The sequence below is a fragment of the Budorcas taxicolor genome, chromosome 8 (assembly GCF_023091745.1).
Source record: "Budorcas taxicolor isolate Tak-1 chromosome 8, Takin1.1, whole genome shotgun sequence".
NCBI lineage: Eukaryota > Metazoa > Chordata > Mammalia > Artiodactyla > Bovidae > Budorcas > Budorcas taxicolor.
This window is the reverse complement of record NC_068917.1, coordinates 96108604-96180692: the sequence shown is the minus strand read 5'-3', so window position 1 is coordinate 96180692 and position 72089 is coordinate 96108604.

Genomic DNA, 72089 nt, shown 5'->3' with positions numbered 1-72089 from the left:
TGCAAATGGTGATTGCAGCCATGAAGTTAAAAGATGCTTACTCCTTGGAAGGAAAGTTATGACCAACATAGATAGTATATTAAAAAGCAGAGACATTATTTTGCCGACTAAGGTCCGTCTAGTCAAGGCTATGGTTTTTCCAGTAGTCATGTATGGATGTGAGAGTTGGACTGTGAAGAAAGCTGAGCGCTGAAGAATTGATGCTTTTGAACTGTGGTGTTGGAGAAGACTTCTGAGACTTTTGAGACTTTCCCCTTGGATTGCTAGTAGATCCAACCAGTCCACTGAAAGGAGATCAGTCCTGGGTGTTCTTTGGAAGGAATTAATGTAAAGCTGAAACTCCAATACTTTGGCCACCTGATGCGAAGAGCAGACTCACTGGAAAAGACTCTGACTGGGAGGGATTGGGGGCAGGAGGAGAAGGGGATAACAGAGGATGAGATGGCTGAATGGCATCACCAACTCGATGGACATGAGTTTGAGTGAGCTACGTCAATTGGTGATGGACAGGGAGGTCTGGCATGCTGCGATTCATGGGGTCGCAAAGAGTCAGACACGACTGAGCAACTGAACTGAACTAAACTCACCTGAAAATAAGAAATAAAAATATGCTGATAATAAAATATATTGAGGTGAAAAAATTCCTGGCATGTCTAAGGAATGAGTTTAAGAGAATAGAGACTATCAGTATGTACCCTAAAACTAAATTAGAGGCAATATAATACAAAATTGAAACTGGTAAAAACAGAATAATTGATGTGGAACATAGTTGAAAGAATACATCCCATAATACAGAGAAAAGGAACAGAGATAAAAGTGATCAAGAAAAAATGTATAATTTATATATAGCATATTTAAATAATTAACATAATTAAAGGAAAAAGGAAATATATCTGAAAAACTATTTAAAATTCAAGGAAAAACAATCCCTGAAGGAAAATTAATGTCTATGTACACAATTATTTGTGATCCATACACAAAATGAACAGCCATCAAGGGACTATTTACTTTGGAAAAATTATTGGATTTTACAGACTAGGAATCATATAAACACTACAGTAAAAGATATATGTGAAATGTAATATAAAATTAATATAGGTTTTAGATGTATCTTTTTTAATATTAGAAGCCAGAATGCAATGTAAAAATTTGTATCAAATTTTGAGTAGAAAACTAGGATATAAGAAACCCCCACAAATCATATAAATAAACCAGCAAACATAATAGAAACATACTCCCCAATACACTAGGGCATATATGCTATCTATCTCAGATTTTAAAAAGAGAGAAAGGAAAACTTCACACACATAACAATTACAGTATTGAAAATCATAAACATTTGAAGATATATTCTAGATTATTTATTAGATATTGTTTGATTAGATATTAGAAACTGCCACTAACTTTCCAAATAGACAAACCTATGGTTTTATAAGTAGTCATGGATGGATGTGGCCAACCAAGGTCCTGAAAGTCAAAATCACTATAAAGATTTCAATTATAGCTAGGTCCTTAACGTTGTCTATAAATCCTTCTCTGTGTATCTATTAAGTTTTACCTCCCATCCTCCAAGCTGGTATGTCAAATCTTGTCTATTTTCTTGTAGTGAACTTTATTGAGTTTGCCAAACTAGCATCTGTTCTGCCATTTCCTGAGAACATTGCATTGATATTTTCCATTAGAAAACTACTTTCCTTTCACAATCAAAATATACCATTGCTTTTAGTCTGACCTGACCCACTTCAGAATTTCAGAGATGGACACATGACCCAGGCTCAGCCAATCAATACATTCTGTAGCACTGTCAGTGACTGATTTAGGGAAGAACTCATGACTCAAGGTGGCAATGAAAAGACAAACCTAATAATCTGACTGGAACTATTGGAAAAGAAGTGCCTTTTCTTTTTGCTATAGTTGCTTGTCTAATACAATGCAAACCTAAATATTCCAATTGTCATTTAACAAGAAAATCAGCATGGAAAATGTGGCCAGTGCAAAGAGGAAACTGAAACAAGAAACGGAGAGGAAGATCTGATAAAATCTTTTGAGCCAGATGTGATTAAAATCATATGAACTTGGTAATCCACAGTTAAGTTATCCAGACATGTCATTTTTTTTTCCTTTTCAAACTATTTTGAACTACTTTTCTCTCACTTTTTGCTGAGTTGAAACTAAAACATCCTTGAAATATCAAAGCATACCAACTATATGGACACAATTTGACTCAAGGGTAATATAGTGAGTAATGAGAAATATAGAATAAGGGACTTGTTATATAGGCTTCCCCTGTAGCTCAGATGGTAAAGAATCTGTCTGTAATGCAGGAGACCCAGGTTTGATCCCTGGGTTAGGAAGATACCCTGGAGAAGGGAATGGCAACCCACTCCAGTATTCTTGCCTGGAGAATTCCATGGACAGAGAAGCCTGGTGGGCTGCAGGCCACAGAATCATAAAGAGTCAGAACAACTGAGTGACTGTCACTTCACACTTTAGAGTGGTTATATATCTATGCAATTGGAGAACCTAGCATAAAATTCTATAGAAGGTTTTTGCTTCTGAGTTTGGTAAGGGCCAAGAGATAATGTACTTTTCTAGGCCAGTAACTGGAAGCTAAGTGGCCCAGGAAGAGGAAGTAGGAAATAACAAGGATAAACTGCAAATCCTGAGCAAAAAATGGAACCCATATCTGTCTTTCACCATCTTCAAAAATGACGACATGGTGATCTGCAGGAAATTTTAACCTTTACCACAGAGTTGCACACATACTTCTCCCAGACTTGGAGAAACTGAAGGATGAGACAAGAGATCCAGTAGGAGTTGAAGGAGTTATGTAGGCTGGCTGCTGCCCCACTAAGGTGATCTAGCAAATGAACTGCAATGTATACAAGCCACAATAAAGTCTCATGTCTAACACCCAGAGAATAATGGTAGCCACTTACCTTCCACTTTCCAAATGCCATGCAAACATCTCTTGAAGCCAACCTTAAAACCTGAAAGGGAAGAAATTTTCAGAAATTACTTTTAGCTTAGCTAAACTGACACAACAAATTCAAATCCATCATGCCAATTCTTCTATCACTGCTGCTGCTGCTGCTAAGTCATGTCAGTCGTGTCCGATTCTGTGCGACCCTGGAAACGGCAGCCCACCAGGCTCCCCCATCCCTGGGATTCTCCAGGCAAGAATACTGGAGTGGGTTGCCATTTCCTTCTCCAATGCGTGAAAGTGAAAAGTGAAAGTGAAGTCGCTTAGTCGTGTCCGACTCTTAGCGACCCCATGGACTGCAGCCTGCCAGGCTCCTCCATCCATGGGATTTGACAGGCAAGAGCACTGAGTGGGGTACCATTGCCTTCTCTGACTATTTGTAGCAAAATATGTTTTCTACTTTAGAGAGTAAAGAGAAGACATTTTTAGGCAAAAACTGACAAAATGTCCTACTTTCACACATATAAAAGTACCTGTATGCAAATCCATACACAATTCCTTTCACTTTTTCTGCTCTTTATGCTCTAAATCGTACATCATACTCCATCCCCTTCTCACTTTGTTGGGGACTTCATCATACTGATTCTTTTTCAGCTCTTTCCAAGGGATTCTCTTCATACTAATGGAATTCCATAAGGTGGAAAAATTCGCATAGAATTCTAATCCAGGTCCAACAACTGCTTAAAGGTATAATAGTAACATTAAAGTAATTAGATTAGTATGAACAAAATGTGGAAAAGCTGTCAAAGTGTATTTTTGAGTATAATATTTTTGCTTTGGAAATTACTACTTAATTTTCTAAATAAGAAGAATAAAAACCAGAACAAATTTATATGTTGAAAGTCTCTCAATTTTAAAAATTCAAAGCTATCCAAGATTAGGAAAGAGGGTGATCAACTGGTTAAAAGTATAAAAAAGCAAACAACCAGAAAAAATCTAGACTTTTTAAGTAAATTTATCTGTGAGCTTGTTCTTGGCTAAAAGAGATTAACTGGAACTAGTTCATTCAAGAGATGAAAGAATGATTTAACAATTATGAAAAATCAATAACCAGAACATAGACATTAATATATATGAAAGAACAAGTATAAATATATGGGGAATGGTCAATATTACTTATATAAGTAATGAAAAACTAAAAATGCTTTAGCATTGGAAAAGACTCTTGAGACTCCTTTGGACAGCAAGGAGATCAAACCAATCAATCTAAAGGAAATGAATACTAAATATTCATTGGAAGGACTGGGGCTAAAGCTGAAGCTCCAATACTTTGGCCACCTGATGTAAAGAGCCAACTCATTGGAAAAGACCCTGATGCTAGGAAAGATTGAGGACAGGAGGAGAAAAGGGTGACAAAGGATGAGACAGTTGGATGGCATTGTGGACTGAATAGACATGAGTTTGTGCAAACTCTGGGAGTGACTGAACAACAGTTATATGAATTTGCATATATGCTTCTCACAGCTCATCCTTTTTTGTACATAGAGTTATAATATATTGACTGGGGCCTCTGAGATTTTTGGAGCACAATTTGGAAAATATTACTTTGTCAATATTAAATCTTTATTTTCTTAAAAAGCAAATCATTGGAGGACTAATTTTGTTACTGAAATTTTCTAGACTGACAAGGAGATCCAACCAGTCCATTCTGAAGAGATCAGCCCTGGGATTTCTTTGGAAGGAATGATGCTAAAGCTTAAACTCCAGTACTTTGGCCACCTCATGTGAAGAGTTGACTCATTGGAAAAGAGTCTGATGCTGGGAGGGATTGGAGGCAGGAGGAGAAGGGGATGACAGAGGATGAGATGGCTGGATGACATCACTGACTCGATGGACGGGAGTCTGAGTGAACTCCGGGAGTTGGTGATGGACAGGGAGGCCTGGCGTGCTGTGATTCATGGGGTCACAAAGAGTCAGACACGACTACCGGCTGAACTGAACTGAACTGAAACATTTACATAGTTGAGAAATTATTGCTGAATTTCTTTGGGATATGTATTTCACTAAGGTGAAATTTAGCACTAATAGGGCATAGTGCATTCATAGAATATATTGTTTTTATGAAACTCTCTTTATATGATTAAACTATTTAGAGATTTTCATTTTTTTCTTACCTTTGGCTGAAAATAATAAGAGAATCAAATTAACATCTTTATTAAATGCTTCAAAACATATTTATATACTGTTAATAATTTTTCTTAGTATGCTTATTAAAAATGCTATATTAATAAAGTGATTTTTCTATAGAAATATATTTTTTCTCAATCATTACACTCATTTCCCTATAAAAATATATCTTTTATTAACAATCAAATCATACAACTAAAATGGAAAATGAAGTCTCCTTGATTCATTATATGCACACAACTCACTGATAAAACATTTGAATTTGTTATATTGATTTTTCCCTGAATGCTTTTATGACAGATAAAAATAAGAAGGAAATAAATTAGCAATAGTGAATGTAAAAAGCACATTTTGGAGAAATCCTTATTTTTCTTTTAGACTATGTATACTCAGAGAGGTTTGTGGTAATTGCATCAACTCTTAATGTTTATGTTAATTTGTACTCTGTGGGGGCTTACAAGATTGTTAGCCAAATTGACATATTGCCTATGAAAAACACAGTGAGATAGGAAATCTCTTGTTACTGAATTTTTAGGATATTGCTGTTGAATCATATATTTGGGGATTTTTCAGTGGTCATAGGAATAATTAAAATTATTTTTATAACTTACTTTTGAATAAATGTTTGGTTCACTGTTTTTCCTCTCATATGCCTTAATAATTAAAAGATTAAACCTTGAGTGCCTTTGGAATATGCTCACTGACTTGAAATAAGAGGACTGATAAATCTTTCCCATTAAAACTTCTAATTGAAAACTACACATTCTACACATTACTCACTAAGAGGAAAACTGCAACCCATTCATTTAATGTAGCTGATATTTTGAAAAGTACCAAGTGGTTGGTGGAGCAGAGCCATGTGGTTCTTTGGATCACTTATGATGCAGGTGCTGGATCCTATTCACTGGAATCCCCATTCCCTTAGTTCTTCAAGTGTCAGCATAAGATTAGTTTTGTTGTGACCTCTATATCCATAGCAAGACACTGACACAAATAGGATTCTAAAGAATTACATGGAGCTTAGGTCAGAAGAGTTGTATCATCCCACTCTGGACCTCTGAATCCCAGTTCCAAATACAACATAACTATATTAATGTCTCTATGTATCTCTACACAGTCAAAGGCATTTATGTACATCAGAGGAGTGTTTCTTCACTGTATGCTTTGATAACAGAAATTTTAAGAGCAAATATCCATTCATTCTACCTATTATTTTTTCCCTGTTTAGGTTTGCTTTCTGTTGAACATTAATCAGTATTGAGGTTGAAAAGAGCAAAAGATCTTAAGAACTGCAATTTGGAAGACAGAGACTTGGGAAAAACTGAGAGTGTTCCAGGGAAGAGAAAGAGTCAGGGGCTTATAAAGACAAAAAACAGCAAGGTTTGTTAAGGATGCTCAGAGATAATTGTGCTTGACTCTTCAGGAATATTTGTCAATAAGGAATCACGTGTTGTTTTCAGGTAGGGTCCCGTAAGTAGATAAGCTGTCACAAGTTATTTTAAGGTAATGGTCTGATAAATATCTTGAGTTTCTGTTAGATGTTCTAGATACTTTTGTTAGGATACTGAGTGGTTAAAAAGTCAGATTTCACCAAGTTTATAATGTGCATAAGTTACACTTGGTCTCCTGTATCCATTTTAGATAGCTCTCTTAGCAATTCTGTCTCCGTTTTGATTTTTCTTTCATGCCCCCTCCAACCTGAAGAAAGTGATAGTAGGCCAATAGTAGTAGAGTTGACCACATGAGAGCTCTTGGTGTAGTTCATGTTGCCAGGCTAGTGCTGAAGTGTATCTCTCAGAACCATATCTATATTGTCTGTGACTTGGCCTATGTATATAATTTCAGAGGGAGTTCATGGAAAGTTTACAAATTTCTTTCTTTTCATTTTTTTTTTTACTTTACTATTATCAGACAATGAAAGTAAACTGCATATTATAAGATTGTAAAATTCAATTGAAATAATTCATGTGAAATAATTTTGAGAATCTTGGGGGCAAACTGATGCAGTGATAATATCAGATGATTTGAGGATTAGGAAACTATTAAATAATAATAATAAAATAATTCTAATGCCTTTAGGTCAGGCATGCATTCTATTCTTGACCATGGTAGCTACCTCATTCAATTGTTATTTATCTCTAATCTCTTATGCATTTATATTGCCTGCTTGCCTGCTAAAAGCATTTGAATTAACATCCCCTAATACAAACTTTAAAACTGAATTACCATTACAATATAAAATCTAGGATACACTTTTCAAAAGATAAATTTATAGTTTATGCAAATTATTTCTGTGTAATCAGAAGTTCTATTATCAGATTGTATGCTATTTAATGTTTCATATATTAAATGCTCAATTTTTATTTTGTGTTTGTTATAAAAAGACACTAAGGATAAAAAGACAGTAATGTATAAAATTTGAGCTCCATAATGACCTTGAGAAATAATTCTAATCACTTCCTTAATATGTAGAAATCTCAGTTTAAAAAAATTTTCATAAGATAATTTTGTTTCTTGGCAACAAGTACTTGTAAAAACTATAATATGAACTATAGTCTCAGAACATTTTATGCTGGATGTGACATCTTGCAATCAAAAATATTTCAAGGTAGTTCTTCGAGATTTTTTTTTTTGTTATTAGGATGCAATACACACGCTCTATATCCCTCAAAATTAAACAGCTGTTTAGAGAAAAAGAAATCTGGTGCTGTTTGGAGTATGTATATATATATATATATACACACACACATATATATATATACATATATATGTATATATATATATAATTAAATTACCATACAGGTAAATTCTTATAATTTGTATTTTGCATGGATAAAGAAAAGGAGCAATCTAGTGTCTTTGTGGGGAGTTATTTCACCAGAATAAACTTTGCTCAATTGATTTGATTTGCAAGTAGCTACCATGAGAGATTTCTATTTGAATCATATTTGGCTATTAACAAAACTAGATTGCTTTCCTCAAGCTTTTTCTTCATAACCTATTTTCAATAGGTATCTACTCTCATTTTATTTTGGTTTTGGATGAAACCATATGAACATGCTTAAAATGTACAAAATGACTATGGCGGGGGGTGAGGGGAGAGGTGGTGCAGGGGAGAGAGACGGCCTTACAAACAGATTCAACTTAAAAATTTTGGAATTAATGATGGAAACAGAAGCTTGGATCTGAAACTAAAAACATGAAATTGGAACCTCGTGTATGGCTGGAGGGATTAAAAGAATTTTAGGATGATCAAGGGAAAAGATGTGACCACAAGAGGTAGAAACATACATTAAGCACTTTAGGGAGATGCTTGAATAGGGCTTCATAAGAGAGGAAGTCCCACAAACAGGAATCTGTCCAGAGGCTACAGCATTGGGTTCCAACCAATAAAAGGAGAAGCATAATGGAAATTTCCAGGGGGAGAGATATCAGAGAGGATTATACTTATCTAGATGATGTCCAATACTTAGGCCACCAGATGCAAAGAACTAACTTACTGGAAAAGATCCTGATTCTGGGAAAGATTGAAAGCAGGATGAGAAGAGGATGACAGAGGATGAGATGGTTGGATGGCATCACTGACTCGATGGACATGGGCTTGAGAAAGCTCCGGGAGTTGGTGATAGTCAGGGAAGCCTGGAGAGCTGCAGTCCCTGTGGTCACATAGAGTCAACCACGACTGAGAGACTGAACAGAACTGCACTGAGATAATCTCACTACAGAACGGGAAAGAATCTTTGGGTCAGAAAACTCCAAAGAAAAATTCTGCTTGAGTATTTTTCTTAAAAACAACTGGATGGGGATAAGTTTGTTTGGCACTGGCAAGCAACTGAGGTAACAGGGCTCATCTCCAGCAAAGAAATAAACAATCCAAGGTCCAATACATAGAGGCCACCTTTGACTCACTCTAATCAGTTCAGTTGCTCAGTCATGTCCGACTCTTTGCCACAGGGACAGAGGATCTGGGTGCAGCAGGCTTAGGTATGGCATAAGCCCTCTTGGAGGAAGTTGCCATTAACCCCACTGTAGAGCTGCCAGGACTTACATCCATTCAGTTCAGTCACTCAGTCCTGTGTGACTCTTTGCGACCCCATGAATCGCAGCACGCCAGGCCTCCCTGTCCATCACCAACTCCCAGAGTTCACTCAGACTCACATCCATCGAGTCAGTGATGTCATCCAGCCATCTCATCCTCTGTTGTCCCCTTCTCCTTCTGCCCCCAATCCCTCCCAGCATCAAAGTCTTTTCCAATGAGTCAACTCTTCACATGAGGTGGCCAAAGTACTGGAGTTTCAGCTTTAGCATCATTTCTTCCAAAGAAATCCCAAGGTTGATCTCCTTCAGAATGGACTGGTTGGATCTTCTTGCAGTCCAAGGGACTCTCAAGAGTCTTCTCCAACACCACAGTTCAAAAGCATCAATTCTTCGGCGGTCAGTCTTCTTCACAGTCCAACTCTCACATCCATACATGACCACAGGAAAAACCATAGCCGTGACTAGATGGACCTTAGTCAGCAAAGTAATGTCTCTGCTTTTGAATATGCTATCTAGGTTGGTCATAACTTTCCTTCCAAGGAGTAAGAGTCTTTTAATTTCATGGCTGCAGTAACCATCTGCAGTGATTTGGGAGCCCCCCAAAACAAAATCTAAAACTGTTTCCACTGTTTCCCCATCTATTTCCAATGAAGTTATGGGACCGGATGCCATGAGCTTAGTTTTCTGAATGTTGAGCTTTAAGCCAACTTTTTCACTCTCCACTTTCACTTTCATCAAGAGGCTTTTTAGCTCCTCTTCGCTTTCTGCCATAAGGGTGGTGTCATCTGCATATCTGAGGTTGTTGGTATTTCTCCCAGCAATCTTGATTCCAGCTTGTGTTTCTTCCAGTCCAGCATTTCTCACGATGTGCTCTGCATAGAAGATAAATAAGCAGAGTGACAATATACAGCCTTGACATACTCCTTTTCCTATTTGGAACCAGTCTGTTGTTCCATGTCCAGTTCTAACTGTTGCTTCCTGACCTGTATACAGATTTTGCAAGAGGCAGGTCAGGTGGTCTGGTATTCCCATCTCTCTCAGAATTTTCCACAGTTTATTGTGTTCCACACAGTAAAAGGCTTTGGCATGGTCAATAAAGCAGAAATAGATGTTTTTCTGGAACTCTCTTGCTTTTTCCATGATTCAGCGATTTGATCTCTGGTTCCTCTGCCTTTTCTAAAACTAGCTTGAACATCAGGAAGTTCATGGTTCATGTATTGTTGAAGTCTGGCTTGGAGAATTTTGAGCATTACTTTACTAGCATGTGAGATGAGTGCAACTGTGAGGTAGTTTGAGCATTCTTTGGCATTGTCTTTCTTTGGGATTGGAATGAAAACTGACCTTTTCCAGTCCTGTGGCCACTGCTGAGTTTTCCAAATTTGTTGGCATAGTGAGTGCAGCACTTGAATGTGGTCCACTGGAGAAGGGAATGACAAACCACTTCAGTATTCTTGCCTTGAGAACCCCATGAACAGTATGAAAAGGCAAAATGATAAGATACTGAAAGAGGAACTCCCCAGGTCAGCAGGTGCCCAATATGCTACTGGAGATCGGTGGAGAAATAACTCCAGAAAGAATGAAGGGATGGAACCAAAGCAAAAACAATACCCAGCTGTGGATGTCACTGGTGATAGAAGCAAGATCCGATGCTGTAAAGAGCAATATTGCATAGGAACCTGGAATGTCAGGTCCATGAATCAAGGCAAATTGGAAGTGGTCAAACAAGAGATGGCAAGAGTGAACGTCGACATTCTAGGAATCAGTAAACTAAAATGGACTGGAATGGGTGAATTTAACTCAGATGACCGTTATATCTACTACTGCGGGCAGGAATTCCTTAGAAGAAATGGAGTAGCCATCATGGTCAACAGAAGAGTCCGAAATGCAGTACTTGGATGCAATCTCAAAAATGACAGAATGATCTGTGTTCATCTCCAAGGCAAACCATTCATTATTACGGTAATCCAAGTCTATGCTCCAACCAGCAATGCTGAAGAAGCTGAAGTTGAACGGTTCTATGAAGACCTACAAGACCTTTTAGAACTAACACCCAAAAAAAAATGTCCTTTTCATTATAGGGGGCTGGAATGCAAAAGTAGGAAGTCAAGAAACACCTGGAATAACAGGCAAATTTTATAGCAACAGGAAGGTCTTCAAGTAAAATATTCTTTACATTTCTCATGTCCTATATTATCTACAATTCTCATATCTCCAAAATTGTGGAAATATCCTTGGAGTACAGACTCACCCTTTTACTTTTCTCCAAAGAGAACACATTCTTTACTTGGAAGGTGGGTATCTAGCTGCCCACAATGTTATTTCCTAAAATGTCCAAATTAGATATAACATATTTTCTAATATTTGAGTGGAAAATTTACCTAGCTTTCAGTAGTAATGCATATTTTACCATCTTTATGCTCATTCTATTTTCTAATTACTAAGGATTGGGTGGGAGGGGAGCTGGAAACAATTTAACACCATAATTATTTGACATATTTATCTTGAATAGTTTATATTCCATAAAACCATATTTACTAAGCTTACTAATTATAGAATTAATCAGACTATATAAACAATTAAGTAGGAGAATTAATTTAAAACTACTAACCACTTTCGCACCTTGAAAAAGAATATTAAAAAAAATCTTTTCCTACTATAAATACACTGAAGTTAACATCACTTTCTATAAGTCCTTGTTTTCATAATGAATATTCACTGAGGATAATTTTATAGAAAGTTTGTAGATTGTTTACACTATTTAAACATTTGAAAACATGTTTTATAATATTAGAAAATTACGCTTATCATAAACATCATAATTATTTGTTTTCCCGTCCTAAGGGAGGATTATACATCACTTTCTCCTTGATGTCAGACTTGACCACATGACTTGCCATGCTCTGCCTGGCTGGAGATTGTATATCCACACAACACCTGCTAAGTATTAGGCTTGGTCAAGTCACTTGCTGTGTCTAATGCAATATAAATACAAGTGACATAAGTAAAAACTTTAAGAGCCAGCATAGTGTTTATCATCACTCTTTTCCTTCTGCATGAGACTGGCAGTGTTTTAGCTGGATGTAGCTTCACCAGCCTAGGTCCTAAAAAGAAGACAGTGAGGAGCAGAGCTGTAGACAACATAAGAAAGATGGGTAGGATATGTGAGGAATAGACATGTGTTTAGTTGGCCTCTCAGATTCCATAACATTTATTGTCAGCATAGCCAAGGCTAAGCTAACAGATACGATCCTCAAGAATAACTATCAACATAACTCTAAAAAGTAAGGTGTAAGTATTTTGGCTAAATTTATGTGTCAATTTGGCTAGTCTATGCAAAAGCTGGCTTAAAGCACTACATTAAAAAAACTAGGATCATGGCATCTAGTCCCATCACTTCATGGTGAATTGATGGGGAAAAATTGAAAGCAAGGAAGATTTTCTCTTCTTGAGTTCCAAAATTACTGCAGATGGTGACTGCAGCCATGAAATTAGAAGACGCTTGCTTCTTGGAAGGAATGCTATGACAAACCTAGACAGCATATTAAAAAAGTAAAGACGTCATTTTGCTGACAAAGGTCATATAGTCAAAGCGATAGTTTTTCCAGTAGTCACATACATATGTAAAAATTGACCATAAAGAAGTCTGAGCGATGAAGAATTGATGCTTTTAAACTGTGGTGCTGGAGAAGACTCTTGAGAGTCCCTTGGACAGCAAGGAGATAAAACCAGTCAATCCTAAAGGAAATCAACCCTGAATATATTCACTGGAAGGACTGATGCTGAAGCTGAAGCTTCAATACTTGGCTACCTAATGTGAACAGCCAAGTCATTGGAAAAGACCCTGATGCTGGGAAGGATTGAAGGCAAAAGGAGAAGAGGGTGGTAGAGGATGAAACGGCTGGATAACATCACTAATTCAATGAACATGAACTTGGGGCAAACTCTGGGAAATAGTGAGGAACAAGGAGTCCTGGCGTGCTGCAGTTCATGGAGGTCACAATTCAGTGACTGAACAATAACAACAATGATAATATAATTCTGGTAAAAATAAATCCTGAAAAAATATCAATATTAAACCACAGATGGTTTTCAATTATGATAGTAATTGGGAAATAAAAAGTAAGCCAATAGAAAATTATATCCAAATTTGCAAAAAAAAAAACCTGTTTACATAGCAATGTCAATTTATCCAAGGAATGGAAAGAAGTTTAACTATTGGGAAAATGTCTTTTTTAAGCTACCTTTTATATCTCCAATGCTTTGAGAAGTTTTCACTATATCTTATCCATATATTGACATTGGTTTCCCAAACAGGGGTTGAATGATATTTATCTAAGATGTCAGTATGATTCATTTTATTTTCAAGATGACCTTACCTATGCAGAAGTTACTGCTTTCTTTACTTTATATAGGAGAAAGATGAGGTACAGAAATATCATGAAACTTAAACATCACCATATAGATACAATCATCAATGTCCATTGGTTTCTATGTTGAAATTTTAGTGCTCTTGGAAGCAGAAACAAGAAATTATTTATAGGTGATGAAAACTAGGAGATAACCCAATAATTCCAAGAAATTTGAAATATGTGTATATATATATATATACACACACACACATATATATGGATATATACACACATATATATTTTCTCTCTATATATTTCTTTTGAAGATCATGGGGGATACCTGCAGGCTAGGCCTGGAGCAGTCCCACTGAGAAGAGTGTGGGGTTTCCCAGAAAGCCAAACAGTCATAAGTTGAAGCCCTGCAGAGTATATTAGGTGACTTTGGTTGTGTAGGGTAGTAAGTTTGGGTCCTGATAGAGGCAAGGAGAGGATGGGCTGGCATGTGCTGAGCATTAGGAGCAGCTCAGAGGGATGAATTGGACTACAAGATACTGCACAGCAGGGGGCACTCTTCCAGGAGGAAGCCTGCTCTTACAGGATTTTAGGAGATCTACTGGAAAATCCTGGGATGAGAAACACTTGGATGTCCCTCTGCCTGCCTCCTCTATATTGAGTTAAATTCATATCACCTATCACACAATGACACACAGTTGTGTGTGTGTGTGTATGTGTATGTGTATAGAGAGGGAGATAGATGGATATAGATATATACAGTTTATATATGTTTACTTTGCTTTCAACACACATCAAGCTGCATGAGAGCAATCTATGAAATTGACTTGAGACTGAAACGATCTGAAAGTACAGTAAAAACTCAGATATCTAATTCAATGTGGTATTTTGTTTGTTATTCTGCACTTACCCTTTTCGGTATATTCTCTTTTGTTCTCTGAAAAAAGGTGGGTACATTATGTGCATTTTCCTGTGTTGAAAGGATGCTATAGTATTTAGGGAGTGTGTTCTCTACTCTGAGTGTTCTGTTAATTATCCTGCTTTATTTTTGAGATATTCATCCCTGTGAATTTTCTTACTTGAAGAAATCCCCATTTATTATACAAACAGATTGAAAGACGCAGGTTGATCAAACTCAACATACGAGTCTACAGATCCTTATCTATCTTTTCAGTTTAATTTTCACACAGGCTTAGCATTATACATAACTAGTCAGAAAAACCACATTTCTTGACCAAAATTATAACTAATGATCAGATAGAGAAATGTTCCAGAGCTCGCACATTCTAAAAATTATGAATAGTTTTATATAATTATGTTAAAACATCTGCTTGGTAACACTTTTAATAAGTAGCCTTGAGTAAAATGTATAAAACTGAGAAAACCTGTGAAAACATAGGGCATGAAAATAAAGAGCTTTTATAAATTCCAAATTTTCCTCTCTCCCTTCCTGTCATTAATAACTCCATTTTCAGGTGGCTGAAATTTCCACTATTCATATCATTCTTTGCCGAACTTCATAATATTTTAGGGCTTGAAGAAACCACAAAAATATTTTTAAGAATCCAGAACCTTGTTTCACAGATAGTCGAAAAAAATCCCAGAGAGAAATAGTGACTTGTCCAAAGTGCCACGATGGAAGAGTCAAAGCTAGAATCCAAATATCTGATACTACTCTTTTTAGATCATGTTACTCATTTGTAAGCTCTGTGATCTCAAGCAATTTAGCATTTTGAGGCTTAGTTTCCTGATCTGTAAAACAGGGACAATAATCATGCATCAGGGCAAAATTAAAAATTCAATGATATTTAACTGGAGACTCAAAATTTCAGCAAATATCACAGATGAGGGTAAGAAATAGTGAAGAAAGCAGATAAAACAACTGTAATGGTGAAATTAATTTTCACTTCCACATGGAATAACCAAGACGTTCAGAGGTAGTTTGAGGATAATGCTTGGAAGGAGCTTAGTTCTCCTGAGATCTAAAACAATTTTATACTTTCCCATTTTATTTGGGATACTATTTTTTTTTAAATATTTACCCATTATTCCACTTAAATACCAAAACCCTTGTCCTCAATTGACAAATGGAATCAAACCACAGATGGTTTTCACTATTTTAAGGACAGAGATAGTTATCTCCTTAAAGATAATTTAATAGGATGATTTATCATGTCATATTTACTGTTTTACAGACATTTAGCTAGTGAAGATGAGTTGCAATCATGGGAAATTTACTAAATATAATGCTAGAGTTTAGATTGATTTTTAGAAATCTGGTATATCACAATTGAAAATGCACAAAAAATTTCATATATGATATGATTTAGATATAAGTATTAACATATTGTTGAAGTTTTTAAGAACTAGATGTCAATAACACTGCAAAATCCAGGACCAAGAAGAGTTTGCAGCCTGCAAATCAGACAGAACCAAGTTATGAAAATATATGACAATTGCCTTATGGAATAGCTACAGATTTACAGCAATTACAAGGGACAAATAAGGGCTGCTGCTGCTGCTGCTGCTTCTAAGTCGCTTCAGTCGTGTCTGACTCTGTGTGACCCCATAGACGGCAGCCTACCAGGCTCCCCCGTCCCGAGGATTCTCCAGGCAAGAACACTGGAGTGGGTTGCCATTTCCTTCTCCAGTGCATGAAAGTGAAAAGTGAAAGTGAAGTCGCTTAGTCGTGCCCGACTCCTAGCGACCCCATGGACTGCAGCCTACCAGGCTCCACTGTCCATGAGATTTTCCAGGCAAGAGTACTGGAGTGAGGTGTCATTGCCTTCTCCCAAATAAGGGCACTACATACTAATCAAGGTATCTATCCAGGAAGTATATATATTATAAATATACATGCACCCAATATAGAAGCACCTCAATATAAAAGCCAAATGCTAACAGCAATAAAAGGGGAAATTGATGGTAACATAATAATAATGGGGGAGTTTAAACACCTCATTTATATCAATGGACAGAACATCCAGACAGAAAATCAAGAAGGAAACACAGGCCTTAAAAGACATATTGGATCTGATGGACCCAGTGATATTTATAGAGCATTCCAACCAAAAGCAGTCAAATACACTTCTTTTCAAGTGCACATGGAACATTCTCCAGGACAGATAACATGTTGGACCATAAAGCAAAGATGCTATAAGAAAACTTAAATCATATCAAGCATGTTTTTCAACTGCAAGGCAATGAGATTAGAACTCAAACAAAAGAAAAAAAAAAAGCCTGTTAAAAAAAAAAAAAACAAAACATGTGGAGGCTAAACAATATGCAGCTACTCAACCAATGGGTCTCTGAAGAAATCAAAGAGGAAATTAAAAAAATACCTAAGACAAATGTTAATGACAACACGACAATCCAAAACCAAAACCTATGGAATGCAGAAAAAGCAGTTCTAAGAGGGAGGTTTATAGCAGTACAATCTTACCTGAGGACATAAGAAAAATCAAATAAACAACCTAACACCTAAAGCAACTGGAGAAAGAACAAGAACAAAAACTCAAAGTGACTAGAAGGAAAGATTTCGTAAAGATCACAGCAGAAACAAATTAAATAGAGATGAAGAAAACAATAGAAAACATTACTAAAATTAAAAACTGGTTATTTGAAAGGATAAAATAGCTCAAATCAATAAAACTAGAAATGAAAAAGCAGAAGTTATAATTGAAACTTTTCCATCGGGATGGTCTTGATCCCTGTCTCCTGTACAATGTCACGAACCTCATTCCATAGTTCATCAGGCATTCTGTCTATCAGATCTAGTCCCTTAAATTTGTTTTTCACTTCCACTGTATAATCATAAGGGATTTGATTTAGGTCATACCTGAATGGTCTAGTGATTTTCCCTACTTTGTTCAACTTAAGTCTGAATTTGGCAATAAGGAGTTCATGATCTGAGCCACAGCCAGCTCCCTGTCTTGTTTTGCTGACTGTATAGAGCTTCTACATCTTTGGCTGCAAAGAACAGAATCAATCTGATTTCGGTGTTGACCACCTGGTGATGTCCATGTGTAGAGTCTTCTCTTGTGTTGTTGCAAGAGGGTGTTTGCTATGACCAGTGCGTTCTCTTGGCAAAACTCTTATTAGCATTTGCCATGCTTCATTCTGCATTCCAAGGCCAAATTTGCCTGTTACTCCAGGTGTTTCTTGACTTCCTACTTTTGCATTCCAGTCCCCTATAATGAAAAGGACATCCTTTTTGGGTGTTAGGTCTAATAGGTCTTGTAGGTCTTCATAGAACCATTCAACTTCAGCTTCTTCAGCGTTACTGGTTGGGGCATAGACTTAGATTACTGTGATATTGAATGGTTTGCCTTGGAGACGAACAGAGATCATTCTGTCGTTTCTGAGATTGTATCCAAGTACTGCATTTTGGACTCTTTTGTTGACTATGATGGCTACTCCATTTCTTCTAAGGGATTCCTGTCTGCAGTAGTAGATATAATGGTCATCTGAGTTAAATTCACCCATTCCAGTCCATTCAGTTCGCTGATTCCTAGAATGTCGACGTTCACTCTTGCCATCTCTTGTTTGACCACTTTCAATTTGCCTTGATTCATGGACCTAACATTCCAGATTCCTATGCAATATTGCTCTTTACAGCATCAGACCTTGCTTCTATCACCAGTCACATTCACAACTGGGTATTGTCCCTTCATTCTTTCTGGAGTTATTTCTCCACTGATCCTCAGTAGCATATTGGGTACCTACTGACCTGGAGAGTTCCTCTTTCAGTATCCTATCATTTTGCCTTTTCATACTGTTCATGGGGTTCTCAAGGCAAGAATATTGAAATGGTCTACCATTCCCTTCTCCAGTGGACCACATTCTGTCAGAGCTCTCCACCATGACCCGCCTGTCTTGGGTTGCCCCGCAAGCATGGCTTAGTTTCACTGAGTTAGACAAGGATGTGGTCCTAGTGTGATTAGATTGACTAGTTTTCCATGAGTATGGTTTCGGTGTGTCTGCCCTCTGATGCCTCTCACAACACCTACCATATGACTTGGGTTTCTCTTATCTTGGACGTGGGGTATCTCTTCATGGCTGCTCCAGTAACGTGCAGCCACTGCTCCTTACCTTGGATGAGGGGTATATCCTTATGGCTTTCCCTCCTGACCTTCAATGTGGAGTAGCTCCTCTTGGCCCTCCTGCGCCTGTGCAGCCACTGCTCCCTGGGGGATGGAATTCCAGTTGAGCTACTTCAAATCCTGAAAGATGATTCTGTGAAAGTGCTGCACTCAATATGCCAGCAAATTGGGAAAACTCAGCAGGGCCACAGGACTGGAAAAAAGATCAGTTTTCATTCCAATCCCAAAGAAAGGCAATGCCAAAGAATGCTCAAACTACTGCACAATTGCACTCATCTCACACAGTAGTAAAGTAATACTCAAAATTCTCCAAGCCAGGCTTCAGCAATACGTGAACTATGAACTTCCAGATGTTCAAGCTGGTTTTAGAAAAGGCAGAGGAACCAGAGATCAAATTGCCAACATCTGCTGGGTCATGGAAAAAGCAAGAGAGTTCCAGAAAAACATCTATTTCTGCTTTCTTGACTATGCCAAAGCCTTTGACTGTGTGGATCACAATAAACTGTGGAAAATTCTAAAAGAGATGGGAATAACAGACCACCTGACTTGCCTCTTGAGAAACCTATATCCAGGTCAGGAAGCAACAGTTAGAACTGGACATGGAACAACAGTCTGGTTCCAAATAGGAAAAGGAGTACGTCAAGGCTGTATTTTGTCACCCTGCTTATTTAACTTATATGCAGAGTACATCATGAGAAACACTGGACTGGAAGAAGCACAACCTGGATCAAGATTTCTGGGAGAAATATCAATAACCTCAGATATGCAGATGACACCACCCTTATGGCAGAAAGTGACGAGGAACTAAAAAGCCTCTTGATGAAAGTGAAAGTGGAGAGTGAAAAAGTGGGCTTAAAACTCAACATTCAGAAAATGAAGATCATGGCATCCAGTCCCATCACTTCATGGGAAATAGATGGGGAAACAGTAGAAACAGTGTCAGGGTTTATTTTGGGGGGCTCCAAAATCACTGCAGATGGTGATTGCAGCCATGAAATTAAAAGACGCTTACTCCTTGGAAGGAAAGTTATGACCAACCTAGATAGCATATTCAAAAGCAGAGATATCACTTTACCAACAAAGGTCCGTCTAGTCAAGGCTATGGTTTTCCAGTGGTCAAGTATGGATGTGAGATTTAGACTGTGAAGAAAGCTGAGTGCTGAAGAATTGATGCGTTTGAACTGTGGTGATGGAGAAGACTCTTGAGAGTCCCTTGGACTGCAAGAAGACCTAACCAGTCCGTTCTAAAGGAGATCAGTCCTGGTTGTTCATTGGAAGGACTGTTGCTGAAGCTGAAACTCCAATTCTTTGGCCACCTCATGCAAAGAGTTGACTCATTGGAAAAGACCCCGATGCTGGGAGGGATTGGGGGTAGGAGGAGAAGGGGATGACTGAGGATGAGATGGCTGGATGGGATCATTGACTCGATGGACATGAGTTTGAGTGAACTTCGAGAGTTGGTGATGGACAAGGAGTCCTGGTGTGCTGTGATTCATGCGGTCGCAAAGAGTCAGACACGACCTAGTGACTGAACTGAACTGAACAGTTGACATTGCAGAAAGGACCATAAGAGATTATTACAAGGTAGTATATGCCAATAAGATATTAAATCTAGAAGAAATGTCCAAAATCTTAGGAAAGTGCAGTCTTCCAAGACTGAATCAGCAAGAAAGAGAAAATATGAACAGATTGATCTCAAGTCCTGAAACTGAAAACTTCCAACAGACAAAAGTGCAGGACCAGATGGGTTCACAGGTAAATTCTATCAAACCTTTACAGAAGAGTTAATACCTATCCTGAATTCTTCCAAAAAATTGCAGAGGAAAGAACATTTCCATGTACATTCTATGAGACCACCATCATCCTGATACCAAAAACAGACAAAGATATTACAAAAAAAGAAAATTTCAGGTCAAGATCACTGATGAACATAGATGCAAATGTGGTTTAGTTGCTAAATTGTGTCCAACTCTTTCAACCCCATGGGGTGTAGCCCACTAGGCGCTCCTCTGTCCATGGGATTCTCCAGGCAAGAATACTGGATTGGGTTGCCATTTCCTTCTCCAGGGGATCTTCCTGATCCAGGAATGAAACACAGGTCTCCTGAATTGCAGGCATTTGATTTCCCAACCGAGCTATGAGGGAAGCCCAATAGATGCAAACATCCTCAACCAAATACTAACAAACTGAATCAAACAACACATTAAATGGTTCATATACCATGATCAAGTGAGATTTATCCCAGGGGTATAAGGATTTTTCAATATTGCAAAGTAATCAATGTAATACATGACATTAAAAAATTGAAGAATGAAACCATATGATTATCTTGGTAGGTGCAGAAAAAGCTTTTGACAAAATTCAGCACTCATTTGTAATAAAAACTCTTTAGAAAGTAGGCATAAAGGGAACACGAGTGCGTATGTGTTCAGTCGTGTCCAGCTCTTTGCGATCCTATGGACTGTAGTCCCCCAGGTTCCTCTGTCCATGGGCTTCTCCAGGCAAGAATACTGGAGGAGGTTGCCATGCCCTCCTCCAGGGGGTCTTTCCAACCCAGGGCTCGAACCCATGTTTCTCATGTCTTTTGCATTGGCAGGCAGGTTCTTTACCACTAGCACCACCTGGGAAGTCTATAAGGGGAACACACCTCATCGTAACTAAAGTTATATATGAGAAACCCATAGCTAATATCATGCTCTATGGTGAAGAACTGATAGCATTTCCTCTAAGATCAAGAACTAGATGGTGACGTCCACTCTTGCCACTTTTCTTCAACAGTTTTGGAAGTCTTAGCAACATCAATCAGTGAAGAAAAGGAAATATAAAGAAAATTGATATTGTTAGTTTTAAAGCTGGGGCCTGAAATACTGTCTATGTAGACATGCTTTACATCTCTGTACAAGATCTCTTTTTCTCTTTCTTTAATTTGTTTTATACCTCATTTATTTTTGTCTGATGTCATTGACTAGCCTATTTAGTACAATGTTGAATACAAATACTGACTCCTCCACTTAAAGTTCTCCAATTGCACTGCACTTTCCAGGGTGGGGGAAGCAGCATAGCATAATAACTAAGAGTTTAGCTGTGGTTTTAATGATAGCAAAGTCACTTACCAGCTGTGTGAAGCTTGGCAATTGAATATGGTAAATTGAAAGATTTTTCCACCAAGATGGATGATGAGAATAAAAATGCATCTTTAAAGGAGCTAGAGCAAGGAGTGCTTAGTAGATCCAAATAAGAAGAACAAAGGGAACCTTCTGTTAATTGTTTGAATGACTAGAGGGACTTGGGAGGAGGGTGCATTAGTTCTGTGAAGCAAATCAGCCTAAAACTTAACACTTTAAAAACAACAATCATTTATTATCTTATGGTTTCTGTGAATCAGGAATTCAGACAGGCACACTGTAGAGAGGCACACATTTCTGCTCCACTATGTCTGGAGCTGCAGCTGGAAAACTTGAGGGCTGGAAGTAACAGGAGGTGGGGAAGGCAGGGTGCTTGGAATCATCTAAAGGCTAGAGTGAGACTACAGTGTCTGCTTCCGAGGTGGTTCACAGGACAGTCAGGTTGGAACCAACACAGTGAATCCTCTCTAGTTAAGCCTCACCATGGGGATCACTGAGTATACGATCCAAGAGAGAAAGCGGAGCAGAAGTCATCCTTTCAATCACTAGCCAGGTTGTCACTCAGGAATTATTCACCCTAGCCTTAGAAGTCAAATAGCATAACTTCTGACACATTCTGTTATTATTAAGGGAGTCACTACTTCCACAGTCAAATGGAGGGGAATTAGCTTCACTTGTGGATGGGAGGAATGCCAATGAACCTATGGATGTGTTTTTGAAACTGTCAGAGATGGGGAATATATCAGTGAAGGATTTATGATATTATGTGTTATGCAATATGAGATAAAAAGTCCTTCTTGAACCTATAATACACTTAGCAAAATCTGCATTCTTTGATTACTTGTGGGACTTTTTCTTTGGTGGGGGTGTATCTAGATTCTACAGGAGAAATGTAAAAATGCACAAACTCCTGCATAATATTATACTCAGGCTTCAGAGAGTCAGTCTATGGTTCAACTGAATTACCTGGTTGTCTTTCATGATTCAGATTTTGCTATCATACCTAGACTCATCCCTCTTTTCTACACACTTTACGCCAGTGGTCCCCAACCTTTTTGGCACCAGCACCAGGGACCAATTTCATGGAAGACAATTTTTCCATTAACTTGTGGGGGAGGGGGTTAGGGATGATTCAAGCACAATACATTTATTGTGCACTTTATTTCTAATCTAACACTGCTACTGATCTGACAGGAAGTACCAGTCCATGGCCCAGAGTTTTGGAACCCCGGCCTTACACTATAAATAATTAAAGCTTCATGGCCAAAGAAGTGAACAAAATAAAACATATCACCTGGACATTTGCATAGGCGATTCTCTTTATACAGATTTCCCCCTATTTCTTCCACACCTCATCCTTTCACCATTATCCCAGATACTAATTTTCTTCCATAACCGTTCCCTCTGTTTCAGGTCAGGTTCCCAGGTAAACACATTCTGATATGGAAATTTGCTTGTGGAGGCTTACTAGGAAGAGCTCTCGGGATCAAAATTCAGAAAGTGTGAGGAAAGCAGGATTGGGTACAAATTGCACAATGATGCCACTGTGTCAGAGGCCTCAGTTCTACAGAAAGTTGCAATGGCGGGGCTTGATGTAAAGAGGACAGGTCTTCGAACTCTTCTACGCTACACTGAATTGCCTCAGGAAAGGAGGTATACATTTGGCCAAGAAAGCTCCCTTTGGCCAAAGGCAATCCCCTAATGTGGTCTCAGCCGTGAGCTGTTGGTTGCCACCACATCCAGCAGATGTCTATCTTGATCCTGATGGGTGTATCCTGGTGGCCCAGGACAGCATCCCTCACTCCTCCCCTGACTCTACTAATCTGTAGAGGGTTACCTGTGCCTCCTCGTATCACCCGATATGTCCCGTGTTGAACTCTTACACTATTTGTAATTGCTGGCTTATTTCACTTAATCATAAACTTTTAAGACCATTCCCAGCATCTACATCAGATTCTTGCACATCTAGGTGATGGTGAAGGTGAAAGTCACCCAATCGTGTCTGACTCTTTGCGACCCCATGGAATTCTCCAGGCCAGAATACTGGAGTGGGTAGACTTTCCCTTCTCCCAGGGGATCTTCCCAACCCAGGTCTCCTGAACTGCAGGTGAATTCTTTACCAGATGAGCCACAATGGAAGCCCAAGAATACTGGAGTGGGTAGTCCATGGCTTCTCCAGCAGATCTTCCAGACCCAGGAATTGAACCGGGGTCTCCTACATTGCAGGTGGCTGCTGCTGCTAAGTTGCTTCAGTCGTGTCCGACTCTGTGTGATCCCATAGCCTGGTGGGGAAGCCAGTTGTGGTCACTCAGTTGTGTTTGACTCTTAGCGACCCCATGGACTGCAGCCCACCAGGCTCCTCTGTCCATGGGATTTTCCAGGCAAGAGTACTGGAGTGGGCTGCCATTGCCTTCTCCTGCATTGCAGGTGGATTCTTCACCAACTGAGCTATCAGGGAAGGTACTTGGTAAATACCTCTTAAATAAAAGAGTAGATGAGTGAAGTCATATTGGAGCTGAGATAGGAATAGGAAGGTTTTTGCCAGATGAACAATAAAGGGAGAGCCACAGTCGGCAGAGGGGAGAGCCAGTCGTTTCGGTGACATGAAAGTGGGACATATTAAGAAAACAATAAAATAGATCAGTGTGCCTGAGATAAAATGAGAAATGAAAAAATAGCAGAACACCAGGTGGAAGAGACAGGTGAAAGTCAGACCAGGAATGGCCTCGTAAACTAGGTAAAATAGTTAATATTTATCCTTCAAAAATTCCACTGAAAATAGCTTTTCAAGAAAGTACCAATAATCATATCTTCATAAATAGTAAATACAACTTGCATTCCTTCTCTTTACCTAAGTATTTGCTCTGTGCTCTCTATGCTATTAATATTCAGCACATGCACAAATAGAAGATCAGATGTAGGGCAATAGATGTCAACCCAGTTCTCCTCAATCTTAGTGGCAAACATACCTAACAATATACCTTGCGTTTTTCAGGAACTTTAGTGAAATTATTTGGGTCGGTTCACACTGACATATGAACTTGTTATTCCAACAAAATGTCAATGTGATATTGGAATGCTAATTTATTTAAACAGATTCATGTCAATGTCACCCTGAAATAAGCTCACTTCTATTGCCACACCAACAAAAATTGTCAAAACATCAAGAAAAACAATAACAAAACCTCCAAACCTGCTACTGAATAAAAGTTCCTTGGCAGATATTTATTGGGTTAGGTGTTATAAATTTGTCAACTGGATGCTATTTGATTAGCAATAATTTAGAGACACTAAATTCCAACAGTCAAATAAAAAATTGATAAACCATTTGAATCTTATCCCCTGAGTATCTATTTGTATTAAAATAATTGCTATAAGCACATAAAAATTTGCATAAAAATATGATCAAAATGACAAATATCTGAGCAAATTCACAGCTTCCAGCAGAAATAAAAAACATGTTCAATGAACAGAATATATTGCGATCTTGTTGACTTTAAAAATGTAATCTTGGTAATGATTAAAAGTCAAGGCATTTTAGGGCTATAAAGGACTTAACAATAGTTCAATTCAACACTTCTTTTAAAGATGCAGAAACTGAGGCCTTGAAATACAAATTGTTTGGTTTAAGACAATGCAAATTCATAGCAAATCTAGTAAGTTTCTGAATTCTGAATCTGAACCCAGTTGTATTTATCTATTTCTACATTGTTTTCTATCTTGCATTTGTAAACGATCAATAAGGACTCATTCCAAAGACAATGCTGCTATTTTTAGCTGGGTTATTTTAGGTGCAATGTATTTTAAAATAAAATTTAGAGCAATTAGGCATTTCCATTCGTGATGTAGTCACTGAAGCAAAACTGCTAATCCACAGTTGACTTGGATTAATGTCAACTAGAATTACACCAGTTTTTGATATGACACATTTCATAGTGTGCCAGATAGAAAGCAAATTGATAATGCTAAGCATGCAAGTATGTTTTACAAGCATCCGACATAATTTAATCAGGGTGCAGAAGCTATAAGACCTTTATTTAAATACAGAGATCTAAAACCCTCTTACCTTCATTCCCCAAAGCTTCAAACTATTCTGTAAAGTTCTATTGTCATGTTTTTAAAAATTATGCCTGCTTAATCTAGAAATAAATAACTTTTTCAATCCCAGATCAAATTCACCTGCTAAAGGTCAGTATCTTTTATTGTAACCATAATGTATGAAAAATGTTTAACTACAAATCAAATACCGAGGAGACAACTGAATGTGATTGCTAATAAGTGTGAGTTATGGAAGATAACTGAAGCTAGTAGAAGCAATGACCTCAAATTAACATAAACAGCAGCTTCCTGTATAAATACCCATGGAACTCTGAGAGACTAAAGATCTATAGATGACACACCAGCTTTTAGAAACACAAGATCAAGGTTGAGATTGTTCCCTGGAGTACAAAATGTTTTAACCAAATGACATGTATAATGTCTGGCATTATTTAACATGTGCAGTACAGACCTGCTGTCATCCTCATGGTGTGGGACCAGATGATTAAAAAAAGGCAAATGTTGTAAAGATTCCTAATGGGTATTTTAGAAGAAAATTAAGATTACAGAACTGTAGATTTGTTTTAATTGGGAATGCCTACTGAAATACGTGTGAAATGAATGGGCATTTTTGAAAGTGAGTGAGCAAGGTATGAATATGTAAGTATAATGTCCAAATGAGTATAGCAGCAGTCTCATAGAGAATCTAGGTGAATGTGCATGGTCTGTCAAAGTCAAATATTCATTATATTGTACCAGGAATAATTTGTGTAAACTCTTTAATTAGTGATCAGCTTTCTAACTACTCATCTATCCAAGATTTCTGATGGAATAACCTAGTATATTGGTATGTTCTATGTTAGAACTTTGTGGATGAGAATTTGTAGCAAAAAGACAAATAATTAGCATAGGACCCATGGTGTTGCTGGTAATGGTGGTAGAAGTAGTAATAGTGTTTTTGATATCTGGTGAAAGTATGTACTATTTTAGTCTTCTTTAATGGATTTTGAATTTTGAGTGATTGCTTTTACTTTCTGAGAAACAGCTTGCAATACTGTTTGGCTTGTTAAACCTGAAGAAAACTAAAACAAAGAGAAAGGCTTCAAAGGAAATTCTTAATGAGGACTTTTGATAGTGTTTGCTACACTTCACATTCAGTTACTTCAGCCACCTTTTAAGCACTTAACATTTAGAATCTCATAAAATAGTTATAGTCAGATTTGGAAGATCTTTAAATTTACTTGAGGTAAACAAATGCAATTCAGGCACTTGTTGTAATTTGAAGTATTTTACTCTATGGTATGTGTTTTGTGTATATGTGTGTGTTCTAAATATCTTCTAGGCTTTTTATTCCTTAAGGTCATTGTATTCTGAAGTTTCATCACATTCATGGAACTGATTATTGTTTTGATTAATGCTGAGCACAAGATAGTCACTGGATACCTTAAGGATTTTCTGTGTTCCCATTCATTTGTTCCTTTACTTAAGAAACATTTATATAGTGTTCTACCTATCAAGAACTGGTTTAGGATATAGAAACTCCCTAGTGAATGAAATAGATCCTGCCCTTTTGGAATTAAGAATCTAGTGGGAATACAAAGAGGCAATTACAACAAAGAATGATGGGCTTTATAATATATTAGGAAAGTACAGACTATTATAAAGCTGCAGGATGGTGTCTAAATGAATCCTACGTAATAAGATGGAGTTAGGCAGAACAGCAAGGATTGAAGGGCTTAAAATTTTTAGGGTCTAAAGATGTGACAGAGCATGACCTGCTCTAATAAGTGAAAAATTATATATGTGGCTAGAAGATAAGACTGTGAAGGGGTAGTGATTAGAGGTATGGCCTGAGAAATTCAGGGGTAAGAATATGCTGTGGTATATTGAGCCCTTAAAACCATTACAAATTTTAGAAATGTGATGGATTATCATGTCGAAGCTTTAGAAAAAATAATCTTGCTCTAGCCTCAAGACTGGATTAGAGGAGAACAAGCCTGAAGATGGGCAGAAACAGTTACATATGTGTGCGTGCTAAGTCTCTTTAGTCCTGTCTGACTCTTTGAGACCCTATGAACTGTAGCCCTCCTCCCTTCTCTGCCCATGGGATTCTCCAGGCAAGAATACTGGAGTGGGTTGCCATGACCTCTTCCAGGGAATCTTCTAGTCCAGAGATCGAACCAGCATCTCTTATGTCTCCTACACCGGCAGGTAAGTTCTTTACCACTAGCTCCATCTAGAAAGCTCTTAGAACCTGTTATGTACTCAGTCTCTTCAGTCGACTCTTAGCAGCCCTATGGACTGCAGCCCAACAGGCTCTTCTGTCCATGGGATCCTCCATGTAAGAATACTCCATGTAAGATCCCCTTCTCCAGGGGATCTTCCCAACCCGGGGACTAAACCCTCATCTCCTGTGTCTCCTGCATCACAGATGGATTCTTTACCCATTGAGCCACCTGGGAAGCTCTAGAACCAGTTAAGAAGCTATTAAATCACCCAAAAGCAAGAAAGATAATGGCCCATATTATGGACATAGTTGAAGGACAGAAAGACATGTAAGGTTGGAAAAGAGGGCTGAGAAATAGAATGGATAGCTTTTTGATAGACTGAAATTAGAAAATGATATAATATGCAGACAAAACATTGTAGAGTACTCCCTGTGAAGGAGAAGAAAGAAAGTTGCAAAATTTGGGGGATCCGAATGCCAAAAAATGCTCAAATTACCACACAATTGCACTCATCTCACACGCTAGTAAAGTAATGCTCAAAAGTCTCCAAGCCAGGCTTCAGCAATACGTGAACCGTGAACTTCCAGATGTTCAAGTTGGTTTTAGAGAAGGCAGAGGAACCAAATTGCCAACATCCGCTGGATCATCAGAAAAGGAAGAGAGTTTCAGTAAAACATCTATTTCTGCTTTATTGACTATACTAAAGCCTTTGACTGTGTAGATCACAATAAACTGTGGAAAATTCTGATGGAGATGGGAATACCAGGCCATCTGACCTGCCTCTTGAGAAATGGGTATGCAGGTCCAGAAGCAACAGTTAGAACTGGACATGGACCAACAGACTGGTTCCAAATAGGAAAAGGAGTATGTCAAGGCTGTATATTGTCACCCTGCTTATTTAACTTCTATGCAGAGTACATTATGAGAAATGCTGCGCTGGAAGAAACATAAGCTGGAATCAAGATTGCCGGGAGAAATATCAATAACCTCAGATATGCAGATGACACCACCCTTATGGCAGAAAGTGAAGAAGAACTAAAGAGCCTCTTGATGAAAGTGAAAGAGGATAGTGAAAAGGTTGGCTTAAAGCTCAACATTCAGAAAACTAAGATCATGGCATCTGGTCCTATCACTTCCTGGGAAATAGATGGGGAAATAGTGGAAACAGTGGCTGACTTTATTTTTCTGGACTCCAAAATCACTGCGGATGGTGACTGCAGCCATGAAATTAAAAGACACTTACTCCTTGGAAGGAAAGTTATGACCAACCTAGACTGCATATTAAAATGCAGAGACATTACTTTGCCGACAAAGGCCTGTCTAGTCAAGGCTATGGTTTTTCCAGTAGCCATAAAGTTGCACTATAAATAAAGCTGAGTGCAGTGGAATTGATGTTTTTAAACTGTGGTGTTGGAGAAGACTCTTGAGAGTCCTTTGGACTGCAAGGAGATCCAAGCAGTCCATCCTAAAGGAGATCAGTCCTGGGTGTTCATTGGAAGGACTGAAGTTGAAGCTGAAGCTCCAATACTTTGGCCACCTGATGTGAAGAGCTGACTCATTTGAAATGACCCTGATGCTGGGGAAGATTGAGGGCAGGAGGAGAAGGGGACGGCAGAGGATGAGATGGTTAGATGGCATCACTGACTCAATGGCCATGGGTTTGAGTAGATTCCAGGAGTTGGTGATGGATAGCGAGGCCTGGAGTGCTGGCATTCATGGGATTGCAAGGAGTTGGACATGACCAAGTGAGTAAACTGAACTGAATTGAAGGTCAAGAAGGTATTTTTGAGATAAAAAAATTTAAGAATCCTACCCAGATTGTTATCCACACGCTCAAACTGATTAGATGTATTTGACTTAAAATCAAGGATTGAATTGGAATAAATTTTTATTAAACAATTCAAGCCAACACTTCTATTCAGAAATCAAATTATTTTAATATTATAGATATTATTGTATTATAACCACCATTAATTCATAGTAACTCTAATGCAGAGTGCTTATGGATCCGACAAAAAATTATATAGAGGGTCACCTAATCTTTTTACTAATAGAAACAGAAAACATAAAAATGTGGTTATTTCATTGAATCTGCCAAGGATCTTTAAGCAGAGCTATATTAAGATGTATAAGCCAGTGGTTCAGTGGTTAAACATCCACCTTGCAATGCAAAGGAGACTACTTCGATCCCGGTCTAGGAAGCTTCCACATGCTGTGGAACAACTAAGCCCATGTTCCACCACTACTGAGCCCACATGCCCTAGAGCCTGTGCTCTGCAACAAGAAGACCAGTGCACTGCAATGAAGAATCAGAACATTAAAAAAAAGAAGAAGGAAATAAATAAATCTTGAAGAAAAAAGATGTACAAACCAGAAGAGGGGTGGGCGCCATGGTTTGAGTTTGACCATTTCTGGCTGGCTTATTTCCCAAGGAATTTTTCTCAGTTCCTTCTTCCAGTCTGTACCATATCGCTTTTCACTCTGGTGCTGATGTTTTTCCTCCTGTCTTGACTCCTCTCACCTCTGCCTCTATCTTACAGCATTCTTCCATTGAACCTGTTCAGGTGACTAAGCTGGTAGACTTTCCTGAGTGTACAATGTCTGGGTGACTGCCTTCTGAGGGAAGCAAGTGCCTATGAGCTATCTGTCAAGGTTACTTGAATGCCTCTAGTGGCCACAGCCTTTGCTAATTTTGCCTAACTGAATAAAGCCACTCTACAGAAAAGTCTTAATACATATTTTTAGCCTTACCTCACATTCATCCCTTTTCAGAATTGCTTTTCTAAGCTCCACTTTCTTTATCCATGGCTTTACTTGTATTGCTTCCATGTTCTTAAATCAAACATGTTGACATCTTACAGATTTTTCAAGAGAACTACCAATTGCAATACCTCCAGGAAAATTTTCCTGATCTCATCAAAGAAAAGATTAAAAATCAAAGAGTAATTAGCCTGTAAGCAAATATTTATCATATGCACATATTCCTTTCATTTAAATCTACAGTGATGCATTTTACACAGATGCTGGAGCTCAAAATGCATCAAAATGTATTTCAGAGCATTCAGAGCATTTACAGAGATGAGTCTTACTTTTAAACACAACTCTCCACTTAACCCCATCTTTTGGATGCACTGTAGGTTACACTTATAGTTAAAGGGGTGTGAAAAGGTTGTGTGTTTTAAACACATTTCATTGTCCTAATACTTCACAAGTATTTGTTACTCCCCATGGATTATATTTCCTTTTTATTCATTCTGGTACTTATTATGCACTCCCAGTTACTAATCTCATATATACATAGATTTATGAGGTCTTTCTGTAGTAAAGAGAACTCAACTCACATTTAAGAGGCACCAATTTTGAGCCTGTTTTAAATTCAGACAATGCCTTGAACCAGTCTGACAAAACATATAATTCATCTAAGTTACATGTCTTTCATGAATACAAATCTTCTTACTCAGTGAACCAGTTTTAAAATTTCCACTTCTGATTCCCAAATGCTTTGTTGGATTGACCCAAAGATGCTATTGGAGATACTTGTTGAAAATACATCCATCTTAATAAGTAAAATTAAACTGATTTATTTCTTTGATGATGTTATCAAATACAGAATTCTGTCTGGTGTTTGTTTTTTGGCCTTTATGTTTATTCATCTATTTATAGCTTCTAGATCATCTCCGGGTTCTCTTGGGTTCAGTGCCAACCAAGGAAAGGAGGAAGCAGGGGAGCTGTTGCTCTTGTCAACAATAGCGCAACCTGGATTTCCCTGGTGGCCCAGTGGTAAAGAATTCATCTGCTGATGCAGGGGACAAGGATTTGATCCTTGCTCCAGGAAGATTCCACGTGTGTGAGGCAACTAAGCTCATGTGCACAACTACTGAAGCCTGGGCACCTAGAGCCTGTGCTCCGCAACAAGAGAAGCCACAGCAATGAGAAGCCTGCACCCCACAATAAAGAGTAGCCCCCACTTGGCAGAGCTAGAGAAAGGCCACACACAGCAATGAAGATCCAGTTTAGCCCAAGATAATATTTTTTCAAAAAGACTAGCACAACCTGAATCAGCCTGACTACATTTCATGTCCACAAACTAGTGTTCCCTCTAGCTAACCTGAACAATGGCATTCTGATTACTCCACGTTACTAACTACTGAACTTTCCTCCCCAAAAGCTCATCATACTTATCAGGGTGATTTATCCCTGAGGATTGTGTTAGTAAGCATTTTTATTCAGAGTCCTTGCAGATGCTCTATTTCTATGAGCTGGTTTGGCATGATTTAGCTAGGACTGCATCCGTAAGTTGTAGGTGAGTTATACAAACATGATCCTCAGACTAACACTTGCTCACACAGAGTATTCTGCATTTGATGAACTTTCCTGATGTATGCTTTCAATGAAAAGAAAACAACACCTGAATTTGAAAGTGTTATTTTCTTTAACGTTCATATATAGTCTAGCAATGAATATCCCAGGGTCTTGGCACTTTTGATGAGTCTTAACATTGTATGACTATAGGAGATCATAGTTTTAAAAGCCTGTTTGATCATACAGAAACTTTATTATTATCCATGACTAAAATGGGGAAATAATCTTTTTACAATGTTAAAGGATGACTGATGTCTAATTTTGCTAATCTGATCAGAATCAATACTAACCTCATTTTCTACCTTGCAAAAGAAAATGTCAAAGAATGTTCAAACTACTGCACAAATGTACTCATCTCATAAACTAGAAAAGTAATACTCAAAATTCTCCAAGCCAGGCTTCAAGAGTACTTGAACCATGAACTTCCAGATGTTCAAGCTGGATTTAGAAAAGGCAGAGGGACCACAGATCAAATTGTCAACATCCGTTTGATCATCGAAAAAGCAAGAGACTTCCAGAAAAACATCTACTTCTGCATTGTTGACTACACTAAAGCCTTCAACTGTGTGGATCACAACAAACTGTGGAAAGTTCTGAAAGAGATGGGACTACCAGACCACCTGACCTGTCTCTTGAGAAATCTGTATGCAGATCAAGAAGCAACAGTTAGAACTGGACATTGAACAATGGACTGGTTCCAAATTGGGAAAGGAGTATGTCAAGGCTGTATATTTTCATCCTTATTTAATATTTTGCAGGGTACATCATGCAAAATACCAGGCTTAATGAAACACAAGCTGGAATCAAGATTGCTGGGAGAAATATCAATAACCTCATATATGCAGATCACACCACCCTTATGGCAGAAAGCAGAGGAACTGAAGAGCCTCTTGATGAAAGTGAAAGAGGAGAGTGAAAAAGCTGGCTTAAAACTCAACATTCAAAAAACTAAGATCATGGCATCTGGTCCTATCACTTCCTGGCAAATAGATGGGGAAACAAAGGAAACAGTGAGCGACTTCATGTTCTTGGGTTCCAAAATCACTGCAGATGGTAACTGCAGCCATGATATTTAAAAAATGCTTGTTCCCTAGAAGAAAAGCTATGATCAATCTATACAGCACATTAAAAAGCAGGGACATTACTTTGCTGACAGATGTCCATATAGTCAAAGCTATGGCTTTTCCAGTAGTCATGTATGGATGTGAGAGTTGGACTACAAAGAAAGGTGAGCACCAATGTGTTGATGCTTTTGAACTGTGGTGTTGGAGAAGGCTTTTGAGAGTCCCTTGGACTGCAAGGAGATCAAACTAGTCCATCCTAAAGGAAATCAGTCTTGAATATTCATTGGAAGAACTGATGATGAAGCTCTAATACTTTGGCCACCTGATGCAAAGAACTGACTCACTGGAAAAGACCCTGATGCTGGGAAAGATTGAGGGCAGGAAGAAAAGGAGATCACAGAGGATGAGATAGTTGGATGGCATCACTAACTCAATGGACATAAGTTTGAACAAGCTCCAGGAGTTGGTGATGGACAGGGAAGCCTGACGTGCTGCAGTCCATGGGGTCTCAAAGAGTCAGATATGACTGAGCAACTGAACTGAACTTCTGATCTTAAATAGGATCTCTGATATACTTACATCTTCTGTTAAGGCATATATTTTCTGATGATTTAAAAAATTTTTATTTATTCTCTGTAATCTAATGCAAAGTCAATTGTTTCTTGGGACTTGAATGATACATTGATGAGGTTTTATCCAGAAGTCTTGATAAATATGAATATACTTTATGGAATTTCCACATCTACATTAATAGATAATATCTCCATGAAATCTGTACATAAACAGAATTGAGGGCTAGCTGATAGTGAAAGGGAAAATGCAAAAAAAAAATATTGTTCTTGTCATATTCCTATGGTCAGAGTTTGTATTACCTGTATACTACTTTGTTAAACTTTCATTCTTTTAAAAGAAGAATTCCCATGATACAGAATAGTGGTTTTCAAACTTTAGCCAAAAAGTCACCTAGGATGCTTATTAAAATGTATAGGAAAAATACATATATAAGAGTTCCCTGATAGCTCAGATAGTAAAGAATCTGCCTGCAATGCAGGGGACCTGGGTTTTATGCCTGGTTCAGGAAGATTCCCTAGGGACAGGAATAGCTACCCACTCCAGTGTTCTTGCCTGGAGAATTCCATAGACAGAGCATTCTGGAGTGCTACAGTCCATGGTGTTTCAAATCGTTGGACACGACTGAGCAACTAAAACTTTTACTTCACTTTTTTCATACATGTATAAAGTTTATACACCTTTATTTAAAACTTCTTGTATTGGGCTCAGAAATGTATGTTTTGACATATACTTCAGATGATAATTTGGGGTGTAATATAGAGAAAAGGCTGTCCTGAGTCTTTGAATCAGCATTCATATAGTTGGAGGCCTAGCGGGGACAGGTTTGCACTCTGATAGGCATTAAATCATGAATTTTCTAAGAGTTGTGCTTCTTTATTCAACTCTATAGTTCATGCATTTAGTGAATTTCCTTAAAGAACCTAATGAAACACTTATCAGTATTATTTCTCAGTGTTTTGATGAGCTTTTATCCCTCCCTGTGTCTTTATTGGTATATATGTTTGGAATTTGGGAGAAGATTGAGTCAAGGATGGCTAATCAGACACTATTTTAATCAGATTCTGATCACTTTTCCTTTGAAGGTTCTTTCAAGATCACTTTAGGTAAAAACATGACTTATAGGCTGAGCAGACTGTTAATGAAGTTCTCTTTGCACCTCTTTATAAAGTTGCAGCAAATCATTCAACCCTTTTCAGAAGGTCAAGCTTCATGCTGAGGAAATGATTGATTTCCATTGCTTCATCAGGGGGTTTTGAAGCCTGGAATAAGGAATTGCTCAACTCAAGTGTTTTTGGAGTCAGCTTCATATTTATTCTCATAACTTTCTTTTACGCCATATCATCATTCAGTGAGGCAAGCTGTGCTTTGAAGTATTTCTCTGATGATTCCTGAGAACAAGTGTCTAGTAGGCAAGGGATTTGAACTGACTTTAAGCACAGACTCATGCACTTTATGTGGATGTTTGAATGTTTTAACCTATTGTCTCTGAGGAAAAAGATTAAACATTAAACATGGCTTCATTCCATAGTTTCTAATATGTTTAATCAAGAGCATGTTTTTTTAACTTATTCATAAATTGTTTAATTTTGTTAAGGCAAGAATTAATCTTTAAATGTGAACTGAGGATTAATTGAGAATTAAATCTGCCATATGGTTAAGCATATACCCTTCTTTGTTAGCTCATAACTGTTTTGACCATCTTGTGGTGTATAAATTGAGCATATAAAATCTTGCTTGAAGGAAACAAGATCTCCAACATAAGATAAGAGTAGAATGACAATAAGTGAATAAGGGATTTGTGCAGGTTTAGCAAAACTTTAGACATAATTTTTCTCTTAATTCATATTCAATTTAATGTTAAACATTTTAATTATATACTCAACTAGGAAAAGATATTCATTTTTTTTAAATAACTCAACTAGCAGAAGTTAATTTCCTTTCCTCACAAAAGAAAAGATGTTTAGGATTCTAGAGAATTATAGGGGTTTTCTTAAAGTCTACTACTGAAGTCTTAACTCCAAAACTAATTAGCTTGAGTTTTACTGCTTTAAAGCTATTCCTCTCCCCCCCAACATACCTTTCAAACAAACAGACAATCAATAAGGAGTTTTATAATAGACCAATCTCATTAGTTTTGAAGACCTATTGAGGAAAATAGCACATATTGTTATGTTAGTTATTGTCATAAATATTCAGTATTCTTTCATGTAGCAGCAAGATACATTGATGTTTTCTCCTGTATTACTTCCATATTTTTTATAGATGATAGCATTTGTAATTTCATGTTACCACTTCCCTCCTAGAAATTCTGGAATATTGATGGCTCCTAAAGTTTTAATGAATTCTATACTTCTATTTTTCTAGGTGTAGATTATATGTATACTAACTGGAATTCTGAGTATATTATTTTATCCAAATATTTTCTATCTCCTGACAATTTTAAACAAAAGACAAAATTATTTCTTGATATTTTTATATTTTCACTTATAGTATTATCTAAATCTCTATGACATAGCTTTATTAATCCCAGATAGCTTTCTAAAAGCATTTTCTTTACTGCAAACAATCTGGTCATAACTATAAGAATATACTTTAAGGGTAACATGCTTCCTTCCTCTTGGCAATTTCTATGATTTCATCTCTGATTTATTTACTCACATGCCTGGAGACAGGCATTTAGTAACATGTTATTTTTTTAAAATTTGGAGGATACATATGAGTGCTTATCATTGAAAAATAAATAGCATCAACATGTAATATTTGCATTTAATGAAGGGAATAGTAGAAACAATGCTCAGTTGTTGATGTGTCTGGTGGTGAAAGTAAAGTCCAGTGTTGTAAAGAACAATATTGTATGGGAAACTAGAATGTTAGGTCCATGAATCAAGGTAAGCTGGATGTGGTCAAACAAGAGATGGCAAGAGTGAACATCGACAGTTTAGGAATCAGTGAACTAAAATGGATGAGAATGGGCAAATTTAATTCAGATGATCATTGTATCTACTACTGTGGGAAAGAATCCCTTAGAAGAAATGGAGTAGCCCTCATAGTCAACAAGAGTCCAAAATGCAGTACTTTGGTGCAATCTCAAAAATGATAGAATGATCTTGGTTCGTTTCAAAGGCAAACAATTAAATACCAGAGTAATCCAAATCTATGCCCCAAATGCTAACACCAAAAAAGTTGAAGTGAAGTTAAATGGTTCTATGAAGACCTCCAAGACCTTCTAGAACTAACAGCTAAAAAAGATAGATATCCTTTTCATCATAAGGGATTGGAATTCAAGAGTAGGAAGTCAAGAGATAGCTGGAGTAGAAGGCAAGTTGGCCATGGACTACAAAATACAGCAGGGCAAAGGCTAACAGAGTTTTGCCAAGAGATCACACTAGTCATAGCAAATACCTTTGAACAATATGAGAGATGATTCTACATATGGACACCATCAGATGGTCAATACCAAAATCAAATTGATTATGTTCTTTGCAGCCAAAGAAGCAGAAGATTTGTACAGTCAGCAAAAAGAAGACCTGGAACTGACTGTGGCTCAGATCATGAGCTCCTTATTGCAAAATTCAGAATTCAGTTGAAGAAAGTAGGGAAAATCACTAGGCCACTCACAAGTTAGCAACTGAACAACAACAATGGTGGAGACATAAGTATCAGTCGGTTCAGTTCAGTTGCTCAGTCATGTCCAAGTCTTTGTGACCCCATGGACGGCAGCATGCCAGGCTTCCCTGTCCATCACCAACTCCTGGAGCTTGCTCAAACTCAAATCCATTGAGTTGGTGATACCACCCAACCATCTCATCTTCTGTTGTCCCCTTCTCCTCCTGCCTTCAATCTTTCCCAGCCTCAGGGTTTTTCCAATGAATAAGTTCTTCCAATGAGGTGGCCAAAGTATTGAGTTTTCAGCGTCAGCATCAGTCCTTCCAATGAATATTCAGGAATGATTTCCTTTAGTATTGACTGGTTGAATCTCCGTGAAGTCCAAGGGACTCTCAAGAGTCTTCTCCAACACCACAGTTCAAAAACATAAATTCTTTGGCACTCAGCTTTCTTTATAGTTCAACTCTCACATCCATACCTGATTACTGAAAAAACCATAACTTTGACTAGATGGACCTTTGACTGCTGCTGCTGCTAAGTCGCTTCAATCGTGTCTAACTCTGGGTGACCCCATAGATGGCAGCCCACCAGGCTCCCCGTCCCTGGGATTCTCCAGGCAAGAAGACTGGAGTGGGTTGCTATTTCCTTCTTCAATGCATAAAAATGAAAATGAAAGTGAAGTCGATCAGTCGTGTCCAACTCTTAGTGACCCCATGGACCGCAGCCTACCAGACTCCTCCATCCATGGGATTTTCCAGGCAAGAGTACTGGAGTGGGGTGCCATTGCCTTCTCCAGGACCTTTGACTAGACATTACCAAAAAGTAATGTCTCTACTTTTTAGTATTCTGTCTAGGTTGGTCATAGCTTTTCTTCCAAGGAGCATGTGTCTTTTAATTTCATGGCTGCAGTTACCATCTGCAGTGATTTTGGAGTGCAAAAAATAAAGTCTCTCACTGTTTTCATTGTTTCCCTATCTATTTGCCATGAAGTGATGGGATTGTACAACGTGATCTTCATTTTTTGAATGTTGAGTTGTAAACCAACTTTTTCACTCTCCTCTTTCAATTTCATCAAGAGACTCTTTAGTTATTCACTTTTTACCATAATGTAATGTCATCTGCGTATCTGAAGTTATTGATATTTCCCCCATCAATCTTGATTCCAGCTTTTGCTTCATCCAGCCTGGCATTTCTCATGATGTGCTCTGCATATAGGTTAAATAAGCAGGGTGACAATATACAGACTTGACGTACTCCTTTCCCAATTTGGAACCAGTCTGTTGTTCCCTGTCTGGTTCTAACTGTTGCTTCTTGACCTGCATACAGATTTCTCAGCAGGCAGGTAAGGTGGTCTGGTATTCCCATCTCTCGGAGGATTCTCCACATTTTTTAATTATCTACACAGTCAAAGGCTTTGGCATAATTAATGAAGCAGAAGTAAATGTTTTTCTGGTATTCTCTTACTTTTTCAATGATCCAATGGATGTTAAGAATTTGATGTCTGCTTCCTCTGCCTTTTCTAAATCCAGCTTGAAAACTGAAAGTTCACCATTCACATACTTGCCTAGAGCCAGACATCCTGGAATGCGAAGTCAAGTGAGCCTTAAAAAGCATCAGTACTAACAAAGCTAGAGGAGGTGATAGAATTCCAGCTATCCTAAAAGATGCTGTGAAAGTGCTGCACTCAATATGCCAGCAAATTTGGAATACTCAGCAGTGGCCACAGGACTGGAAAAGGTCAGTTTTCATTCCTATCCCAAAGAAAGAAAATGCCAAAGAATGTTCAAATTACCATACAATTGCACTCATCTCACACACTAGCAAAGTAATGCTTAAAATTCTCCAAGCTAGGCTTCAATAGTACATTATAAGTGTATTTTGCTAATATTATACATTAATGAAAAGTATATATTAACAACCAAAATGATGAGAAAGACTTATACAGCATCTATAGATTGAGAGAATATGGATTACTTTTACTTTCTCAATTGTATTTACATATATTTTTCTAAATTTCTAGCATTGGCATGTGTAACTTTTACAATAAGCCAGCACTTGGAGGATGTTAGTTCTTTTCTATGCTTGTGTTTTTTTCAGGCACTAATATCATGTATAGTCCAGAGAATCGAGAAGTTCGCTGAAGACTTCTTTGTTTGGGATCATTGTAAAGACCACAAAACGATATTTAGAGGATGAATTTTAAAACCTTAAAAACTATATTACTTTCAGTACTATTAACCCATGAAATAGATGCATAAAAGACATATGAAAGATTTTACTATCTGTTGGTAGCTCCTCCTCTCTAGAAATTAGTGGCAATACATCACATGAATGCTGCAAATTGAATAGTTTTTGTGTTTATCTCAAAGTTTCTTTTCTAAGTTTCTTGTTGATCACAGCAGCAGCCCAAAGAGTTTTTGGACATTGCTAAAGCAAAATATTAAGGTGTCATATAATACTTAAATTGCTTTCTAGAGAAGAACTCATTTTCCTATAAATTGCTTTGGCATATTCTGTCTGCTTGCACTTCAAGTAATGGAAATGGTTGAGTGATACTGTAGCTCTTTTCTATAGCATGCCTTCTATATCACTGAGAGTTCTTTCTTAGAATCTGAACATCATATGTTGTATTATGATAGTTTCTGTCTTTTTGACAACAGCAGCTTGATTGTTCATTTATTTCATGCTCAATATTGTGTGGGCTACCTAAGGGCCATGTGACTATTAATAAAAGATAAAAATATTTCTGTGGAATAGGGAGTTCATTGCTTTTCAGCTTTCTCTTTCACAGAAAACTTTTCAACAAAAAACTACTTTAATTCTCTATGTAGTATTTTTTTACTTATTCATTTTTTGTGTTATGATATTGATGGGGCCTTAAGGAAACATTCAAAATGGACTATGGCTAGCCTTATTGCTTTAAACTGTATTCTAAGAACAAAGGATACTCCTGAGTCTTTCAAATATATTTTCTAATTGAGTATTTTTTTTTTTTTGGCAACTAGGCTGCTGGAAGGTTTTCAGTTGCAGAACTGTTTATTAACATTTTATAATTTCTGTGTAAACAATATTATTTTTCAAGAGGATATATGTAACCAGGTATGATTTGAGTAATAGAAATTTGTGCCAGGGGAACTTGATTTTGTTTGGCTGAAATTAAAAAAAAAATTTTTTTTTTGGTCCCACTGAACTTATCTGGAGTTTGGTGCTATATGACCTAGTTCCATGAAGAGGATATAGCTACAGGAAGATGTGCAATTGTGTGGCTATGGAAGCCTGACACAGGCGGATTCTTTTCTATGGTGTAACTTATAGATTGCATATCTGTGGATTCACCTGGATGATCAGTGGGTTGAAATTGATTATTATGTGAGAGGGGCTCTTATGGGAATGGATAGGGTGACTTGGGTCATATGTTATCAAAAAAAGCCAACTTCTAAGCCTCAAGATTTAAAGGTCTGTTATATTCTGCTGTGATACCAGTGTGCATGAGGGGTTAATGCAATCTTCTAACGTTCTAAAAGCCAGATTGATCTTTGTCTTTTAAATGTCTCCTGGGGCTTCCAGGCTATGAGGAAAGAGTTGAAGGGCAACAACAATATATTTTCATGAGAGAGAGTGAATGTGACTGATGGCTAGCACACCATAGGCTGAAGAACAAAGGTGAAAACGAAAGTGACTCAGAGGTACACTCCATTTCATAAGTCTGTCTGCAGAGCAATAGTGACTTATTTTGTCAGTAACTCAGACTGCCTCATATTTACTTTATGTAGAAGTCTTACTGTTAAGGACAATGTACACATAAATGAATCTACATATATTTTTAATTTCTAATAGAACTCATGGTTGAGATAAGATTAATGTACACATTAGTGTGTGGACAATTGAAGGAGACTCAAATTTACCTCAGGCTAACTGATATTTCAGGCAAGTTATAGAAACTCTCTAGGTTTTCTTACCTCTAAAATGTGCTAGAAAATTTAAGGAGAAATCAGATAAACCATTTTCAAATGGTTGTGAGTATGTGCATATGTTTTCTTTACAATATTAAGAAATTGCTTAATAAAGCAAGATGTAAGAAAACTCATTCTAAAATGAGATGCTGTTTAGAGATGTTCAGTTCAGTTCAGTCGTTCAGTCGTGTGTGACTCTCTCCAGAATCGCAGCACGCCAGGCCTCCCTGTCCATCACCAACTCCCGGAGTTCACTCAGATTCACATCCATCGAGTCAGTGATGCCATCCAGCCATCTCATCCTCTGTCATCCCCTTCTCCTCCTGCCCCCAACCCCTCCCAGCATCAGAGTCTTTTCCAATGAGTCAACTCTTCACATGAGGTGGCCAAAGTACTGGAGTTTCAGCTTTAGCATCATTCCTTCCATTGAAATATGACTAAATCAAATAATGTATATGGGGTTTCCTAGGTGGCTCAGAGTTAAAAAATCAGCCAACAATGCAGGAGATGCAGGTTTCATCTCTGGGTTGGGAAGATCCCCTGGAGAAGGAAATGGCAACCCACTCCAGTATTCTTGCCTGGAGAATTCCATGGACAGAGGAACCTGGTGGGCTACAGTCCATGGGATTGCAGAGATGAACATGACTTAGCGACTAAGCATGCACGCACTATGTATGCATATAAGTGTGTGTTATGGATTGATAAACCCATATTAATAATTCACTTTCAAGGACAAATGTCAAAATTTTATAATTTCACAGGCCTATATTTAGATGGAATTTTGTGCAGGGACCTCTCTGGTAGTCGAATGGCTAAGTCCACTTTGCACTTCCAATGCAGGGGACCTGTGTTTGATCTCTGGCCAGGGAACTAGATCCCACATGTCACAACTAAGAGTTTGCATGCTGAAGCTGAAGATCCTGCATACTGCAACTAAAGATCCTACATGCCACAAGAGAAGTTGGAGATCCCACTTTGCTCTCATTATATAGCAATCAACCATGTACAAGAGTATTACCACAATTTGCTGCAAATATTTGTATCTCTCTTTGTGTACATCAGTCACTATCTAATTACTTCACAATTATCATTCATCAAAAATGATAACACTGTCTCTAAAAGTCAATTTTATTTTTCCTATTTCCAAAGAAACAGTTTCTATGTTACTAGCTCTTCTTTTCCACTACACCTCTTACCTTATTCCTACGTCTTCATCTGTCTAACACTGTATTTCTCCACAACTCTTCACAGCAAACTTGACTCAAAGAATTGAATAGACACCTTTTCATTTCACACTTTCCTCAAACCACTCCAATGTGGCAACAGTCATTGAAATGGGGAAAGTAATAGAACTTAACTTGTAGGGGTGTTGTGAATAGAGTCAATATATTAAATTAATACACTTAGGGGAGATTTTGGTCCATAGTGAGGCATCATTAAATGTTAGCTACCATAATTATCACTATTGTAATCAATATTACTGTTTTACTTACCAGGACTATTGTGTAAGTAAAGATCTCCATGCTGGTCTGGACTCATTAATGATTGAAAACCATCTTTTATTTATGTCTATAGTTCCAGTTCTGAGTACATTCCCTGGAAGATAGTATAAACTTAATACAATGATTCCAATAGTTCTTCAAATGTTCATTTTTTTATATTAGCATGTGATATTCATTCATTTGTTAAACATTATATTATTTCCATAAAATGTAGTTATTAAAGTTAAACCAAAATGTAGAATCTTATAAGATCATGAGGAATATTTTTGTGATTGAATCTATTCATAAAATGTAAAGAGATGCATTTGGGTAAGAAATCTTTAGTAGCTATTTAAATGGTCTTCAAGGATGCTACAATTCTATAAATCTGCTTAACTATAAATAGTATCCTATTGACACAGTTATTGGACACCTTCCACAGGTCAAAACTATAGTAAGGACTGAGAAATAATGGTGAATAATGCTTAATCCTGACATAAACAGCTTGCCTTCATTTATAGAAGAAGCAAATATAGGCAAACAATTACAACGAAGCATGGTGAATGCAGGGTACTTTGGATTCACACAGAAAAGTCATCAACTTATGATTATGGGATTTCCTGGTCAAAGTGGGAATTTGAGGAGAGAATTCTTGGCAGAATTAGCAGCATACAGAAGGATTTGGAGATCAGAGAGGATATTTTGAGAGGGAGACTACTTATGGATTTGCATATTTAAAATCTGAAGAGAACAGGTAGGGAATGAGGAGAGATGAAGCTGGGGAACAAAATGCTTCTATGACAAGGGTTATAGAAGCCATATTAAGGAATTCCAAACTTATCGCGAAAACACTGGAAGAGTTGGATCAAGGAGTAACACTAAGGTTGCTGTATTATAAAGACCACTCTGATAGAAACGGGTAGGTGGGGGATAAATGGAAGGAGGAAAGAATGGAAGTGGAGGAATTAGGAAGCTGTTTCAGTGATCCAGATGACAGCTGATGGTTCAGACAGCTGATGCCTGAAATAAAGCAGCAATGGTGGAGGCAGAGATCAAAGAATTGATGCGAGAAGTATTAAGAAGTGGCAGGTATTGTGGCAGGTATTCATATGAATACTATTGGTTGAGAAACCCAGCAACTGCAGGACAGTAAAAATGTTCTGGCCATTTAAATAAGATTTACCAGTTGCCAGAACTGAGGGGAGAGGGAAGTCACTTTCCATTCTTAGTGACAAAGCGACAAATGGGAGCTGAATAGCAAACCGCGTGTTTATGATTGTGACTGCTGAAGGTAATGCCTGCTTAAGACATTAATATTACAGTTATCAGAGCAGGGCGAGTGCAGATTGCAATTGGCATATGGAAGACATTAGCTCATTAAAATATGCGGTCTAGCAGATGTACATCTTTCAGTACACCAGGGGAAATATTAATTTTAAGAATTAAAAATCCCTGAGACTTTTTAAGTTCTTGGTTCTCAAAGTTCTCTGATGGGTAAATTGGAAACATTTCATTAGTTGTTTGTTCAGACACTTCTGATTACAGCTGAAACGTGCACAAACTCTGTTACTAAGGCAATCCTGGAGAGAAGAAGATGAAGAAAGAAACATCCTATAAAGCCCCTGTAATTATACTTTAAGTTTAGCTCTTAAAATGATGATGTACTACATACTGTCAGATCTAAAGGTAAAACACGTTTTACATAAATGATTTGAAACAGTTTTAAAATATGAAACTATATCTAAAGCCATCATTTCATACTGTATTCAGAGAGAAATAACAACATTTTATCATTTCCACAGTCTATGACTAAAAATCTTTTCTATATAACTGTCCTTTTAGGAAAATAGAAATCAAAGAAATCAGGAAAATTTCTTAAATTCCTGCTCAAAACAAAACCATAGAATTTAACATAGAAAACAAGGATCACTTTCAAGTCACCATTTTTTTCTAAATGAAATGATGAATATTTAAATGATTGAGTCCAGATGAGATCTGAACACTTGTTGTTTGATTTCATATATATAGCCTTCATCTCTATGGAATTGGGTGAATATTTTGTCATATTTATCTGTCATTCCTAAGAAGTATGTATGTGTGTGTGTGTGTATTTACATTCACAATAAATCTAGAAAGAATATCTTCTTCAATCAACAGATAGCGATTTTGAAGCATCCATCCCTGAAATCAAATAGCAGATGAAGCTGATTGTCAGAAACATCCACAGACCAAAAATGTGCCCCTGATGGAACTACATACAACACTACTAGGATTGAGAACTAACACAGCCTGAAACTAAGTCATTTGCATAACTCATGGAAAATCTGCTAAGATGGAGTTTCTAGCATTCTGGAAGAACACCCAAGTCTGGGAACCTGTAATAAAAACTGCACTGATTGTCAATAGCACAAGAATTATCATTCAACTTGAGAAAATATATTCTAACCAGATAAGCTGATGGACCTCTACTTTTATTTATAAATGTAAACAGATGATCAAGAATCATCAAATATTTGAGGAAAACCAAAACAATAAACAGAACTAATCCCTAAGGTAAACAGAAGGCAAACTTTGAAATAAGTATAATTAATATCATCAGAGAAGAAACTAACAAGTAAGAAAGGAACAGATTGCTGGGAAAAAATATGTAACTAGGTCTCTTTCTGATGTTAAAACCATATTTACTAAAAGACATTTCATCTTAACAGATAGGGTGACTAGTAGAATGGAAATGCTAAAAAACGGGTTAGTGGGCTGGAACATTGTGTCAAAGTAGTCTTTCCAACCAGTTATAAAGTCACCAAGAAGGAAAAGTTGAGATACAAGAAAATAGTTCTATAAGTTCTAATAGCCATGTAATAGTGTAATAGGAGAACCAGTAAGAGAGAACGAAGTAAAAGCAATAGTAGAGGGTAGAAGAAGTGGATAATAAAATGAGTAAAATAATAAAATTTCTCAGAACTTAAGATTTAAGTCTCTTTACATAAGAGTCTTTTAAATGCAAATAGCATAATAATTTGTAACAATGTTTTAAAATTTTATAACTCAGAATGGATTAAATATCTAAACATAAGACCAGAAACTATAAAACTCCTAGTGGAGAACATAGGCAAAACACTTTCTGACAAAAACCACAGCAGGATTCTCTATGACCCACCTTCCAGAACATTGGAAATAAAAGCAAAAATGAACAAATGGGACCTAATTAAAATTAAAAGCTTCTGCACAACAAAGGAAACTATAAGCAAGGTGAAAAGACAGTCTTCAGAATGGGAGAAAATAATAGCAAATGAAGCAACTGACAAATAATTAATCTCAAAAATATACAAGCAACTCCTGCAGCTCAATTCTAGGAAAATAAATGACCCAATCAAAAAGTGGGCCAAAGACATTTCTCCAAAGAAGACATATTGATGGCTAACAAACACATGAAAAGATGCTCGACATCACTCATTATCAGAGAAATGCAAATCAAAACCACAATGAGGTAACATTTCACACCAGTCAGAATGGCTGCTATCCAAAAGTCTACAAGCAATAAATGCTGGATAGGGTGTGGAGAAAAGGGAACCCTCTTACACTGTTGGTGGGAATGCAAATTAGTACAGCCACTATGGAGAACAGTGTGGAGATTCCTTTAAAAACTGGGCATAGAACTGGCATATGACCCAGCAATCCCACTGCTGGGCATACACACTGAGGAAACCAGAATTGAAAGAGATGTGTACTCCAATGTTCATCGCAGCACTGTTTATAATAGCCAGGACATGTAAGCAACCTAGATGTCCATCAGCAGATGAATGGATAAGAAAGCTGTGGTACATATACACAGTGGAATATTACTCAGCCATTAAAAAGAATACATTCAAATCAGTTCTAATGAGGTGGATGAAACTGGAGCCTATTATACAGAGTGAAGTAAGCCAGAAAGAAAAACACCAATACAGTATGCTGCTGCTACTGCTGCTAAGTCACTTCTGTCATGTCCAACTCTGTGCGACCCCAGAGATAGCAGTCCACCAGGCTCCCCCATCCCTGGGATTCTCCAGGCAAGAACACTGGAGTAGGTTGCCATTTCCTTCTCCAATGCATGAGAGTGAAAAGTGAAAGTGAAGTCACTTAGTTGTGTCTGACCCTCAGCGACACCATGGACTGCAGCCTTCCAGGCTCCTCCGTCCATGGGATTTTCCAGGCAAGAGTTCTGGAGTAGGTTGCTATTGCCTTCTCTGCAATACAGTATACTAACACATATATACGGAATTTAGAAAGATGGTAAGGATAACCCTGTATGCAAGACAGCAAAAGAGACACAGATGTATAGAACAGTCTTTTGGACTCTGTGGGAGAGGGCGAGGGAGGGTGATATGGGAGAATGACATTGAAACATGTAAATTATCACATGTGAAACGAATCGCCAGTCCAGGTTCGATGCATGATACAGGGTGCTTGGGGCTGGTGCCCTGGGATGATCCAGAGGGATGGGATGGGGAGGGAGGTGGGAGGAGGGTTCATGTTGGGGAACACATGTATACCCATGGTGGATTCATGTTAATGTATGGCAAAACCAATACAATATTGTAAAGTAAAATAAATAAATAAAACTGAGATGAAAAATAAATAAATAAAATTTTAATTCTAGAAACTTTTTGCTGAAATTTATTCTTTTAATATTTTGTTATCAATATTTATTTTAAAAATCTTACTTAAAACTTCTAAAAACACAGACATGTACCCCTTTAACACTTTACTGTGCCTGAATCCTACTACCTTCTTCAGATGTAATTATGTTTAACAGTTTGGTATATTTCCTTCTTGAATTTCTCCTATAAGAAATGCACATATATGCACATATACATATATATTACATTCTACATTATTGGTTAGAAATTCAAACTTATTAAACATTTTGAAAGATATGAAACATAATAGAAACAATTGAAATGAATTAAACATAAAATGACGTCCAGCCTCACTGTAATCAGAATGTGAATTAAAATGAGTTTGACAAAAAATTATATTTGTAATATTTTGTGTTGACAAGAGTAGGATCAGCATGCACACTTAAAAAAAAAACTAGTTGGAAATGAAAGAAGTACAGTCAATTAGAGAGAAATTTGACAGTATTTCATTCAACAAAAATATACAAATTCTGACTCAAAAATACATCATTTTCATGAATCTAGTTCCAGAGGTACTTTCAGATATATATATATATATATATTCACAAGGGCTGTGTACCATTCTTGAAAAGCCTAAAAGTAAACTTGGGAAAACATACATGCTAAGAGTAGACATGTGTGTGTCATTAGGCATGTGTCATTTGAAGCATGAAAGCTGTTAACTTATAAAGCCCAGTTTATCTATTGTTTTCTTTGGTTGCTTGAGTTTTTGGTGTCATATAAGAATCTTTTGCCAAAACAAAGGTCAGAAAGGCTTACTCCTATGTTTTCCTTTAAGAGTTCTATAGTTTTTGTTTTTACAGTTAGGTCTTTGGTTAATTTTGAGTTAATTTTTATATGTGATATGAGATAAGGTTCCAACTTAATTCTTTGGCACAAATTTATTGTCAGTTCATTTCAGTCACTCAGCTGTGTTCGACTCCTTGTGACACCATGGACTGCAATATGCCAGGCTTCCCTGTCCAACACCAACCCCCAGAGCTTACTCAAACTCATGTCCATCAAGTCAGTGATGCCATCCAACCATCTAATCTTCTGTCATCCCCTTCTCCCACCTTCAATCTTTCCCAGTGTCAGGGTCTTTTGCAATGAGTGAGTTCTTTGAATCAGGTGACCAAATTATTGGAGTTTCAGCTTCAGCATCAGCCCTTCCAATGAATATTCAGGACTGATTTCCTTTAGGATGGACTGGTTGGATCTCCTTGCAGTCCAAGGGACTCTCAAGAGTCTTCTTCAACACCACAGTTCAAAAGCATCAATTCTTCGGCACTCAGCTTTCTTTACAGTCCAACTCTTATCCATACATGACTACTGGAAAAAACCATAGCTTTGACCTGATAGATCTTTGTTGGCTAAATAATATCTCTGCTTTTTAATATGCTATCTAGTTTCATCATATCTTTTCTTCCAAGAAACAAGCATCTTTTAATTTTATGGCTGCAGTCACAATCTGCAGTGATTTTGGAGCCCAAGAAAATAGTCTCTCACCGTTTCCATTGTTTCCCCACTTATTTGTCATAAAGTGATGGGATTGGATGCCATGATCTTAGTTTTCTGAATGTTTTGTTTTAAGCCAACTTTTTCACTCTCCTCTTCCCTTTCATCAAGAGGTTCTTTAGTTCTTCACTTTCTGCCGTAAGGGCAGTGTCATCTGCATATCTGGTTATTGATATTTCTGCCACCAATCTTGATTCCAGCTTGTGCTTCCAAATTTATTGTGCCTCCAGAATAATACTGAATAAAAGTGGCAAGAGCAGACATCCTTGTCTTTTTCCTGATCTTAATGGAAAAGCATCTACTCTTTTACTATTAAGTTGTTAGAAGTGGGTTTTTCATAGACACCATTAATTATTTTGAAGATATTCAGCTCTAGTCCTAGTTTGATGAATGTTTTACAGCAAAAAGATGTTGAGGTTTGCCAAATGTTTTTTGCTGCATCTTTTAAGAAAATCATGTGATGTTTTTATTCTATTATTGATATGATATACTGTATTAATTTATTTTATGATGTTAAATCAACATTGCACCCCTGGGATAAATTTCACTTGGTTATGATGCATAATTCCCTTATATGTTGATGGATTTGGCTTGCTAATATTTCAAGGAATTTAGCATTTATATTTGTATGAGATGTTGGTCTGTGTTATTCTTGTGATATCTTTGGTTTGGATGGTTATTTTATTTTATACATTAAAATAAAAAGAGCATAAAATACTATCAAAATAATAATTAGGGGTTAGTGAGGATAGAAGGAAATGGCAACCCACTCCAGTATTCTTGCTTGGAGAATCCCATGGATGGAGGAGCTTGGTGGGCTACAGTCCACGGGTCGCAAAGAGTCGGACATAACTTAGCGACTTCACTCACTAGTAAGCATAGAATTTATGTCAAGAATTTTAGTCATCACTTTTACAGATATTTAAGCTCACCATTCTAAAATCAGTGGTTTTTTCCCCATTATTAAAACTAAAATAAAAAAATGCGAAAACAAAAGGAAAAAAGAAGAATAAAATCTCCAGGTTTTGAGAGGTTAATAAACTTGCTCAAAGTCACAACGTTAGTTCTAGGTCAATGCAGTGTTGTCTGTCTTCAAAGCATATGCACTTAATATCTTCATGAGTAGGTCAATATAGGTCACTATTTAATATTTGTTTAATCAGATAAACATTACTTAATATGTGTAATAATTATTTAATATATAATCAGATAAATATAATATTATAACTTATTCTTTGCAAAGCTATACATTTTTTAATGTTCTGATTTGGTCCTCTAGTTCTTTTCTCCTTTTAAAACTTTTCCTTAGATTCATCCTCACCTTGAGTTGGTTTTTGATAACAGTGGAGTATCTTTCTTTGTCTCATTATCTACAGTGACATTTTTAGAAGTCTTTTAGAAGTCTCTTAGCCATTCCTCTGGTATAGATCTTAGTTTTCTGAATGTTGAGCTTTAGGCCAACTTTTTCAGTCTCCTCTTTTGCTTTCATCAAGAGGCTCTTTAGTTCCTCTTCACTTTCTGCCATAAGGGTGGTGACATATGCATATCTGAGGTTATTGATATTTCTCCCAACAATCTTGATTCCAGCTTGTGCTTCCTCCAGCCCAGCATTTCTCATGATGTACTTTGCATAGAAGTTAAATAAGTAGGGTGACAATATACAGCCTCGACATACTCCTTTTCCTATTTGGAACCAGTCTGTTGTTCCATGTACAGTTCTAACTGTTGCTTCCTGACCTGCATATAGGTTTCTCAAGAGGCAGGTCATGTGGTCTGATATTCCCATCTCTTTCAGAATTTTCCACAGTTTATTGTGACCCACACAGTCAAAGGCTTTGGCATAGTCAATAAAGCAGAAATAGATGTTTTTCTGGAACTCTCTTGCTTTTTCCATGATCCAGCAGATGTTGGCAATTTGACCTCTGGTTCCTCTGCCTTTTCTAAAACCAGCTTGATTATCTGGAAGTTCACAGTTCACGTACTGCTGAAGCCTGACTTTCAGAATTTTGAGCATTAATTTACTAGTGTGTGAGATGAGTGCAATTGTGTGGTAGTTTGAGCATTCTTTGATGAAAGTGAAAGAGGAGAGTGAAAAAGTTGGTTTAAAGCTCAACATTCAGAAAACGAAGATCATGGCATCTGGTCCCATCACTTCATGTGAAATAGATGGGGAAATAGTGGAAACAGTGTCAGACTTTATTTTGGGGGGCTCCAAAATCACTGCAGATGGTTATTGCAGCCATGAAATTAAAAGACGCTTACTTCTTGGAAGAAAAGTTATGACCAACCTAGATAGCATATTCAAAAGCAGAGACATTACTTTGCCGACTAAGGTCAGTCTGGTCAAGGCTATGATTTTTCCAGTAGTCATGTATGGATGTGAGAGTTGGACTGTGAAGAAAGCTGATCGCCAAGGTATTGATGCTTTTAAACTGTGGTGTTGGAGCAGACTCTTGAGAGTCCCTTGGACTGCAAGGAGATCCAACCAGTCCATTCTGAAGGAGATCAACACTGGGATTTCTTTGGAAGGAATGATGCTAAAGCTGAAACTCCAGTACTCTGGCCACCTCATGTGAAGAGTTGACTCATTGGAAAAGACTCATGCTGGGAGGGATTGTGGGCAGGAGGAGAAGGGGACGACCGAGGATGAGATGGCTGGATGGCATCACTGACTCGATGGAAATGAGTCTGAGTGAACTTCGGGAGTTGATGGACAGGGAGGCCTGGCATGCTGTGATTCATGGGATCGCAAAGAGTCAGACATGACTGAGCGACTGAACTGAACTGACTGAACTGAACTTGAGCATTCTTTGCCATTGCCTTTCTTTGGGGAAACAGGGTCAGACTTTATTTATTTATTTTTATTTTTGGCTCCAAAATCACTGCAGATGGTGATTGCAGCCATGAAATTAAAAGATGTTTACTCCTTGGAAAGAAAGTTATGACCAACTTAGATAGCATATTGAAAAGCAGAGATATTACTTTGCCAACAAAGGTCCATATAGTCAAGGCTATGGTTTTTCCAATGGTCATGTATGGATGTGAGAGTTGGACTGTGAAGAAAGCTGAGTGCTGAAGAATTGATGCTTTTGAACTGTGGTTTTGGAGAAGACTCTTGAGAGTCCCTTGGACAGCAAGGAGATTCAACCAGTCCATTCTAAAGGAGATCAGTCTTGGGTGTTCATTGGAAGGACTGATGCTGAAGCTGAAACTCCAGTACTTTGGCCACCTCATACAAAGAGTTGACTCATTGGAAAAGACCCTAATTCTGGGAGAGATTGGGGGTAGGAGGAGAAGGGGATGACAGAGGATGAGATGGCTAGATGGCATCACCGACTCGATGGAAATGAATTTGAGTGAACTCTGGGATTTGGTGATGGACAGGGAGGCCTGGTGTGCTGGGATTCATGGGGTCGCAGAGTCCGACACGACTGCGCGACTGAACTGAACTGGTATATATGTCAATGAAACTTCATACATATAGAGTTAGTTGTACAAGGTCATTGGTAGGGTAGAATCACATTACTTCCCTAGCAAAGTTTTATACATAAGAGTTGGAATGTAAAATCACCTTTTTTTTTTTTTTTCTGAATAGGCACACCATTAAGCTTTTTTCTGATTAACTGATTTATCAATTTCAAGGTCTCTGTATTAGAGTGTAACAAACACTGTAGCAGAGGAATGATATATTCTGATTCAAACAAACCAACTATAAAAAGGTAATCATGAAAATTTTACTAAGGACTGGGTGTATAAAGATATCAGTGAATTATTTTAAATTTTCTAGTTGTGACAAAAACATATTGGTTCTATAAGAAAATGTTCATCTTTTTTTTTGAAATTTGTTCTAATTTTGTGAAATTGAAAGTATTAGTTGCTCAGTCATGCCTGACTCTTTGCAATCCCGTGAACTCTAGCCTGTGTGTCTTCTCTGTCCATGGGATTCTTCAGGCAAGAATACTGGAGTGAGTTGCCATTCTCTTCTCCAGGAGATTTTCACAACCCAGGGATCTAACCTGAATCTTCTGAATTGCAGGCAGATTCTTTACTGTCTAAGTCACCATTTTAACAATCATTTAAGAAACAAAGGGGACTTCCTGATCTTCCAGTGGTCAGGAATCCACCTGACAATGCAGGGGCACAGGTTTGATCTTTGGTCTGGGAAGATTCCACATGCCATGGGGCAACTAAACCCTGGGTGTCACAATTACTAAGCACATATTTTAAAGCCAGTGATCTGGACTGAGCTCACATAACACAACTACTGAAGCCCCCAAGCCTAGAACCTATGCTCCCTAACAAGAGAAGCCACTGCAATTAGAAGGCTGCACACCAGAACTAGAGTAGCCCTACTCACTGCAACTAGAGGAAGCTCACACAGAGCAATGAAGCCACGGCATAGCCAAAGATAAATAAATAAGTTTTTTAAAAACAAAGTGACATTGATGCAAGTAAGACTGTCAATTTATAAATATGCAATATGAATAGTGGTTAAATGAAGACTAATTCCTATGTTCTGGATATATTTTTAAATATTCATAATTAGTGATAACAAATTTATGATTTTAGGGCTCAGATTTTTTACTCAGAGGATGGAGATTTTAGTAATTGTTATAGTGAGGATTGAAAGAGAAAATATTAATATTTGAATAAGCATCCTCAACTTTTTTATGTTAAAATGTAGTTTTATTTTTAAATATTCTTTTTAAAATTATCTTAATTGTAAATAATTACTTTACAATATTGTGATTTTTTTTTTTTTTGCCATACATCAACATGAATTGGCCATAGGTATACATGTATCACCCCATCATGAACCCACCTCCCACCTCCCATCTCCCTCCTGATCCTATCCCTCTAGGTTGTCCCAGAGCACTGGTTTTGGGAAGCACCTACAAGTTTTATTAGATTGGTGGAAAAGTAATTACAGTTTTCCATTGTTGAATTTTGCTATTTGACACTGGAATGCGTTCTTAAATAAATGTGGTTATGTCATACATCATTTTAATGTGCTTTTCGTGCCTTTTGTTGTTGTTGTTGTTGTTGTTGTTAATGACTTATTCAGTTCAGTTCAGTCACTCAGTCGTGTCCAACTTTTTGCAATCCCATGAATCACAGCACGCCAGGCCTCCCTGTCCATCACCAACTCCCGGAGTTCAATCAGACTCACATCCATGGAGTCAGTGATGCCATCCAGCCATGTCATCCTCTGTCGTCCCCTTCTCCTCCTGCCCCCAATCCCTCCCAACATCAGAGTCTTTTCCAATGAGTCAACTCTTCCAGTGAGGTGGGCAAAGTATTGGAGTTTCAGCTTTAACATCATTCCTTCCAAAGATATCCCAGGGTTGATCTTCAGAATGGACTGGTTGGATCTCCTTGCAGTCCAAGGGACTCTCAAGAGTCTTCTCCAACACCACAGTTCAAAAGCATCAATTCTCATTTCACCCCAAAACAATGAATTTCACCTTTTTCTCAAGTGCTCATGGAACCTTCTCCAGGATAGATCACATCCTGGGCCATAAATCTAAACTTGATAAATTAAAAAAAATCAAAATCATTCCAACCATCTTTTCTGACCATAATGCATTAAGATTAGATCTCAATTACAGGAGAAAAACTACTAAAAATTCCAACATATGGAGGTTGAACAACACACTTCTGAATAACCAACAATCACAGAAGAAATCAAAAAAGAAATAAAAATATGCATAGAAACAAATGAAAATGAAAACACAACAACTCAAAACCTGTGGGACACTATAAAAGCAGTGCTAAGAGGAAAGTTCATAGCAATACAGGCATACCTCAAGAAACAAGAAAAAAGTCAAATAAATAACCTAACTCTACACCTAAAGCAACTAGAAAAGGAAAAAATGAAGAACCCCAGAGTTAGTAGAAGAAAAGAAATCTTAAAAATTAGGGCAGAAATAAATGCAAAAGAAGCAAGAGACCATAGCAAAAATCAACAAAGCCAAAAGCTGGTTCTTTGAAAGGATAAATAAAATTGACAAACCATTAGCCAGACTCATCAAGAAGCAAAGAGAGAAAAATCAAATCAATAAAATTAGAAATGAAAATGGAGAGGTCACAACAGACAACACAGAAATACAAAGGATCATAAGAGACTACTATCAGCAGTTGTATGCCAATAAAATGGACAACGTGGAAGAAATGGACAAATTCTTAGAAAAGTACAATATTCCAAAACTGAACCAGGAAGAAATAGAAAATCTTAACAGACCCATCACAAGCATGGAAATTGAAACTATAATCAGAAATCTTCCAGCAAACAAAAGCCCAGGTCCAGACGGCTTCACAGCTGAATTCTACCAAAAATTTCGAGAAGAGCCAGCACCTATCCTACTCAAACTCTTCCAGAAAATTGCAGAGGAAGGCAAACTTCCAAACTCATTCTATGAGGCCCCCATCACCCTAATACCAAAACCTGACAAAGATACTACAAAAAAAGAAAACTACAGGCCAATATCACTGATGAACATAGATGCAAAAGTCCTCAACAAAATTCTAGCAATCAGAATCTGACAACACATTAAAAAGATCATACCCCATGACCAAGTGGGCTTTATACCAGGGATGCAAGGATTCTTCAATATCCGCAAATCAATCAATGTAATTCACCACATTAACAAATTGAAAAATAAAAGCCATATGATTATCTCAATAAATTCAGAGAAGGCCTTTGACAAAATTCAACATCCATTTATGATAAAAACTCTCCAGAAAGCAGGAATAGAAGGAACATACCTCAACATAATAAAAGCTATATACGACAAACCCACAGCAAACATTATCCTCAATGGTGAAAAATTGAAAGTATTTCCCCTAAAGTCAGGAACAAGACAAGGGTGCCCACTTTCACCACTACTATTCAACATAGTTCTGGAAGTTTTGGCCACAGCAATCACAGCAGAAAAAGAAATAAAAGAAATCCAAATTGGAAAAGAAGAAGTAAAACTTTCACTGTTTGCAGATGACATGATCCTCTACACAGAAAACCCTAAAGACTCCACAAGAAAATTACTAAGACTAATCAATGAATATAGTAAAGTTGCAGGATATAAAATCAACACACAGAAATCCCTTGCATTCCTATACATTAATAATGAGCAAGTAGAAAAAGAAATTAAGGAAACAATTCCATTCACCATTGCAACGAAAAGAATAAAATACTTAGGAATATATCTACCTAAAGAAACTAAAGACCTATATATAGAAAACTATAAAACACTGGTGAAAGAAATCAAAGAGGGCGCTAATAGATGGAGAAATATACCATGTTCATGGATCGGAAGAATCAATATAGTGAAAATGAGTATACTACCCAAAGCAATCTACAGATTCAATGCAATCCCTATCAAGCTACCAGCGATATTTTTCACAGAACTAGAACAAATAATTTCAAGATTTGTATGGAAATACAAAAAACCTCCAATAGCTAAAGCAATCTTGAGAAAGAAGAATGGAACTGGAGGAATCAACTTGCCTGACTTCATGCTCTACTACAAAGCCACAGTCATCAAGACAATATGGCACTGGCACAAAGACAGAAATATAGATCAATGGAACAAAATAGAAAGCCCAGAGATAAATCCACACACATATGGACACCTTATCTTTGACAAAGGAGGCAAGAATATACAATGGAGTAAAGACAATCTCTTTAACAAGTGGTGCTGGGAAAACTGGTCAACCACTTGTAAAAGAATGAAACTAGACCACTTTCTAACACCACACATGAAAATAAACTCAAAATGGATTAAAGATCTAAATGTAAGACCAGAAACTATAAAACTCCTAGAGGAGAACATAGGCAAAACACTCTCCGACATAAATCACAGCAGGATCCTCTATGATCCACCTCCCAGAATTCTGGAAATAAAAGCAAAAATAAACAAATGGGATCTAATTAAAATTAAAAGCTTCTGCACAACAAAGGAAACTATCAGCAAGGTGAAAAGACAGCCTTCTGAATGGGAGAAAATAATAGCAAATGAAAACAACTGACAAACAACTAATCTCAAAAATATACAAGCAACATATGCAACTCAATTCCAGAAAAATAAACGACCCAATCAAAAAATGGGCCAAAGAACTAAATAGACATTTCTCCAAAGAAGACATACAGATGGCTAACAAACACATGAAAAGATGCTCAACATCACTCATTATTAGAGAAATGCAAAACAAAACCACAATGAGGTACCATTTCAAACCAGTCAAAATGTCTGCGATCCAAAAATCTGCAAGCAATAAATGCTGGAGAGGGTGTGGAGAAAAGGGAACCCTCTTAAACTGTTGGTGGGAATGCAAACTAGTACAACCACTATGGAGAACAGTGTGGAGATTCCTTAAAAAATTGCAAATAGAACTTCCATATGACCCAGCAATCCCACTGCTGGGCATACACACCGAGGAAACCAGAATAGAAAGAGACACATGTACCCCAATGTTCATCACAGCACTGTTTATAATAGCCAGGGCATGGAAACAACCTAGATGTCCATCAGCAGATGAATGGATAAGAAAGCTGTTGGTACATATACACAATGGAGTATTACTCAGCCGTTAAAAAGAATACATTGAAACAGTTCTGATGAGATGGATGAAACTGGAGCCGATTATACAGAGTGAAGTAAGCCAGGAAGAAAAATGCCAATACAGTATACTAACACATACATATGGAATTTAGAAAGATGGTAACAATTACCCTGTATGCAAGACAGCAAAAAAGACACAGATGTGTATAGCGGACTTTTGGACTCAGAGGGAGAGGGAGAGGGTGGGATGATTTGGGAGAATGGTATTCAAACATGTATACTATCATGTAAGAATCGAATCACCAGTCTATGTCCGATGCAGGATACAGCATGCTTGGGGCTGGTACACGGGGATGACCCAGAGGGACGCTGTGGGGAGAGAGGTGGGAGGGGAGTTCATGTTTGGGATCGCATGTACACCCGTGGTGGATTCATGTCAATGTATGGCAAAACGAATACAGTATTGTAAAGTAAAATAAAGTAAAAATCAAATTAAAAAAAATGAAACCACTATAGCAAATTAAAAAAAATAAATAAATAAAATAAAATTCCTGACTTAAAAAAAAAAAAAGAGCATCAATTCTTCAGTGCTCAGCCTTCTTCACAGTCCAGCTCTCACATCCATACAAGACCACTGGAAAAACCATAGCCTTGACTAGACGCACCTTAGTCGGCAAAGTAATGTCTCTGTTTTTGAATGGGCTATTTAGGTTGGTCATAACTTTTCTTCCAAGGAGTAAGCATCTTTTAATTTATGGCTGCAATCACCATCTGCAGTGATTTTGGAGCCCCCCAAAATAAAGTCTGACAGTGTTTCCACTATTTCCTCATCTATTTCCCATGAAGTGATGGGACGGATCCCATGATCTTCATTTTCTGAATGTTGAGCTTTCAGCCAACTTTTTCACTCTCCTCTTTCACATTCATCAAGAGGCTTTTTAGTTCCTCTTCACTTTCTGCCATAAGGGTGGTGTCATCTGCATATCTGAGGTTATTCATATTTCTCCTGGCAATCTTGATTCCAGCTTGTGTTTCTTCGAGTCCAGCGTTTCTCGTGATGTACTCTGCATAGAAGTTAAATAAGCAGGGTGACAATATACAGCCTTGACGTACTCCTTTTCCTATTTGGAACCAGTCATTTGTTCCATGTCCAGTTCTAACTGCTGCTTCCTCACCTGCATACAGATTTCTCAAGAGGCAGGTCAGGTCGTCTGGTATTCCCATCTCTTTCAGGATTTTCCACAGTTTATTGGGATCCACACAGTCAAAGGCTTTGGCATAGTCAATAAAGCAGAAATAGATGTTTTTCTGGAACTCTCTTGCTTTTTCGATGATCCAGCGGATGTTGGCAATTTGATCTCTGGTTCCTCTGCCTTTTCTAAAACCAGCTTGAACATCAGGAAGTTCACGGTTCACATATTGCTGAAGCCTGGCTTGGAGAATTTTGAGTATTACTTTACTAGTGTGTGAGATGAGTGCAACTGTGTGGTAGTTTGAGCATTCTTTGGCATTGTCTTTCTTTGGGATTGGAATGAAAACTGACCTTTTCCAGTCCTGTGGCCACTGCTGAGTTTTCCAAATTTGTTGGCATATTGCGTGCAGCACTTTCACAGCATCATCTTTCTGGATTTGAAATAGCTCCCCTCGAATTCCATCACCTCCACTAGCTTTGTTCGTAGTGATGCTTTCTAAGGCCCACTTGACTTCACATTCCAGGATGTCTGGCTCTAGATTAGAGATCACACCATCATAATTATCTGGCTCATGAAGATCTTTTTTGTACAGTTCTTCTGTATATTCTTGCCACCTCCTCTTAATATCTTCTGCTTCTGTTAGGTCCATACCATTTCTGTCCTTTATCGAGTCCATCTTTGCATGAAATGTTCCCTTGGTATCTCTCATTTTCTTGAAGAGATCTCTAGTCTTTCCCGTTCTGTTCTTTTCCTCTATTTCTTTGCATTGATCGCTCAAGAAGGCTTTCTTATCTCTTCTTGCTATTCTTTGGAACTCTGCATTCAGATGCTTTTATCTTTCCTTTTCTCCTTTGCTTTTCACTTCTCTTCTTTCACAGGTATTTGTAAGGCCTCCCCAGACAGTCATTTTGCTTTTTTGCATTTCTTTTCCATGGGGATGGTCTTGATCCCTGTCTCCTGTCCAATGTCATCATCCTCATTCCATAGTTCATCAGGCACTCTATCTATCAGATCTAGACCCTTCAATCTATATCTCACTTCCACTGTATAATCATAAGGGATTTGATTTCGGTCATACCTGAATGGGCTAGCGGTTTTCCCTACTTTCTTCAATTCGAGTGTGAATTTGGTAATAAGGAGTTCATGATCTGAGCCACAGTCAGCTCCTGGTCTTGTGTTTGTTGACTGTATAGAGCTTGTCCATCTTTGGCTGCAAAGAATAGAATCAATCTGATTTCGGTGTTGACCATCTGGTGATGTCCATGTGTAGAGTCTTCTCTTGTGTTGTTGGAAGAGGGTGTTTGCTATGACCAGTGCATTTTCTTGGCAAAACTCCATTAGTCTTTGCCCTGCTTCATTCTGCATTCCAAGGCCAAATTTGCCTGTTACTCCAGGTGTTCTTTGACTTCCTACTTTTGCATTCCAGTCCCCTATAATGAAAAGGACATCTTTTTTGGGTGTTAGTTCTAAAAGGTCTTGTAGGTCTTCATAAAACCATTCCACTTCAGCTTCTTCAGCATTACTGTTTGGGGCATGGACTTGGATAACTGTGATATTGAACGGTTTGCCTTGGAGACAAACAGAGATCATTCTGTCATTTTGAGATTGCATCCAAGTACTGCATTTTGGACTCTTTTGTTGACCATGATGGCTATTCCATTTCTTCTGAGGGATTTCTGCCCACAGTAGTAGATAAAATGGTCATATGAGTTAAATTCACCCATTCCAGTCCATTTTAGTTCTCTGATTCCTAGAATGTCGACGTTCACTCTTGCCATTTCATTTGACCACTTCCAATTTGCCTTGATTCATGGACCTGACATTCCAGGTTCCTATGCAATATTGCTCTTTACAGCATCGGACCTTGCCTCTATCACCAGTCACATCCACAACTGGGTATTGTTTTTACTTTGGCTCCATCCCTTCATTCTTTCTGGAGTTATTTCTCCACTGATCTTTAGTAATATATTGGACACCTAATGACCTGGGGAGTTCCTCTTTCAGTATCCTATCATTTTGCCTTTTCATACTGTTCATAGGGTTCTCAAGGCAAGAATACTCAAGTGGTTTGCCATTCCCTTCTCCAGTGGACCACATTCTGTCAGACCTCTCCACCATGACCTGCCCGTCTTGGGTTGCCCCACGAGCATGGCTTGGTTTCATTGAGTTAGACAAGGCTGTGGTCCTAGTGTGATTAGATTGACTAGTTTTCTGTGAGTATGGTTTCAGTGTGTCTGCCCTCTGATGCCCTCTTGCAACACCTACCATCTTACTTGGGTTTCTCTTACCTGAGGCGTGGGGTATCTCTTCATGGCTGCTCCAGCAAAGCACAGCCGCTGCTACTTATCTTGGAAGAGGGGTATCTCCTTACCGCCGCCTTTCCTGACCTTCAACAAGGGATAATTCCTCTAAGCCTTCCTGTGCCCGCATAGCTGTTTATTTTATATGTATATTAGACTGAGGGAATAATGTCAGACAAAAAGTAAATTTAAGCAATTTTCTTATTAGAGTTCAAAATCAGTCATAAAGCAGCAGCAGAGACAACTCACAACATTAACAATGCATTTGGCTCAGGAACTGCGAATTAACATACAGTGCAGTGATGATTCAAGTAATTTTGCAAAGGAGATGAGAATCTTGAAAATGACGAGCACAGTGTGTGGTCACTAGTATTTGACAATGACCAGTTGAGAGCTCTTATCGAAGCTGGTCTCTTATGACTATGAGAAGTTGCTGAAGAACTCAACACTGACCATTCTATGATTGTTCAGCATTTGAAGCAATTTGGAAAAGGAGAGAACACTTTCAGGATGGAGTCAAAAGAGATGTGACATTAGGACAAGTCAGAGGGACTACAATCATGAGTAGGATCAAGTGTGTGATTGCTAGCATGAAGATGGAGGATGCAATATGAAATGAGAAAAGCAGCTGATTTTAAACAGGGGAGAGATGCTTCTGGCTAAAAACCAGCAAGGAGACAGGGGCCGCAGCCTTGTTATCACAAAGAACTGAATCTGCCAGTAACTGAATGTGCTTAGAAGCAGACTCCTGATAAGAGCCCAGAGGCAATATGGCTTGTTGATTTCAGCCTTGAGAAAGTCAGAGCAGAGCCTATGTTGACTTCTGACCTACAGAACTATAAAATAATAAATTTGTATTGTTATATACCACTAAGGTTGTGGCAATAAGATATGGTAGCAATGGAAAATTAATACACTGTTCATTTTGAAAATATATACTTAGACTAGTTTTACTTAGATTTTAGAGTGACTGGGTCTCTTCTATTGGGCAGTATTTTCCTGGAATTATTGTGTGTATGTATTTGTGTGTGTTATTTCTCACCATCTAATAGATAAGAACTCTAGGAATAAGAGCCTAGGGAGAATTTTTCAAGAAGGCTATTTACTAACCTTCTAGTCTAAGTGTTAGAAAAAAGGGGTTAAAAGTAAAAAACAGAAGCAGAGTCACAGATACAAAGAACAAAAAGTGGTTACCAGCAGGAGAGTTGGGGAGGTATAAAATAAAGATTAAGAGGTACAAACTACCAGTTATAAAATAAATAATTCAAAGGAATATAATATACAGCACAGGGAATATAGAATATTTTATAGTAATTTTGTATAATGTATAATCAATAACAATAGAATAATTGTTTTACACCAGAAACTAACATACTATTTTTACTCAACTAACAAACATACTATTTTTACACAGCTTCAGTAATGTTTGACTCTTTGTGACCCTATAGACTATAGCCCACCAGTCTCCTCAGTCCATGAGATTCTCCAGGCAAGAATCCTGGAATGAGTTGCCATGCCCTCCTCCAGGCATCTTCCTGATGCAGGATTGAACCCACATCTCCTGCACTGCACTTGGATTCTTTACCCACTGAGCCACCAACTGCACTTCAATTGAAAAAAAAAAAAAAAAAAAAAGTAACCCTTGGTACCATATAAAATCTGCCTAACTCACTATGATTTAGGGTCCACATAAAGGTTTTGAGACTACAGTAATAAGTAAAATGTTAGAAATAGCATTTGTGCTATTTTTATATAGCAAAACCTCCAGTATTCTAGTATTCTTACCTGGAGAATCTAATGGACAGAGGAGCCTGGTCGGCTATAGCCTATAGGGTCGTAAAGAGTCAAACATGACTGAAGCAACTGAGCATGCATGTAGTTGAGTTAAAATAGTACATTAGTTTCAGGTGTACAACAATTATTCTGGAATCTTCCAGTTATATATTTCACTTTGGAACCTGAATTAGTAGTAGGTTGCTGGTTGAAGACTCAGAATTGAACTCCTAGTCATCTTTCTTTTCATGCTTTAAACACACACAGATTTTGATGTCATTTAAAAATTTAAAATTCTAATTTTTTAAGATCAACTATCTCTACTCTCTCGTATCTTTTTATGGTAAAATATTTATTAACACACAAAGAGAAGGAAAAAAAAATATTGTTCAGGAAATCACTCATTTGCCCTTGGTGTGCTGTTTCTTTATAAAGTAACTGAAAATGCCACAAACTACTTAGAAATCAATTCCTGAAATCTTACATACAAGGGATAAAAGGAGTGTGTGAGTGATATGTGTCTGTGTGACATGTGTCTGTGAGACAAACTTGTCAGTTAGAATGTAATTTCCAAAATAACTCATTTTTACTGATAGTTTCTAATGAAGAAACTGTATAATGGAGAATTAAAATTTTCGAAATTATAATAATGAGTTTGATTTAATGTCTAACTCAAAGGAAATTAAACATTTTGAAACATTATTTTTATTACTGATAATTGCAACCAAGAAGTAAATATATTTTAAATTATTTTATATGATGTTCATTATTCTGGGCATTTTGAAAGGAAAGAGATGCTCAATGAAGTGTAGGAAGGAAAAACTAAAGTTTATGAAATAGATTATTTTATTCTATTTTTAAATAATTGGCATTCAGTAAGTCTCATCTACTAATGAGGAACATGGTTTATAGTAAATCAGACCTTTTCCAAAGTTATATAATTTTCAGCAGTAAAAAGTGGGACTCAGTTCTAAGACTGATGGTCATTTAAATTCATGCTTTATACAGGATGAGACTCAGTTTGTGACTTTTATAAGACTAAAATTCAGTTCTTAATATAATATAGCTAAAAGTTTAAATAAAACCCCAAGAGTACAATGTTTAAAACAAGAAAAAGGAAGAATATAATTCAGTGCTATATACCTATTCATTATTTATCTACACATTCATCCATATAACAAATTTTAGTTGATTACCTATTACTGTGATCTCTCTTTAAGCATTAGGATAAAATAGAGAATAAGACAGACAAATTCTCTGTCACATTGAGATTATATTCTGGTGGGGGAATCAGACAATGAAGATAATAAAAGAAGTCCTTAATATATACCTCTATATTGGACCTAAGAAGAAAAATCAAGCAAGTGTATCAATCAGAATAACAATAGTAGTAAAGTACCTGTAAAATCGTAGTAGTTCAGAACCCAAAGAATTATTTCTTACTCATTCTACCAGTCTCTCATGTGTAACTGGGAGAACTCTGCTCTCTACAATTAGAATTCAGAATGACTGCATGGCCACTAGCTCAAATACTGGTGTATAAAATGTTCACTTCAAACACTGGTGTAGAAAATATTTAAGCAGAAAGAGTTCTTAGAAATGTCTTATAAAACCAATTAAATCTTCTGTCCTAGATGTAAATGTATTAATTTCATAATACATTGGCCAGGGGTCACATACCACCAAAACAAGTTTCCAGGAAGTGAAAGAAAGTGAAAGTGAAAGTCGCTCCATTTTGTCTGACTCTTTGCAACCTCATGGACTGTATAGTCCATGGAATTCTCCAGGCCAGAATATTGGTGTGGGTAGCCTTTCCCTTCTCCAGGGGATCTTCCTGACCCAGGAACTGAACTAGGGTCTCCAGGAAGTACAATGTTTCAAATAACGGAAATGGGAAGAATTGGAAACTTATTGTTGAATGTCGTACCCCTAAAAGATGTGCTGAAACCCTAACCCCTGGTACTTGTGAATCTGACCTTGTATGGAAATGGAGCCTTTGCAGATATCAAGCTAAGATAAAAACCATAAGGATGGACCCTAATCCATTATGACTGGTGTCCTCATAAGAAGAGTATAACATGGACACAGTGAGACACAGAGAAACACTACATGAAGATTGTGGCAGATACTGGAACTGATACATCTATAAGACAAAGAATGATGAGGGTTGCCAGCTATCAGCAGACAGAGAGAGACATTAGAACAGTTTCCCTCAGAGCTCTCAGAAAGAAACAAGGCTGAAGATAGCTTCAGTTCACACTGATAGTCTCCGAAAGTAAGAGACAACACATTTCTGTGTGGTAAGCCACCTACTTTGTGGGTGCTTTGTTATTAGCAGCCCTATAAAACTAAACAAGCACTAATGATTACCTAAAAAGATATAATGCAGGGGTGGCTAATGTGTAACAAGAGAAATTCTGTCTAAGAAGGTGCTATTTGAGCAGGAATATGAAACAGAAGGGCTTCCCTGGTGAATCAGATGGTAAAGAATCTACCTGCAATGTGGGAGAACTGGGTTCAATACCAGGGTTGGAAAGATCCCCTGGAGGTGGGCATGGCAACCCACTCTAGTATTCTTGTCTGAAGCGTCCCCATAGACAGAGGAGCCTGGCAGGCTACAAGGCCAGGGGTAACAGAGAGGTAGACATGACTGATTAACTGAGCACATGAAACAGAAATGTGAAAAAGTGAGGGGGTGAGCAATATTAAATCCGAGGAAATGTGCGCTAAATGTTGGTTACTTTGACATTCATGTTACATAAGTTTTGACATATAAAAACCAACTTGAATCCATAAACTACGTACTAGGAAACAAGGATTTTTCTAGGACTTAATAGACTTGTAAATTCCAGGAGGGCTTAGGAGAGACATTATGTTTGGCTTGCTTTTCTATCTACTATCTTCCTTGAGTTACTGCTGGTATATATTCAGTTCAACTAAGTTCAGCCAATCAGTCATGTCTGACTCTTTGCAACCCCATGGATTGCAGCTTGCCAGGCCTCCCTCCCCATCACCAACTCCTGGAGATTACTCAGACTCATGTCCATTGAGTGGGTCATGACATCCAATCGTCTCATCATCTGTTGTCCCCTTCTCCTCCCACCTTCAATCTTTCCTAGCATCAAGGTCTTTTTCAGTGAGTCAGTTCTTTGCATCAGGTGGCCGAAATATTGGAGTTTCAGCTTCTGTATCAGTCCTTCCAATGAATATTCAGGACTGGTTTCCTTTAGGATGGACTGGTTAGATCTCCTTGCAGTCCAAGGGAATCTCAAGAGTCTTCTCCAACATCAGAGTTCAAAAGCATCAATATTTCAGCACTCAGCTTTCTTTACAGTCCAATTCTTACATCCATCCATGTCCAGTTCTAACTGTTGTTTCCTGACCTGCTTAAAGAATTCTTAAGAGGCAGTTCAGGTGGTCTGGTATTCCCAATTCTTGAAGAATTTTCCACAGTTTGTTGTGACCCACACAGTCAAAGGCTTTGGCATAGTTAATAAAGGGAAACAGATGTATTTCTGGAACTCTCTTGTTTTCTCCATGAAACAGTGGATGTTGGCAGTTTGATCTCTGGTTCCTCTGCCTTTTCTAAATCCAGGTTGAACATCTGGAAGTTCATGGTTCACGTACTGTTGAAGCCTGGCTTGGAGAATTTTGAGCATTACAAGCCTGTGAGATTGGAGAAGGCAATGGCAACCCACTGCAGTACTCTTGCTTGGAAAATCCCATGGACGGAGGAGCCTGGTAGGTTGCAGTCCACAGCGTCGCTAGGAGTCAGACACGATGGAGCGACTTCACTTTCACTTTTCACTTTCATGCACTGGAGAAGGAAATGGCAACCCACTCCAGTGTTCTTGCCTGGAGAATCCCAGGGACGGTGGAGCCTGGTGGGCTGCCATCTATGGGGTTGCAGAGAGTAGGACACGACTGAAGCAACTTAGCAGCAGCAGCCTGTGAGATGAGTACAATTCTGTGGTAGTATGAGCTTTCTTTGGCATTGCCTTTCTTTGGGATTGGAATGAAAACTGACCTTTTCCAGTCCTGTGGCCACTGCTGAGTTTTCCAAATTTGCTGGCATATTGAATGTAGCCCTTTCACAGCACCATCTTTCAGGATTTGAAATAGCTCAACTGGAATTCCATCACCTCCATTAGCTTTGTTCATAGTGATGTTTTCTAAGGCCCACTTGAGTTCACATTCCAGGATGTCTGGCTCTAGGTGAGTGATCACACCATCCTGATTATCAGGGTCATGAAGATTTTTCTTGTACAGTTCTTCTTGGACTGCAAGGAGATCCAACCAGTCCATTATAAAGGAGATCACTCCTGGGTGTTCATTAGAAGGACTGATGCTAAAGCTGAAACTCCAATACTTTGGCCACCTCATGTGAAGAGTTGACTCATTGGAAAAGTCTCTGATGCTGGGAGGAATTGGGGGCAGGAGGAGAAGGGGACGACAGAGGATGAGGATGGCTGGATGGCATCACTGACTCGAAGGACATGAGTTTGAGTGAATTCCGGGAGTTGGTGATGGACAGGGAGGCCTGGTGTGCTGCGATTCATGGGGTCGCAAAGAGTCCAACATGACCGAGCGACTGAACTGAACAAAACTCTATATATTCTTGCCACTTCTTAATATCTTTTGCTTCTGTTAGGTCCACACCATTTCTGTCTTTTATTGTGCCCATCTTTGCATGAAATATTCCCTTGGTATCTCTAATTGTCTTGAAGAGATCATCAATCTTTCCCATTCTATTGTTTTCCTCTATTTCTTTGCATTGATCACTGAGAATGGTTTTCTTATCTCTACTTGCTATTCTTTGGAACACTTCATTCAAATGCGTATATCTTTCCTTTTCCCCTTTGCCTTTCACTTCTCTTCTTTTCACAGCTATTTGTAAGGCCTCCTCAGACAACCATTTTGCCTTTTTGCATTTCTTTTTCTTTCAGATGGTCTTGATCCCTGCCTCCTGTACAATGTCATGAACCTCCATCTGTAGTTCTTCAGGTACTTTGTCTATCAGATCGAATCCCTTAAATCTATTTCTCACTTCCACTGTATAATCATAATGGATTTGGTTTAGGTCATACTTGAATGGTCTAGTGGTTTTCCCCACTTGTTTCAATTTCAGTCTGAATTTGGCAACCAGGAGTTCCTGATCTGAGCCACAAGTCAGCTCCTGGTCTTGTTTTTGCTGACTGTATAAAGCTTCTCCATCTTTGGCTGCAAAGAATATAATAAATCTGATTTCAGCATTGATCATCTGGTGATGTCCATGTGTAGAGTCTTCTCCTGTGTTGTTGGAAGAGGGTGTTTGCTATGACTAGTGCGTTCTCTTGGCAGAACTCTCTTAGCTTTTGCCCTACTTCATTCTGTAATCCAAGGCCAAATTTGCCTGTTACTCCTGGTATTTCTTGACTTCCTACCTTTGCATTCCAGCCCCCTTGATGAAAAGGACATCTTTTTTGGGTGTTAGTTTTAGAAGGTCTTGTAGGTCTTCATAGAACTGTTCGACTTCAGCTTCTTCAGCGTTACTGGTCGGGGCATAGACTTGGATTACTTGATATTGGATGGTTTGCCTTGGAAATTAACAGAGATCATTCTGTTGTTTTTGTGATTGCATCCAAGTAATGATTTCAGACTCTTTTGTTGACTATAATGTCTATTCCGTTTCTTCTAACGGATTCTTGGCCACAGTAGTAGATATAATGGTCATCTGAGTTAAACTCATCCATTCCAGTCCATTTTAGTATTAGAGGCCAATTACTGAATATTTAAATCAAAGGAATCTATCAGTATGAAATAGAAGGAAACTGTAGTTTTGAAATTTCAGTCTAGGTATTTACCAAATGCTGTTTTCAGCCAAGTAGTATTCTTGCCTGGAGAATCCCATGGGCAGAGGAGTCTGGTGGGCTGTAGTCCATGGGGTTGCTAGGAGTCGGACATGACTGAACGACTTCCCTTTCACTTTTCACTTTCATACATTGGAGAAGGAAATGGCAACCCACTCCAGTGTTCTTGCCTAGAGAATCCCAGGGATGGGGGAGTCTGGTGGGCTGTCATCTATGGGGTCACACAGAGTCGGACACGACTGAAGCAACTTAGCAGCAGCAGCAGCAGCAGCAGTCCTTTTAACAAGAGAAATATCCTCCTCTACTTTTTAACAGGATAAGTTCAATTTTAGATACTGCTGTTCAGGTGCTAAATCACGTCTGACTCTTTGTGACCCCATGGACTACAGCACACCATGGTCCCCTATCCTTCACTGTCTCCTGGAGTTAGCTCAAATTCATGTCCATTGAGTCGGTGATGCTATCTAACCATCTCATCCTCTGCCACCCCCTTCTCCTTTTGCTTTCAATTTTTCCCAGCATCAGGATCTTTTTAAATGAGTCAACTCTGTTCACTCTTTAACAGAATAAGTTTGAATTTAGATATATTTTGTTTTAATTATCTTTGAGCTAGAAGATTAAAATAGCTTTAATTAGGATCTTAATTTGTATTTCACTAAAAAATACTCTGCAAAAGTCATTAAGACATAACTCCTGGGTTTGAGAAGAGCAGATGAAAGGAAGATTAAGATATATATCACATAATTTACCAGTGGAAAATACTGTATTTTCTATTATGTTCTTTCAGGTCTAGGAGGAAAATCTCCTAGATTAAGTCTCAAGCTGAGGTTAACTACCCTACTTGGTGAGCAATGGAGCAAGTTAAATCACCAGGTTATATGGTTACAATTTCCTGAGGGTCATTTTTCTCAAACAGTGATTTAAAAAAAAAAATTAGGAAAGTCTATGAACATGTTTCTAATTTTAACAAAATTATGATATACAGTGCTCTCAGGAAGTGTTGTGGTTTTCTCAAAAGTAGAAAAAAATGAATTATGGGCAGTAACTGGAAATTTTACTTATTTGTTATCAGATATTTCATGTCACTTATTTTGATACAAATGCAGCACAGTACCTTAGCAAGCACATGAGCACTAGCTAGCTCAGTTAGTGCTGGCCAGCTAAGGAATATAATTTGGAATTATAATTGTTCCTCGTCCCTGTGGCAGCCAGCACAGTTCTTTTTTTCTTGTTTTAATGAGTTTGTCTACTTATTAGCTAGTGTGTGTGTCTTTTTAATTCCATTCATATGCAAAAAAAAAGTTTACAGAAATTAGTTCAATAACCTGTTTCAATGTAAAAGCTAAGTTAAGTGTGCAAGTAATTTCTGCTTAAGAGTTTTCCATAAGAGAAACTTTTTTGGTGAGTTTGTATGATTTTTACTGTCAATTCTTATTTTAATTTTTAAAGTTTAATATTTTTACTATTATACACTCGACTGAGGTCTTCTAGAAAAAGTTTGACTTTTTAAAAAAATTTTCTTAAAAGTCATTTTCAGATATGCTGTGTGGAATGAAATGTGGGGTATTGGTAAATCCCCAGACTGTGCAGAATGCAATATGTCCTAACTAAAAAAAGAAGCAATAAAGGGTGGGGACAAAGAATCTTCATTTTTCAAAAAAATAAAAGCTCAAGATGACCATTTATTTGTTCTAAATCTTATATTTATACTTCCCAAAGAGCTTGATGATTAACAAAGATAGATAGATAAACAGACTGTCACTCAGCACATGGGTTTTGGGAGGACATATTAACACTTTAGAAAAAGTTAGATGTGAAATCTAAATACTGATGGCCTCTATCCTTGGCAGACCCAATGATGAGAATGGTACGCAAATCATTCCCACCACACGTTGAAAACATCTGCTCTTTGTTTTAAAGTACAGTTAATAGGGTAATTAAATTGGGAACAGGTGAGATGGGTAATGATGCAGAAAGCTTGTTCTAGATCAATGTAAATGTTCTCATCTAGGGTGAAATACAAATCAATGTCTTGAAAACAGGGTTGAATTGTTATTATCTGTCAGGGACAAACAAAATGCATCAGCTGAGGGTAAAAACCAGGGTAGAGTCAGTATAACACTGTTCCCAAAGTTGGCTTGTTTAGCAGATATTATTTGAGACTAAAGCAGTAAATATTTTATCTATATATTATTATTGGACTTCCTGGTGGCTCAGATGGTAAAGCGTCTGCCTACAATGCGGGGCATCCGGGTTTGATCCCTGGGTTGAGAAGATCCTCTGGAGAAGGAAATGGCAAGCCACTCCAGTACTCTTGCCTGGAAAATCCCATGGATGGAGGAGCCTGGTAGGCTACAGTCCATGGGGTCGCAAAGTCAGACACCATGGAGTGACTTCATTTACTTTACTTTACATATTAGAACTTTTACTATTCACACATATAAAACATTTATTGAGACCTATTTTATGGGGAAGGCAATGGCAACCCACTCCACTACCCTTGCCTGGAAAATCCCATGGACGGAGGCGCCTGGTAAGCTGCTGTCCATGGGGTTGCTAGGAGTCAGACACGACTGAGGGACTTCCCTTTCACTTTTCACTTTCATGCATTGGAGAAGGAAATGGCAACCCACTCCAGTGTTCTTGCCTGGAGGATCCCAGGGACAGGGAGCCTGGTGGGCTGCTGTCTATGGGGTCGCACAGAGTCAGACACAACTGAAGCGACTTAGCAGTAGCAGTAGCATTTTATGCCAGACACTGTTCTACAAACTGAAAATGAAACTTGCACTGGAAGGAGAGATCTGTTCTTAGGCACTATTGCTAAGTCACTTCAGTCATGTCTGACTCTGTGTGACCCCATAGACAGCAGCCCACCAGGCTCCCTTGTCCCTGGGATCCTCCAGGCAAGAACACTGGAGTGGGTTGCCATTTCCTTCTCCAATGCATGAAAACAAAAAGTGAAAGTGAAGCCACTCAGTTGTGTCCACTATTAATGGAATTCAATTAATTAGCCAGGGTTCAAATTTATAGCATTTATGGAGATAGAAAGAGCACCATCATCAATAACTTTTATTCTTGGTTCAGATTTTTTCCCCTCAAAATCATAGGCACTCTTCCATTTACTTCTTTTAGTTAGAGAAGACATAAACCTAATTTGTGCTATTTTGTATACAAGCCATGTTTTGGTGTATACTTAAAT